The sequence below is a fragment of the Emydura macquarii genome, unplaced genomic scaffold (genome assembly GCF_026122565.2).
Source record: "Emydura macquarii macquarii isolate MOO-44397 ecotype Brisbane River unplaced genomic scaffold, CSIRO-AGI_Emac_v2 contig_383, whole genome shotgun sequence".
NCBI lineage: Eukaryota > Metazoa > Chordata > Testudines > Chelidae > Emydura > Emydura macquarii.
In genome coordinates, this window is record NW_027130520.1 from 13,746,908 (window position 1) to 13,818,996 (window position 72,089).

The following is a 72,089-nucleotide window of genomic DNA, read 5'->3' on the forward strand; positions in this document are numbered from 1 at the left end:
TAAATCTGTTTCAGGAACTGCTTAAGCACAACATTTTTCAGTTTGTCTTGTAAATTAAAATCTGACTGTACACATGTCTAAAATCAAATAGCCAACTTCTTCAATACCAAATTCATATATAAGTACAGAACCTTCATCCTTTGCCTTTGTTTTTAGACTAAGGAGTTGGGAGGGTGGGGGAAAAGCAACTGGTGCATTTGTTACTTCAGGTAAATCAGTCAACTCAATAAAAATGTACAGGTGTTGACAGCTTCTTCATGGTGGAGGGAATGGCTTTAGATGGATACATAGCAGACACGGGATGTAAATGCATACATTTTTCTTTTTCCACTTTTCAAAATCTAATAATTTTTAAATATGAAATATGAAAAAAAAATGGAAACAATAATGTTCAGATTATGTAGTAAGCTATTGGATCATATTTATGGCTGGTTTGTTTTAAAAAAAGGCAATTGTTAATAAAAGATCCATTTCACTTGAAAATGGGCCTGAATTTGCTCAAAAAATCCATTTATTTTACAAAATTTTCAACCAAAATAAGCCCATTTTCAAGTTTATAATGAAATGAAAAAAAGATCACTTGAATTTCAAGTAAATTTGCATTTTGTTTCAAGTACCTCACATCTCTTCATGCTAGACCTAGATATTTTCTGAGTATTCCAGTGTATATGTACAAACAATATACAGAGGTTACAACATTTTCACTTGTAGAATGCTGCTCACTTTTCTTGTCCAATATCACGCGCACACCTTAAATATTTCTGTTGTCATCCACATAGTTACTTATCTGTTTTCAAAGCAAGTAATAAGAATAAATAAATATAAGTGAATGCTGGAATGAATAATCTAGATGAGTTAGACTAGCAAATGACGTTGTCCCCTCCCTACACTTCAGAAACTGAACAACATTTTGAGCTGAAACTTCAAAGTGTTGTATATGCAGCTATTTTTGAGCACTAATGCAAGCCCTAATAGCCTGAGTCTATAGACCTTGGCTGGGAGGCTCACTATAAAATGCTACGTGGCTTATGCACCAAGAAGCTCAGACTCAGATGTGTATATATGAGGCAAATTCCATTCCGAGTTCCCCCTCGGATGGTGCAGCTCCAGCTGATCTCTAGCCTACAGGGAGAGGAATTAAGCAACGCAGACACAAAATGCAGAACACAATAGCTGTGACTTACAAAGATCTAGGACTAATATAACAAACAAAATATGGCCTTTTAACTTGACGCTATTATGAAAAACGACCAAAGCTGTCTTACAGTGTAGAGAGAGATTAGTGCTATGCTATATAGCTTTGATGGAACCACACATCATGTGCAGAGTTGGTTTCTCACAGTTTTGGAAGGATATAGAAAATACAGTGAAAATAAAATGAAAGATTTCAAAAGTGATGTAAGGTTTGGAGTGTAGGAAATACAAAGAGACTGATGGAGTGAAACTTGCACTAAACTCAGGTCATGTCAACTCTGCTGTGGCAGCAGGCATCAATGCAGTGGCATAAATTGAGCGGGTCAGCGTAGATGTAAGTACATCGATGTGAGATACCCTAGATACATTACCTAACTAGTGCATCTCAAGTAGTGCATCTCAGTGTGGCAGTGTAGACCAGGCCTCAGGATATGTCTACACTTCCACCGCGGCAGGCATTGATGCAGCGGTATAGATTGAGAGGGTCTTTGTAGACCCATTCAGTCAATAGGCGAATGCTCTGAATTAATCCACTTTCCTGAAAGGTGGAACTCAGGTAGCAGTGTGAAGACGCTGTGCTGCGTAGTCATAAATATGTATGTAACTAGCATATCTCATGTGGACCCAGCACGGCAGTATAGACCAGGCCTCAGTGAAGTCATGATCACCACCATGACATGTACATTCTGAGAACATAATAAAAATGAAATTAAGTAACTATTGGTAGCCTCAGAAAAGGATAAGACAAAGAGCAATGGCCCAAAACTAGAGAAGTAAAAGTCTGGGCTATATAGTAAAACAATGTGATTGATAGTGAAAGCAACTAAACAGTGGAATAGATTACCAAATGAAGGTGGGACAAGCAGGACTGCCCATATTTCCAAACAGGTTAGACAAAACAGTAATGAATATGTCTGCAAAATACTGACAGTCAGAATATGTAACTCAAATGGTTCTTTCTGGACTTGTCATTTATGATTCATTAGTGTTTGTTTTCCTGTGCAATGTGTTGATTTCCTTTTATAATTGCTTCTGAAACAGCTCCTAGGGCTGTAATATGATTGGATTTTTTTTTTTTTTTTTTTTTGCAGAGTATCGCACATGTTTCCTCCATCAAGTCTACTCCAGGATCCATTTTCAATGTATTTTATTATAGTTTGTATCAGTTCTAATCTCCAATGAGTTAAATGCTCCCAAGTGTTATGAATTAGCTTATTTATACTCTCCCCTGCCTGAACTGACTCTTTGAAATGGGATCCAAGAAGTACTATTACGGCTATAGATTGGAGGTTCAGATAATGAAGTCTGGACACCCAGAGGGCTGTCGCTTCAGAGTCTTCTTTATTTTTTACAGGTTTATGAATGAAAGAACATTTGAATTTCCCCTTCACTTTTTCTTCTTTGGAAATATGATCCACATGACAGTGGCAATACAGTAGTGATACAATGCCTGAGATAAAAAAGCTCTGACCTCAACGAGCCCAGTGAATCCATGTTTTAAAAAGAAAAAGTCACTTCAAATGTTTCAACGTAATTCAGAAGTTTAAAAGAAGCATTTAAGAAGAAAAAAGACTGAATTTTAAGGAGAAAAACAGAAGTAGGAAAAAAAATGGAGAGAAGAATTTAATCCTTAAATTCAGAAGAGTTGCAGATCAGTCAGGCATTGCTATTCTTCTGCACCCTCTACCAACCCTGATTCTCATCTCAAAGGCCTTTCAATTTTTTCTGACCCAGACCAAAAGCATCTAGGACTCTGGTAATTTAGTGCATGCAAAAGGCCTGAAGCAACTAGGTTATCGGTAAATTACTGCACAGAAGAAATCATCCCCTGATGCCCCTCCCACCACACACACGCCTGCCTCTGTTTTCCCATCTGCAAAGTAAGAATACTGCTACTTACTTCCAGGTAATATGCATAGGGTAAAAAAAAAATGTCTCCTCCCATATATATGGGACACTGAGACCCAGGCCTGGTCTAAACTGACAATATAGGTTGACAGAATGTGGCTTACGTCGATTAAAAAAAAGTATGCATCTCCACTGGCATGTCAGTTCCGCAGACCTAAATCGTGGTAAATTTTGACTTAATAAAACCACCTCCTCAAGTGGCATAGTGCTGAAGTTGAATTGCATGGGTCAAACAAGCATCAGTGTAGACAGAGCGCAACATAAATCAACGTCATTGGCCTCCAGGAGGTATCCCCTAATGCTGCATTGTGACCGCTCTGGACATTCGCACTCTGCTGCACTATGGCCACGTGGACAGGAAACAGCCCCTCCCCTGAAGCCCTGGGAAAGTTTGAATTTCCATGTTCTATTTGGTCAGCATGGAGAAATTGTAGCTGAACTGCTCATGGCAACTTGCATGCTCCAGACACGCTCCAGCATGGACTCTACCTGAGGTCTTGTATATCATCAGCTTGTGGGGTGAAGAATCTGTTCTGGCTCAGCTCCGAGCCAGCAAAAGAAATTTCGATATGTACGAAAAGATATTGCATGATATGGTGGAGAAGGGCCACAACAGGGACTCGCAGCAGAGCCACGTTAAAATCAAAGAGCTGAGGCAAGTATATCAGAAAACTAAGGAGGCAAATAGTCATGCTGGCTTGTCAGCAAAGACATGCCGCTTTCATGAGGAGCTGCATGCAATTCTTGGCAGTGACCCCACCACTGTATCACCACACAGCATAGATACCTCCACAGAATCCCAGTCCAGAGGAATGAGGAAGAGAAGGAGGAGGAGGAGGAGGAGGAGGTGAACAGGGGGCAGAAGAGCGGGATATCCATTCTTCCTGAGAACCAGGACCTGTTTGTTACCCCAGAGCAGCCCAGCCAGACACAGGAGAGCATGACCGATACCAAGGAAGGCACATCTGGTGAGTGTGTATAGCAAATCACATTTCTGTGGCTATAGCCCCAGTCCACCTTCTGATTTCTTGGAAAAAAGGAGTTTGTTTTTTTGTGGGGATGGAGTTCCTGGGTGTTGGTCCACTTATGCAGAGGGTTATCCCCAGAACAGACACTTTATGTGCACAGGAATGCTCCAAGAATCTTCCCAGGATATCTCCAGGAAACTTTCTGCAATCCTTTGCAGATGGTTTCTGGGGAGGGCAGTCTTATTTCTTTCGACACAGTAGGATAATTTTTCCCACCACTCTGCTATTAAATGAGCAGGCATCATTGCGGAACATAGTATAGCAGCATAAGGGCCAGGCCTGTACCCAGTTGCTTGCAGCAAATCTTCTCTTACTGCCTGTGTTACCCTCAGGAGACTGATATCACAAATTGTCACCTAAGGAAGATGGTGCAAGTTTACAGTACCCGAACAATATAGTAACTACGTGTTATTCCCCTGCCACGGACGGTATCCTGGGCCCCAAAACAGACAATTCCTAGACAAGACATTGTTGGCCTGGGTGTTAGACATCCAGGAACGGGTGCCCCTATTTTTTCTCCAGTGACACTTGACCCACACCCTCCTCCAATCCCTTTGGACCACCTCCTCTCAGACTGGTCTTTGGGATGGTAAAGGGGAGCCCAGTGGTCCTTGGTTAATTGTGGATTGGGGAGTTTAGTGCTATGGAGACTTTCCTATAGTGGATGCAAAGGCCCCTTATTTACCATCTCTGCAATGCCACTCCAACCTGTGCAATAGGTACAGATTGGTATGCGAGTCTGGTTTTGCCTTGTGAATATGAAGGGGAGTTCTTTTTACATTGTAACATTTCTTTTCGTCCACAGGCCCAGCTAACAACGGAAACTTTGTGCTTTGCTTTCCTTACAGCGGAGACCTCGGCCTTCACCCCTGCCTTTCCCAGATTAGAAGGTGAAAAAAAAACCCTTGGGATGACATGTTCAAAGAACTAATGAACGCCTCCATGGCTGCTGACACAGAGCTTAGAGCTTGGAGAATGTCATTGTCAGAAAAACTGAACATGGATATGGAAAACAGAAAATCAGCCCAGAAGCAGGAGCGTGCAATGCAACAGGAGTTGTTGCATATTCTGAGGGATCAGTCAGACATGCTGAGGCATATGGTAGAGCTCCAAGAAGAGCAGGCAGGACAGACTCCTTCTGCAGCCCCTGCAAAATGCTCAACCAACAAGCTGTTTCCCAGCCCCCACCCGCAAGCACTGTAGGAGGAGTTTGAGCAGGGTGCAGTACGTGCTCCATCCACATCAGTGGAGGGGAGCAGAAAGAGGTGACGGCCCCTTTAAGAACTGGGAATGTGTGTACTTTGCTGTTTGCACAGTCACACTTTGCTCTGGATGCCCAAGCAGCCTTATGAGAATGTTAAATTATTATCCTTGCCCCCCATTGTAACAGATCACCAATAAAACTTTTCTGCTTTAAAAAACATTACTCTTTATTCATCGAAAGCTCAGGGATTGTCAGCAGGGAAAGAAGGGGAGGGGAACGATGGTGTGAGGGTGGGGGATCGGAAGGGAAGACACAGCTCTGACAGATATACATTACTGCAGTTCATTGCAAAAATGGGTTTTCAGTGCTTCCCTGAGGTGCAGCGCTCCACGGTTTGCTATCAGCATAGCACTGGTATCTGGCTGCTCAAAATTTGCAGCCAGCCTATCAGCCTCCATGACCCAACCCTGCAGGAACTTTTCCCCCTTTGTTTCACACACATTATGGACCACACAGCAGGCAATGATAACAGTTGAGATATTGCATTCACTGAGGTCTACGCTAGTGAGCAAATTGCACCATCTTGCCTTTAAGTGGCCAAATGAACATTCCACCACCATTCTGCACTTGCTGAACCAATTATTGAAACACTCCTTCTCACAAAGGGTAAGAAGGATCCCCCAGGATCACTATTGGCATTTCAACATTGCCAATATTTATTTTTTGGTCAGGGAAGAAAGTGCCCACCTGCATCTTTTTGAACAGACCTGAGTTCCTAAAGGTGCGCGCATCATGCACCTTTCCAGACCACCCCACACTGATGTCAGTGAAATGTCCACTGTGATCCCCAAGGCCCTGCAACACCATTGAAAAGTATCCCTTTCGGTTTATGTACTCTGTGGCAAGGTGGTCCGGTGCTAAGATAGTGCTATGCATTCCATCAGTCACCCCCGCCACAGTTTGGGAACCCATCCACTATGTCCTGCATGTTTCCCAAAGTCACCAGCCTTCTTAACAGAAGTCTATTGATGGCCCTGCATACTTGCATCACAGCAGATCCCACTGTGGATTTACCGACTCCGAATTGATTCCCAACTGACCGGAAGCAGTCTCAGGTTGCTAGCTTCCACAGAGCAATGGCCACTCGTTTCTCCACTGTCAGAGCAGGCCGCAAGCGAGTAGTCATGTGCTTCAGGTCTGGGGACAGCTCTGCGCAAAGTTCAATGAAAGTGGCCTTTCACATATGAAAGTTCTGCAGCCACTGATCATCATCCCACACCTTCATAAAGATGCGATTCCATTAATCTGTGCTTGTTTCCCGGGAGCAGAACCAGCACTCCACCAACTGAAGATGACGCATGACAGCATGCAGCAAACAGGAATTGTTTCGTTCTATGGCTTGTAGCAGGGCGGCTTCAGTAACATTGCAATTTTCAGTGCTGCGGCTCCTGTCTCACTCCTGAAAACACTGCAGGATAAGTCATGAGGTGTTTGTGGTGCTCACAATGATAGTGCACAGCTACGCAGGTTCCATGCCTTTCTGGGAATGGCGTGTACATGGCAAAGATGGGTTTGGAAAATGGGGTGAAAAAATGTTCGTCTGTTTGTTTTGGACAAGAGGGTGGGGAGAGAAAGCACGTTGCATCATGGGAGGATGACAACTTTCCCAAAAGGCACTGAGGGTAGTTTCACGGTGGAATAGCTACCCACAGTGCACTGCTTTGATTATCAATGCAAATGTGGCTGGTGTGGACACAAACCCCCGACGCAATGCACGTGGCGTGATCATGCGCCTCTGACTTTGTAAATTCGATGGGTGAAAGACGACTCAAATTAAATCAACTTCAGTGTAGGTATATCCCCAGAGATGTTAAGAGACATGCCTGGAAGGCACTGTGACCTAATAGATTAGGCATGGAACTGTCTCTGTTCTGAGCCCCCTCTCCCTCAAGCTTTCCATGCAACCTGAAACATAGTATGTAACTTTTGAGCGCCTTGGAAATGAGGGTAATGATACTGAGGTATTCAATTATGTTTCTAAAGTACTTTTATAAGTGCAACACCTTACTAAGCCTGGTCAGTTGAAGAGGTGGTGGTAATGCCCAGCACATCCACTCCCATAAGTTTTTGATTCTTTGTAAACCCTCAAATGATAAAATAAAACTATTTTCCACAACATTTTGTTGAAACTGTTAACATTTTGTAAAATTGCTCCAGTGTCATAAAACTTTCCTGAAATTGAAAACAAGCAAATGTTAACAATACAAAATTGTTCATTACAAACATTTTGCCTAATGCCAATTACAAGAATGTCAATGCCCATCTTTCTGCGGCTACCATACCTAATAACTTAAAGAATACATTTATGTTACCTAATTCATTAGTGTTTGCTCATTAGTTCTTCCATCTGATGGGCACCCAGAATAGTTATGAACAGTTTGTGGCAACATGCTGTTGATGTAGGGACCATAATATCAGCCTTAATGGTGCTGATAAGCTTCATAAAGAAAAGCATAGCATTCAGAAAGGAAAAAGTATACCCAGAGGCTTGTTTTATAAGAAACTGTAAATAATAGGACAATGCAGACCTAAATACAACACTGAGGCTATGTCTACACTGACGGTGGCAAAGTCGCCGCCGTCAGATCAACTTATCTGGATCGACTGAGCGGCCAGTGAAGACCTGCTTAATCGATCCAGAAGTCGACGCTATTAATCCACCCTTGCAAGTGGCATAGTGCTGTGTCGACGGGAACACAGTTCCCATCGTCGCAGTGCAGTGAAGACAGCCTGCAGAAGAAAAGCACAGCAGTCGACGGGAGTTACGCAAGTTTTCTGTGTAGTTTGTGTAACTCCCGTCGACTGCCGCCGAATCGTCGGGGTAAGTGTAGACCAAGCCTAAATAAATTGTCTTCATATTTTCAGACTTATAATTCATTGCCAAAAGTTCTGTTATCAACCACATTATGCTGAAATCATGATCCTGGGGCTTGAATTACTCAGGAGATAAATTCTCTGGTATGCACATTGCAGTAGTACGTTCTGATCCAGAACAGGAATGTATGAAATACTCGGTGATCTCAATTCAGTTTCTATAATTTGTCACTTGACACTGCCCACCAGACATGAGTTATGTGTTTGTGTGTGTGTGTGTGTGTGTGTGTTTAAATATACACACACGAATATACTGCATAAAAGCATCACCATATAGGAATACCTATAGTCAAAGTTGCATAAACACTTCCATTCTCAGACATTATTTTTACCTGTTTATAGCTTTGTCAATATTTTGTCAATATTCAGCCACTTTTGAGAACAGGGTGAAAAACATACCCTTTTACTCATTTATAAGATAATATTACAACCTTTTTTCTAAGCACTGTCTGGGCATCCAGAATTTCTGAACCTAAGACCATTTAGTATAAAGCACTTTCAACAGGAAAAACACTTCTATTGTGCCTGTTACTGTTTTCATTAGTATAAAATATGCTTGTACTGATTACTAGAAACACCACAATGCACCCAAAGATCTGGATGTGTCCATTCCAGTATTTTTCTGGTCTCAACCTTGTCATCCTTCACCATCAGGACAGCCTGTCAGCTCCCGCCTCCCAGTGACACATATGTTTTATTGATGGTTACAATGAAAATGAGAAAAGGTTCCCAACCCAAAGAAAAAGAGTTCTCCCACCCCCATGCTTTCTTGAAACCAATTTTTAAAAAGCTGCATTGCTGTATGTGAGACACACCGTGCAGAGCTCAACTTGTTAGGTCATCAGACTATAGCATCATGGGACCCCTTCCCACAAATAGTAGGTTAAATAACGATGGTTGTTTACCAGTCCAGATCCAGTGTCACCAAGTGTGGATTACAAGATGCTTCATGCTGAGTCTGTGTTCCTATTCCTTTAGAAGTACCCAGATACCATGGTAAGTAGCACTTTGGAAATAGATATAGACAGTCCACATTTTGCAGGTCATAAGAAGTTAGATGGTTTAAGATTATCTGATCTAGTATCGCGGAAACATGAATTTAAGGAAGGAGTAGGCAATGAAGAAATTAAAACAATACTGTATTTCATTAAACAGAAAATACATAATTATAAGACGAATTAACTGGCAAGGACATCTATATGTATACATGACCAAGTTCAGCTCTTATTTACACCAGTGTCATATGGAGCTGTATTCAGTGGATACGATGGAGTTGTATCACTGTGCTTGTATTTTGTGGTGATCTTATTCATTTGTATTTTTTTCAACTTCTATCCACAATTCTAAAAGCATTTTTAAAACACTAGAGATTTAAGCCTCATAACTCTTTGATTTTATTAAGAGACAGGGAAACTGAGGCACAGATAAGTTAAAATCCTCATGTGATATGACTATATCATTCTGCTTTTTTCTAAATGTAAAACAAATATAACTATTGAACATTTGTTCCTTTTCTGACCCCTTAATGATCTAGAGCATGTAGTGGATTGCACCCTCAGCAAGGTTGCAGATAACATTAAGCTGGGGGAATGGCAGATACATCCAATCCCCATCCTCCAGAGTATCTGTAGAGTGACCTAGACAAATTTGAGGATAGGGCCAAAAGAAATCTGATGAGATTCAATGAGGACAATGCTGCACTTATGACAAAATAATCCCATGCACTACTAGACACTGGGATCAACTGGCTAGGCTGTAGTTCTGCAGAAAAGGACTTGATGTTTACAGTGGACAAGAAGCTGGATATAAGTCAACAGTGTGCCCTTATTGCCAAGAATGCTAACTGCATCTTGGACTGCATTAGTAGGAGCATTGCTTGCAGATCAAGGGAAGTGATTATTCACCTCTATTTGGCACTGGTGAGGCCACATTTGGAGTACTGTATCCAGTACTGTGTCCAGTATGAAGATGTGGACAAATTGGAGAGAGTCCAGTGGAGGGCTACAAAAATGATTAGGGGGCTGGGGCACATGACATAATTAGGAGGCTGAGGGAACTAGGTTTGTTTAATCTGCAAAAGAGTGAGGGTAGATTTGATAATGGCCTTCAACCACCTGAAGAGGCATTCCAAAGAGGATGGAACTAGGCTGTTCTTAGTGGTAGCAGATGGTAGAACAAGGAGCAATGGTCTCAAGTTGCTTTGGATTGGACATTAGGAAAAGCTTTTTCACTAGAAGAGCGGTGAAGCACTGAAATGGGTTACCTAAGGAGGTGGTGGTATCTCCATCCTTAGAGGTTTCTAATGGCCTGGCTTAGTCCTGCTTTGAGCAGGAGGTTGGACTAGATGACCTCCTGAGGTCCCTTCCAACCCTAATATTCTATGGTTCTATGATTATTAAGACTCACCTAGTACTGGTTCTATACTGTTTTTAGGATTTTTGTTGTTTGTTATTCCTTATGTATTAAAAAATGCCTGCTTATTCTCCTTAGCCCTGCCAGTCATGGAATTTTTCCTTGATGTCTTTAGCTTCCCTTATCAATTTTTTAAACATCTTAACTTCCAATTTACATTGATATCAATGTGTGACTCAGGGACCTCTCGGGGCCAACTGGCAGAGGGCACAGTGGTTTAAAGGGTTATAGGAATCCCTTGGGTCTGGTCTCTGCATGATAGTTCATCAAAGAGTGTCATGCAATGTCATGCAAAGTCTCTACTGAAAGGTTGTGTCCTAGTCATCCTTATAATCATTGTGAAAAATATGTATGGATAATATGTAAGGAGTTGTGTGTATATACTGAAAGTTTAGCTCTTAATGTCTTTGAGTTGATGCTTGTCACCAGAAGGTGATAAATAAGTTTCTTTCAGCAGGTGACACTTACATACCTGTCTGGCTATATTAAAATTGAGTATTGTATGCTTCATAAGGAATGTCTATTTACAGTCTGAACAAAATCCTAATAAAGAGATTGCAAAGTGTCCAGGGGAGATTCTTTGCAGGAAAAAACAAGCAGCAGAAGTAGGACCCTGCTTACAAGGAAAGGCAATAGATGGGGGGGAAGGGCAAAGGTATACTCAAGCATCCTGTGCCAAAGCCAAAGCTTCCCGCTGGCTTGTCTTATGCATGGAGGATCACAGCCAGTCTGGCTGTTTAACAGTGGGAGAAAAACTTTAGGTGACAACATTTATAAGACAGGGAAATGTCTTGTTAGTTAAGTTTAGGCACTAGAAAGCATTCTATGATTTTACTGTATGTGTAACTGTGACAGGGTGCTGGGCAAGAACTGCTAAGTCAGCCCTTTGTTATTCCAGCTCTAATTTAGGGAGGTAAATTGGAGCTGGCTGAGAAAACCTGCACCTAATAACAGAATGGGAGACAGCTGCCTGCCCAATTATCCCAGGGCTGCATAAAGAGATGAGAAGGAGGAAGCCAGGAGCAGGAGGTAGAGATAGTTCTCCACTTCATACTGTGCATTTGGAAAGGCAAGTGGTGTATGGTGAAAAGGTGAGCACAGCCTGTAAATAAAACTGCACCTGTGGTTACTGAACCACAGGGTTTCTGAGTAACTTTGTGAGAGTAACAAAAGTGAAAGCAGGGCAGGCAGGGCAATGCCCTGCTACATATGTAGGCTTGTCTGGGACTGTGAGCCAGAGGAAGAGTGTTTTTTAGCAGCATGGAGATAGAGAAAACCCTGAAATGGTTGGTGAAATAGCAGGGGGAGGTACAAAAAGCTATGCAAAAGTTTCCAGCAGTCCCACAAGCTGGAGAGGCAGGCCTTGCTTAGCTGACAAGCTGAGCAGCAGAAGAGCCTGTAGGACTTTATACAAGAGCAGACCACCATACAACAGCAGCTTTTATGGAGGAGGGGGTGGCATACAGGCACCAGGCTTGGGACTATGTAAGATGGGTCCTGCAGATGACCCTGATGAATTCCTAGGCACCTTTGAGTGGGTAGCCGTGGGGGCTGGATGGGATAGGGCAACCTGGGCCCTGCAGCTAGCTTCCTTCCTGGCCTTTGAAGCCCAAGCAGCCTATGTGGCCCTGAGTGAAGAACAAGCCAGAAGTTATGAAGTGGTAAAGGTGGCCATCCTGGATTGGATGGGGCTGTCCATTGAGAAGTATCACAGAGATTCTGGACAGCGAAGTAGAAGGGGGGGGGGGTTTACAGCCCCAGGCATTCACCCAAAATTAATGGACGGGGCCACTCAGTGACTGAGGCCTGTTGCCCAGACCATGGGGGAGATAGGACGCACTCATCCTAGAACTGTTGTTACACGGCATCCCTGAAAGCATAAGGTTATGGGTGAGATTGCACCAACTGAATATGGTAGAGGCCATGGTAAAACTGACAGAGGAGTATGTGAAGGCTGACTTCCTCAGGAAGGAAGAAAGCCCAAATAAAGAGGAGGAAAATGGGAGAAAATCCAGAGAACCCCTGACCAGGAAGCATCTGGAGGAAAAAAAGAGAACAACCGAGGATTCCCTAGTGGAACCAGACCACTGTTCTGCTGGCAGTGTGGGCAACCGGGACATAAAAAAGGTGACGGCTCAGACATGGAGTGTGACTTTGCAGAATTTTGTAGGTGGGCCCACACTGGAGTGTAGCAGAAGGGATGGAAACTGTTCACCATTCCTGTGATGGTGGGGAGGAGACCCCAGTGAGGCATAGTGGACATGGCCTCAGCCTGCTTTCTCAGAAGGAGGGGTTGATGAAGCCATAATGGATGATTCCCAGTGCCAAAATAAACTAGGAGTGCATCCATGAGGATGCACTCCCAGTGCCTTTAGGGCCCAGGTGCCCCTCGAGGTCTGGGGCAGGTTTTGCTGGAAATGGGTTGAGGTAGTAAAGGGCCTGCTTTATCCAGTGATGGTGGGTACCGACTGGGACCTCTTCCCCAAAGAGAAAAGTGGTCAGGGGAGGAAGCCTATGGTAGGAAAAGGGGGAGATTCCTTGAGCAAGGGGGTAGAGATCCCTGAACCAGAAAGCCCTAGACAACAGAGCCCGAGTAGGAAAGGATGGGTGGATATCTCCCCTGTACCTCCTTCCTCACAAGGACCCGTTGTGGAGGTGAAAGGCCCAGCGGAATACCCTGCAAGGGGCTCCTTGGGAGACCAGACCTAGGCCCTGCTTGATGGGTTGGGGGACCCTGAAACCTTGGGTGTTCAGGGAAAAGGAGGGCCCAACCATGAACTCCCTCCAGAAGTGAAGGGGAGCCCACCTGGGGGTGCAGAGCTGTGGATGGTGGTGGAGCTATGGAGGCATCCACCCCCCCACACACAATGTAGTTTCTGCAGGTAGGGAATGGATGAACCTCACAAAGAAGACCCCATGAGTCTCTGGACTGGTGAGGGGAGACTCCCCATAGGTCCCTGGTAGGGGGACAAGAGGACTCATACAGGTAAATCTGACAGATAGAGAAGGGGAGGGAGGTGTATGACAGGGTTTTGGGCAGGAACTCTTAAGTCAGCCCTCTGACATGCCAGCTCCAATGTATGAAGTTAAATTGGAGCTGCGTGGAGAAAACCTGCACCGAATAAGAGAATGGGAGACAGCTGCCAATGCAATTGGCCTGGGGCTGCATAAAGAGCTGAGAGGAAGAAAGCCAGGAAGGGGAAGCAGAATGATAGCTCCCCCACCATGGGAGCAACTGCTAAAATGCAAGTCATGTATGGTGAAAAGGTGGTTGGAGCACAACCTGTAAATAGAACTGCACCAGTGATTACTGAACACCAGGGTCTCTGAGTGATTTTATGAGTGCAGCAGAAGTGGAAGCAGGGCAGGCACGGTGATGCCCTGCTATAATAACCATGTTTGCATGAATTCTACTTGATTCTTCTTGAGTATCTGTTCTTTGTTAATAAACTTTTACTTATTTTTTCACTATAAATAAATCTAAATGCTATGTGTTGAACAGAAAAGTGATCCTGAGGTTAAACTGGTAAACTGAGTGTACTGTTCCTTTGGGAGTAGCAGATCTGTGAGTAGAACAGGGGCTGGACACTCTGAGAGGATGCTCAGAGGACTCGGGGATAGAAGTGTGCCTCTCGCCGAGGGACAATGGCGTCTGCATAGGCTGAAAAAGGGAGTGCTTTTGTTGCCTGGTGAAGTCAGGGAGTTGACCCTGGTATGTACAGACTTATTTTTGCAAGTCTTGTAAAGGCAGGTGGTAACGAGGTGCCTCATAATCCTGGGCAGCCCCCAGGGAAATGTCACACTGTCTAATTCCTCTTTTTTCTTTGTTTTTTTGTGTCTAATTGCTGCCTTCACAACCACTCTTAAGCAAAGGCTTGGTTCTTAACCAAAGTTGTCCACTTTTGCAGTTCTGGAATTGTGGCTTCTTGGCCATCTGATCTGAAAAATCTATGGGGGGGAAGGCTTCCTTAAATTCACAGAGCAAGTATAAGTAGCAAATAAACCAGTGAGACTTCAATTTCTTTGCTTTAATCACTGGACCATCCTAAGACAATTGCTAATACAAAATATATTGTACCTAAATGACTTTACTGGCTTCTTTTCATCCTAAAATTTCAAATACTCTTAACCACATTTGAGTTAATGAAGCATATTTGACCGACTGTGATAGTTACTTAGAAAGACATTACAGCTGAACCATGTTTAATTTGGGTACTGCCAGAAATCAGGTACAATATCTACACATCATAGTAAAATCAATATAAAATCTAATTAGAAAATCAAAAGGACAAATGTGTGTCTTATTTGCTGGCAGACAGAACTTTCAGACTGTCAACAGCCATGAATAATTAAAATGTTGGGGGGAAAAGATTAATCTTGGCAACATTACTTGATCCACATTTTGAACAAAACAATCAAGTCACTATTCCCTCAGGAGCAGCCCTTAATTGCTGAAAAGAGATTATAAACAATTGAACAGAGATGACAGAAGCCATATATGACAACTAAACCTTTGATTAGCATTTTTATATATATAATCTTGGATTTTCAGATTCAGAGCAAAAGTGCAGCGCTGCATATGAGAATACAGCGAGTACTAGTCACTGCTTTTGCAGAACTATATTGAGATGAAAATAGATAGGAGTATTCTTTAATTTTTTCTAGTTAAAATGGTAATACAGGTCCGAAGAAACTCTTCTTTCTTCAACAAGTACTTTGTAATGACTGCTACATATACAGTTGTTATGTCTTGTTGCTTTCACACATTATTCATTATTATTAGTAGAATGATAAAATCCAGGGGATAAAGTCAGGATCCGGACTCCATTGAACCATTAATTGTACAGACTGATAGGAAAAAACTGTCTGTGCCCATATTTTCCCAGGTTCGGTCTATGCCAAAATGGAATATTTTTTGTTTCAAACATTTGAGCAAAGCCCTTCACCCTTTTTTTAAATTTGGCAAGAATGAAAAAATGTACACATTTCCTCTTAGAAACATTCTAACCATACAAAAATACTACAGGAAAAATGCCTGAGACTTGAAATAATTCCTGTTTTGTACCTACTTCCATTCCTTGATTTGTAAAACAATTCTTTTTAAAAAATGCATGCACACTTTTATGTACATTTTACAAATATCATTGTGAACATGACCTGTGGAAGTATAGGTGCACATTGAAATGTTTGCACAGCTATTTATCCATCGGCATTTTCAAGGCTCCCTTTGACTTCAACTTCAACAATCTTTGGAACACATCCAATACAGTATGTGAGTGCCTCCCTTATCAATTTATCCTCTCCACATCCTGGTGAGTTAGGAATGTACTCGACTTAATCAGTTTACATATGATGAACTGAGGCCCAGAGAAACTCAGAGCTAGATTCACAAGGTGGAGTTAGGGCTGAATTAACTAAAGGTGTGAATGTGAAGTGGAGTATTAAACCATATTAAATCCTTGTGGGGATGCTGTTATTCAGGATTAAAGTGACCTTTGCTTCAAAGTGAATTAAGCTAAACCAAATTAAGGCCACTTTACTTAGGAATGAGAGTGTACACACAGGGGTTTAATGTAGTTTGTTTAATCCTCTTCAAATTCACACCTTTCGTTAATATGGATTAATTTTCCTTGATGTCTCCACATAGCTAATCTATAAAGTGCCCAACTGCCACTTCAGGTGCCTGAGTCCAACATATAGGCCTCACTGATAGTCACAAACCACTGCTCAGCTGCTGCCTAATTCTGTATACACCTAAGTTTTCATTAGCAATGTCCCATACCTACTTAAATTTCAGTTTTTGTGCATGTCTACTTAGTTGCTCAGCTGTTCATCAGCGTCAGGACTTAACTCAGATCCAGGCCCCCCAGGGATTCACAATTAAGTGTTCCCCCACCTGTCTTGCCTGCTGGGCCAGATCCAATAGGCATGCTACGTGGTTGTCTAAGAGCATACCTACCAGCCTTGGCCTTCCCAAAACACAGCAGAGGAAAAGGTAGTTAGTGCATTCACCCAGAGTCTGAGATACTTTGGTTCAAATCCCCACTGTTCCTGATACAGAGCAGGGACTTGATTCCTGGTCTCCGACATAAATGCCCTAACCACTAAGCTATTAAGTATTCTGGGATGGGACTCTCTGTCTTGCTGAATCTCTTTCACGTTGCATAAAATTAAATATTCATTGGAGCCAGGACTGGAATATGGGCTCTCTCAGGTGAGTGCATTAACCACTAGGCTATAGAGTCCTCATTCATGCTTTCTGGTCCAATTAATACTTCTCTTTGCCAACTAAATATAACTCATGATCCCAGATATGAGGAATTTACACTTAAATGTGACTCAAACAATCTATTTCAGATACAGAATACATGAAGAGATGCAAGAATCATGAGATGGTGCAGATCATTTTGAAGGACTTCACATCTTTCTTTCACATCTTCTGCTGTCTAGAAAACTCCAGGTAGGCACACTGTGAGGCTCTTCTATTGCCTAAACGACACAGCTCAGCTTTTACCGACTGCTGTATTGAAGATTAACTCTCCCAAGAATAGTATCCTCTACTATGAAGCACACATAATATATCAATGATTTTTTTCTCCAGCCACTGGAGAGTAGAAGGTTCAGAGAAATCCCAAAATGCTCTCTTATGAGAGAGGCTGGATGCAATGCTCATATTTCATTCCCAAATCATACAATAGAGTTGTCATTTACTTTCTAACAAAAACTGCATATTTATGTGGTACATATTTGAGCTAACCACTTCAGTCCATATTGTGGCTTTGTAGATGTTAGCTACATTTAAAAAAGCAGCAAAACATTAACTTGGGGAGAGAAAATACAACTTTAGAGCTTCCTAAATTATGATGATTTTATATGGCAGCAAGTAAAATCTAGGTAGAAATTAATCCATGCTTTAAAGCAAAATTTTAGAAATATGACAGTTATAATATTCTTAATTTCTCTTATCTCTTTGACTTCATCTGTGTTATTCTATGTGACTTTAAAGGCAGACTTTGACCAGTCTGTCATGCCTTTACTCTCATGTCCTTCAAGACATTCATTAAAACACACTTCAAGTATTGACAGCATCTATCCCCACTCTCCGGGAGCAAATGTGCTGTCGGCAAGAGTATTGAAATACTGTCAATCTCCACAAGGAACTACAGTTACTAGGCAAATAAACTTTCTTCCCTCTATAAGGCCTATGAGCCTAGTCCTCTGCTCATTGAAGTGCTAACAAAATCAATGTTAGAAAGTCAAAACAAAAATAAGAAGGGAAAAAAAAAACATCCTGGAACTACTAATGTTTGTGCTAATTGTCACTGCTCAGTTGCTTTGCTTTTTATTGCAGATGAAGGATAGAGGAAGGAAAGCATAGTATCTGTTTAGGCTCTGATCTGCAAGTTGTTCCATATGGGCAGATCACTTACTTCACTCAGGCTTTGTATGGATTCGTGAAGCAAATTATAATCTCAGAGCCTTAGATTGTAAATTCCTTGGGATTGGGATTTTATTTCCTAATTTGTTTGAAAAGTTCCTTATAATCTGGGTGCTATATAAGTAAACAACTGAATAAATATTTATTTTAACCCAAAAAGTACCATTTAGTCTTCCCAAATAGTTACTGCCTTCAAAGATGTCTTTAGATATATTACATTTGATTTAATTAGTTGAATTCACACTTCTGTAGTTGAATTATTTATGCAATAGGTCAAATTGACTCCAATTTTGGCACTTTAAAAAAAAATTAAATCTGGTAGTGTAATGCTTTGACCTATTTTAATTTTACAGTTGCCATTTTAAATGGAGCTTTAACAGCTACATCGTCCTGCTTCCAAGGTATCTCATTATCTGTCAGTTCTCCTTATTAGGACAGTTTATGACTCACTTTTTGCCTTGTCAAATCCTTCACTCCATTTGGAAGGGTAAGACTATGAACAAAGTAAAAATCATGCAGCTGCTTCAATCAAATTTGTACTTTATTTGAACTCAGTCTTGGTTCTACTTCTGTCTCCATTCTACTCTCAGGGAAGTAATTTATTTTGTTTTGTCTTATTCCATTACAGATTCTATAGAGCACCAATGAGTGAATACATTCTCCTTATATCCAACCCACAAATAACCTGTTTCCAACAAGGCAAGGATTAGTAGTAGGATGCCATAAGAACTGGTGTTTATAAATTTATCAGTGATCCAGAAAAATGGTGAATAGCAAGATGCAAATTTGGAGAGGATACAAAATTATTTAGTTCCAGAGGGGTAGCCATGTTAGTCTGTTTTTAGCAAAACAGGGGAAGTCCTGTGGCACCTTAAAGACAAACACACTTATTTGGGCATAAGCTTTGGTGGGCAGAAACCCACTTCCTTGGAATTCTTGTTAGTCTTTAAGGTGCCACAGGTCCTCGCAGTTTTGCTAAAAATTATTTAAGTGACTCAAGATGAGAGAAAACTGTAGGGAACAGAAGGACTTAACAAAGCTTTGGCAAATGGAATTCAGTGTTGACAAATATCAATGTACGATGGAAGGAGTAATTTGAACTACTCAAGAAAAAAAGTTGCTTGTGGATGGCTTTATAGAAACTTTTGCATTTATATAAATCTTCCAGATGTGTGAATTTCTTCACATATGATGAAAGTGTAATGAAATCTCTTTAAATGTAGTGTGATGGTTCTCCTCAGAAAATGCTCATCCTCTAAGATCAAATGCAGAAAGTCAAGAGTTTGTGAGATGAGGACTCCTTAGCACCTTTGATGTATTCCTGTTTTTCCTTTTGATCTCAGATTTCTGGACAGTGCTGTGTTTTGACACTGTAAGATACTGAATGTAAGAATGTTCAATCTTCACCTGGATGGACTGCTGCCACACATAAACATATATTTATTTTATATTGAGATTTTAATGAGTAGTAGCGCTGTTAAACCTGAATCAGGTGAATGGACAATTAACAGAGTTAAGTACAGTTATCAACCATAACTTTTATGCAATATGCTTTTTAAAATATTTTAGTATTTTTTACATTTCAAAATTGTTTTCCTTTTCAAAAAGCAAAGGGCTCACTGTAGGTTAGTAAATTGCTAAAGTAATATATATATATATAAATAAATAAATGATGATTATTCTAGGTCGGACTTTTCAAAAATGAAACTAAACTGGAATTGCCAATTATGTGTTTGCCACTCCATATTTTTTAAAATGGCTTATTGATTTTAAAGTCCAAGTTTTTTGAAAACAAGGCACATTTAAGCTGACAGCTCATTTATCAAGCTTCAACCTAATGCAATTGGAAATGGTTGAGGCATTTAAAGTCCCCTAATGGGGTTGACTGTGGAAAAAGCCAAATCATCCTTAAGTATAGTGACTTTTCTTGTCCAGATGTTGTAATAAAAGAGAAAAGATAGGAGGGTAAATGTTATGTGCCATAATCATACTGTGAGGGAGGAAAAAAACAAGAAATAGCAAGGGCTTATACACAGCAAATACTATAGTGCAAAAAAGATGTCATAGACACATACTCTCAACCATCTTGCATGCCAGTATAGAACTGTTGAACCTAATGCCATCTAAGGTAAAATATCTGGCACACTGTAGATATTAAGTATGTGTACTATTTCCTGAAGATACTGGTTTTATTGTTTCTTATGATTAGCCACTGAACTCAGTAGAAATGACATGGGGGGAGGGGGGGAAGTAGCAACAAAAATATCAAATGGCCAAAAAAGTGTAATATTGAATCTGATTGCAAAAAATCTGATTGTAAAACACATTGCACTATCACACCCCATTTCCCAGCTGAATATTTCCAGTTCTAAATTGCCCAGCTCTTTTGGCTGACTGTAAAACCTACTATACACCTAAAAATCACCCATAGGTTTTATTAATTTTTTGTGGCAATCAGGATACAGTTGAAAGTTTCAGGTTTTCTCAGCTTTTCAATGAATGCATCAAAATTCTGAAACTGGATCTTGGCTAATAGATTATTTTTATAGGCAAGTTTAAATTAGGGTTAAGAGAAATGTTTGATTTGTGTTTGCATTTGTTTATTAATTCAAAAGTTAATAAATACGTTGGGCCAAATTCAGAGTTAATGTGAGGTGGTGCAACTCCATTGACTTTCATTCATTCCAAGTCTGAATTTGGCCAAGTAATCATTGAGCAAATTAGAACATTACAATTATTTAGTTAAATTACATTAAAGCATCACTTCAGACACTCCTGTGGAAAAAAAACTAGCACAGCAGTTGTTTAACACTAAAAAATAGTTCAGGCCAGAAAATAAAACTCCTTATCCATCTTAGACTACTAAAGAAAATATTTGTGTTGTTACTATTAATAGACATACAGACACACAACCTAAAATGGCTAGAACAAGAAAAAAGTATTTGTTCTATAGCTTGGTTGTCTGTGGCGCTTCAGAGTCTGTTAAGAACTGCAGTTTGGGGAACCAGGCAATGTCTTCTGGCTCTGGTACCATCATGCTAGTGGGCATTGTTCTCAGGTCAGCTGGCTAACCTGAGATGTCTTTGTCTCTACTTTCCTTGTTAGGAAAAGTAGAAACATCAGCCATCGAGCTGTTATCATGGTGACCTCAAGAGAAGCACAGTTCATTTCTTGTTTATCTAGTTTTTTATGGGTGAAATTCAGTCTGGTATTGTCCCACCAGATTTCCCTTTGTAACCTTCTGACTCAATCAGGTAATCACAGATTTTTCACCTCGATTACATTGTCCAATCCTTATTAGATTATGTCAGTCTGACTCTTGGTCCACTTTGGAGTTCTCCTTTTAGAATATTGTGTTTTAGTTATGTCCATGAATCTGTGTTTTTCCTCAAATAAGCAATAGGGAATAAGGGAATAACAGAAAATGAGGACTCTAACAAGATGATCTGAACCCATTGTATTTAGCTGCCTATCCTCACATGGACAATCTTCAGTGCCTCCTTGGCTATTAGGGCTTGTTGTCTTCCTTGTCATAACTTATGATCCATGGTCCTTTGACTTACAAAAATACAAAAGTAGTTCCTTACCCATTCACACATCTTGTGCTTATACTTCCTTAACCTGGACAAGAGCTCATAATTCTGCAATTCTTATTTTGTTTTTCACTACATCTAGGATCCTGGGTAAAGTGGTGTTTCAGTATACCATGGCTCAAAATCAAGCTGCTTAAAAACTACTTAATTCCATTAATATAAATTTTATAAAAAATATAATCAGTTAAAGTTTTTGTGTACAGGCATTTAAGAGAGATGCACTATCACAATGTAATTATGCAGACTAGAATGTACCTCATGCACTAGTGTTCTTCTCTAGTCTATGTAGGTTCTTGTATTGTCCTCATCACTGTAATAGCTGAGCACGTTAATGCATTAAACAGCATGGCTAACATCTTTCACATGTTTGTTCTCTCATTCTCCCTTCAGGAGAAAAAGGGTGTGCTGTGGAGTTTTATCTTGGAATATATAGAGATTGCTATAAGTTAGAGAGGCAAAGTCAGAGAAATGCATCTTAAAGTACAAAGTTTATTCCACAGTTTTAGGCTGGCTCCTGAGAAAGTTTAATGTTTTTATTCATGCAGAAGTGTCCTTGAACACCTTTTGAGTGACTACACATGGTTCAGAACTTCCTGTAAAGACTGCTTCACAAGAAACACAGTATCTTGTACCACTAACTCAGGGGGAAACTGACTCCATTGCCAGTAAAACGTGCACTGACCTTGATTTATACAGATTGTGAAGATCAAAGTCCATTGCAGCTTATCACGGAACAACTAGGCATGGATCTGTCAGTTTTTTCCCTTACTTAAATTAAAAATCAGTGGAAGAAAGAGACAGATGTTAACACTTATACAGTTACTAGAATTAGTATTTTCCACAGTCTTAGCCATAATGTGTGCTACTAATACTAGTCCATAAAAAGTAAGATAGCACTAAAAAGGCTAATCTTCACTAAAATTGTGATCAATTGAAAACTAAGATGCATTTCCTCCCACATGGGATTTGTCTTACCTTATATTTGTTTTCAGATGTAGAATTTCAGGCATTGCTGGGGACAAGCCAGTAATACATTCATAAATACTTCTATAGCACAATTTTATTTTCAGTAGGTTTTTTTTAGTCCAAATAGACTTAAAAGCACCTTGAATGAATGCATGCTGCATTCACATTAACTGGTATCCCATGGAAAGTTCTGCCATTGTTTGTTCTTTGTTATATGTATGTAAATTTGAAAGGTCAAGTTAAGGACAATAATAAAGAATAGAATTATATCAATGGTTGGTTATTGAAGAAGGCTTCTGTAGAACTGCTTAAACAATACAGAGAAACATAGGGCCAACTTCTTTGCTGCTGTAAATTGGCACTGCTACATTGAAATCAATAGGATGTGTCAGAGTTTGAGTAGCTGAAGCATGGAATCGTAAGAATGAAAAGGACTTCAAGAGGTCATCTAGGCCAGTCCCCTCCACTCGAGGCAGGACCAAACATTATCTAGACTATCCTTGACAGATGTCTGTCCAACCTAGTCTTAAAAATTCCAAATGATAGAGATTCCACAACCTCCCTAGGCAATTTATTCCCGTGCTTAACAACTCTGACAGTTAGGATTTTTTTCTAATATCCAACATAAATCACCCTTGCTGCAATTTAAGCCCATTTCCTGTTATCCTATCCTCAGACATTAATGAAAACAATTTTTCCTCCATCTTCCTTATAACAAGTTTTTATGTACTTGAAAACTGTTATGTCCCCCCCCCCCCCAAGTCTTCTCTTCTCCAGAATAACAACCCCAGTTTTTTCCTCTTTTCCCTACTGCTTTGTGATTTTTAGACCTTTAATAATTTGTGTTGCTCTTTTCTGAACTTTCTGCAATTTAGCCACATCTTTCCTGATGTGACACTCAGAACTGGGCACGATACGCCAACTGAGACCTAATCAGCACAGAGTAGAGCGAAAGAATTATTTCTTGTGTTGTACTTACAACACTCCTAATACATCCCAGAAAGATGTTTCCTTTTTTTTGCAACAGTTACACTGTTCACTCATATTTAGCTTATGATCCATTATAACCCCCCAGATCCATGTCTGCAGTACTCCTTCCTATGCAGTCATTTCCCATTTTGTATGTGTACAGTTGATTGTTCCTTCCTAAATGGAGTAATTTGCATTTGTCCTTATTGTATTTCATCCTATTTACTTCAGACCATTTCTCCAGTGTGTCCAGGTCACTTGGAATTTTAATTCTACCCTTCAAAGCACTTCCAACCCCTCTCAGCTTGCTAATGTCCACAAACTTTATAAGTGTACTCTCTATACAATTATCTAAATCATTGAAGGTATTGAATAAAACCAGACTACAACTGATCCCTGCAGGGCCCCACTTTATATGCCCTTCCAGCATGACTGTGAATGTTTTCTTGTTATCCTTTTGTGTCTCTAGCTAGTTTAATTTCATTTTGTGCCTGGGCCTTTTGAATTGTGTCCCTACATACATGTGGTGTTTTCATTATTCACATTTAATTTTACTTAGTTTCCACTTTTTATAATTAGATTCACCAAGTCAGTAACCAAACAACTTCTGTAATACCTTACCTTACTGGTTACCAAGAAGCTAAAACACAGTTCTCTTTAAGCAATCCAGCATTTGGATCCCACCCAAACAGCCAAGTCTATATAGTGAAGATTATTTAAAACCTTATTCACCATATATAAAGTTCTACCAATCCCAAGATATCGGATACATAAACCAATAGGTCAATCTATAGTTCAGATCTCAACCAAAAACATGCTTAAAGTGCATTCTTCTTAACTAATCTAAGATGTATTTAAAAAGAGAAGAGAGTTACTGGGGTTAAAGATGATTATACATACAGATATGAGTAACATTCTTAGGTCAGTTCCATAGCAGAGATGGTGAGGCTGTTGATTTGTAAAAGTCTTTCTAGAATCAGTTCAATAGGTCAAATAGGCAGTCCATGCATGGAGTTTGTTCAAATTCTTCCACAACAATTCAACAAGAACTTGCAGGATAATTCCAGAGGTCATCTAGTCCAACCCTCTGCTCAAAGCAGGAAAAACCCCAATTAAATCATCCCAGTCCTTGTCAAGCCGGGTCTTAAAAACATCCAAGGATGGAGATTCCACCATCTCTCTAGGTAACCAATTCCAGTGCTTCATCACCCAACTAGTGAAAAAACTTTTCCTAATATCCAGCCTAGACCTCCTCCACTGCAACTTGAAACCACTGATCTCTTGTTCTGTCATTTGACACCACTGAGAAGGAGTCTAGCTCCATCCTCTCTGGAACCGCCCTTCAGGTAGTTGAAGGCTGCTATCAAATCCCTCCTCACTCTTCTCTTCTGCAGATTAAATAAACCTGGTTGCCTTAGCCTCTCCTCTCAAGTAATTTGTCCCAGGCCCCTAATAATTTCTGTTGCCCTCCATTGTAATCATCCACAATTAATCCACATCCTTTCTGTAGTTGGGGGAGAGGGCTCAAAACTGGACACAATGCTCCAGATATGGCCTCACCATTGCCAAATAAAGGGGAATAATCACTTCCCTCAAACTGCTGGCAATGTTCCTATTAAGGTAGCCCAATATGCCGTTAGCCTTCTTGGCAAGAAGGGAACACTGTTGACTCATATCCAGCTTCTTGTCCACTTTAACCCCAGGTCCTTTTCTGTAGAACTGCTGTTTAGCCAGTCAGTCCCCAGTCTGTAGCAGTGCATGGGATTCTTCCGTCCTAAGTGCGGGATTCTGCACTTGTCCTTATTGAACCTCATCAGATTTCTTTTGGCCCAATCCTCCATTTTGTCTAGGTCACTCTGTATCCTATCATTACCCTCCAAAGTATCTACCAATCCACCCCAGCAAGTGCAAACTTGCTGAAGGTGCAGTCCACCCCATCTTCCAGATCATTAATGAATATGTTGAACAAAACTGGCCCCTGGACCAATGCACTCCACTTGATACCAGCTGCCGACTAGACGTCAAGTCGTTGATCACTATCCAATGAGCTCAATGATCCAGCCTCTTTCTATCCACCTTATAGTCCATTCTTCCAACCCATACTTCTTTAATTTGGTGGCAAGAAAACTGTGGAAGACCACATTAAGGCTTAGCTAAAGTCAAGATATATCACACCCAATGCTTTTTCCATTTGCACAGAACCTGTCATCTCATCATAGAAGGCAATCAGGTTGGTCAGACATGACTTGCCCTTGGTGAATCCATGCTGACTGTTCCTGATCCGTTTCCTTTCCTCCAAGTACTTCAAAATGGATTTCCTGAGGATCTGCTCCATGATTTTTACAGGGACTGAGGTGAGGCTGACCGGTCTGTAGTTCCCCAGATCCTCCATCTTTTGTTTTATAAAGATGGGCACTATATTTGCCTTTTTCCATTTTTCCGGGACCTCCCCCGATTGCCATGAATCTTCAAAGACAAATGCCAATAGCTCTGCAATCACATCAGCCAACTCCCTCAGCACCTTCGGGTATATTGCATCTGGCCCCATGGACAGCATCTCCAGCTTTTCTAAATAGTCTTGAACTTGTTCTTTCATCACTGAGGTCTGCTCACCTTTTCCCCATTCCATGCTGCCCAATGCAGTAGTTTGAGAGTTGACCTGTCTGTGAAAACAAAGGCAAAAAAAGTACTGAGTACTTCATTTTTTTCCATATCAACTAAGTTGCCTCCCCCATTTAATAAGGGGCCCACTCTTTCCTTGACTTTCTTCTTGTTGATAACATACGTGTAGAAACCCTTCTTGTTACCCTTCATGTCCCTTGCTAGATGTTTAAGCAGCTCTGAGATAAAGCAGGATCAGACCTGACTTTCTTTATAGCTGAAGCAAGTCAGGTGCTTACAGGTAATTCCATCAAGTGGGTTTTGATGAAAGCGAGCAGACAGTTTGATCTCTATTCAGTGGGTCCTTCCTCAGACAGTTTGATCTCTATTCAGTGGGTCCTTCCTCAGACAATACACAACGCCATTCGAGCAGTTAACATGAAATTTAACAATGTGGAGTCACAATTTCAAAAAGAATGAAGACAATAAACGTTTTATTAGAGAAAATGTTTAAGCAAAAAACAAAAAAGCAATGGTCAGGGTTTAAAAGGCACAGTAATACAACATCCAGGGATGGTATGCAGTGGGAAGGTCTGGGATCAGGGGGTGGCAGCAGCATGATGAGCTGTGGCCCCGTAAGAGGGGCTGGAAGTGTGGGGCTTGAGGGTTGCAGGGGGGTATGTAGGGAGAGGGGGATGCTATCCAGCATGGGGGTAGGGTCCCTGGGAGGCATTTGCCAAGGGGAGCAAGTGAGTCCATGCATGGGGGTGGGAGTGTGGGTCTGGGGAGGACAATGGTGGGGTGGGCTGCAGTTCCATCTACATGTTATCCTTTTTTGATTTCAGAATCAATAGAATATAGTAATGAAACATTGTAGATAGGAACAGAAGTTTGTGATCTGCAAGAAAATTAGGTCCCATTGATAAACTTCTAAAACCTAACAAGATATAGGTAAACACAGACAAATACAAGTAGTATCTACTTTTGATTCTCTAACAATACAAGTCTACATTTCAAAGACTCTGGTCAATTTAACATGACTTTGCTAATTATCTACAAGGAATAGTCCTGTTTACCATTTCAATACTTTTCTTCAAACAAGTACAATGGGATTTTAAAGATAATAAACATATCAACATAAATCGTCAGAAACCTCTATCACTACCATTCAGAGCTTATCCAATGGTAGCTGAATAACTTTAGACTTCAAACAAAAATCTGTGTTACAACCCAGAAGGAATTCTTAGGGTTATAGTACCACAAATGGATGAATTCAAAAGTGTTACATTTTTAACCAATTAAAAAAGTGATATTGTTGAACAATTTAGACAGTTACATAGCTAAAAACACCAGGGAGTTTAATAATTGACCTAAGTCATGGGGTTATAATAAACCCAATACATGAATGGAAATTCCTTGTAGTAATAGACACAGATACATTAGATACTGGCCAGAACAGTGCAGTTTAACTTCTAATTCTGGGACATTACTTTGATATATCTAACAAACTTTAAACTGAACTGGGAATATGTCCATCTGATCTCTTCCCTGGAGTGTTTTGATTTCTATCTCACAGCATTAATTAGCATTTCTCAAAAGATAAGGGTAAATATTACTCTAAACATCATCAGTGTAGCTGAATCTTGTGCTATTTCTTTTAATTCTCTTCTTTTTGCATGGTATTTTGCATAATTTGACTAGCCAGCGAGCAAGGTCAGCTCTTTAGGTGTTCTGGGCTAAACCAAAGGGTTGGCTTAATGATCTAAAACAGTGTGGAATAACCCATCCCTATCAAAACTTGATCCTGAGGCTCTTGGGAAACAGGGTAACGTTTTTCTTTCTGGGGAGAAAATATGATTAATCCACAGTTCACTCTGTCAATTCTTTCATGACACCTTAAAAACCCAATCTCTGTCCTCTCTGCAGAGATATTAAAGAACTCATGGCATTTTTCATAAGCTTAGGGATTTGTTCTGGTGGATTGGGAAGAGTTGGATTTGAAACAAAAGCCTGGATCCAAGCATTCTTGGATGCAGATCTGATTTTTAGAAATAGCCCTTAGTTTTATAATGGGCTAGACCAAAATCATGAATCTGAACAGCCTCAAATTTTGTGTTGGATTCAGATTTGAACTTTTTAACCTTCTGGCATTAGACCAAAATTTCCTTTTTCATCCCCGAGGTGGCTGCCTTTCAGCAAAGCAATCTATCTGTTGCCCGCTGAGAAAAAGAATTCTGTTTTATTGTGTCAGCCTGCTATATCAGGAAATCGTTCAATGCTTGATGATCTGAGGTTAGTGATGTTTCCGGTGCTCTTTCAGGGTGTTTTGGACAGATCTATAGCTATTGAGTGTTCTCTTGAAAGCTTAGTATTTAGTACCAAAGCCAGCAATTAAATAGGTAACCTACTACACTGTTAATGAAAAGACAAATGCTGTGTGTCAGGTGACTGGAATGCAGGGGCAGCAACTGAGGGTTGTGTAAAATGCCTCAGTGTCTCAGAACTAGGAACCTGTGGTAGTTCCCTGCTGGTAATTTTCTAGAAGCATAGTTCCAAGAGTAGTAATCCAGTGAGATGTATAGGTTAGAATGTAAGAATTAGATGTAAGTAACTTTTTCTTTTACAGTGAAGTAGGACAGTCCTCAAATTGTTATGATTTTGTAATATGTGATTTACAGTTCTACTGCAAAGGCAAAGCTTGCCAACCCTCCCCCCCCCCCAACTCCAGAACAATGTGTGTCTTATTTGTATATGAAGGAGAGTACTTTTCTTTGTGCCCAAGGGCAGAATCTCAACCTCACCTTGCCTTTCCTTTGTCTGCAGTGCATATGGATATAAAAGCCCTGTGAAAATAGGCTGGGAAATTATAAATCAATGTGAATCAGTGTTAATAAATGCAAACAGGTGTGTTTGAGCAGAACCGTCAACTTGTCTCCATGTCAGCAGTAGGAAGCTGGGAGAGAGCAAAAGAACCTTCCATCCCCTTCTGTCTTCTAACCTTCCCCTGCCCTTGCCTATCTACACATACTTTTAAATTTCAATAGTTGGGGTGTGTCCAAAGAAATCATCTGACCCTGTGCATAGTGGGGTAATCAGAGAAGAGGAGGAAGATCAACTACATCTGAGGCTTGAAAAAAAAAAACCCTGCTTCATATGCCTGCGTAGAAATGCTAAGTCCAGCTCATCTTAATATCTTCAGTGCTCTCTGGACAGAGATAGAAGCAGCTGCTGCTCTCTGAGGCAGCTGCCACACTGTGAATGCAGCTATCAGGGCTGTGGATGCAATGGCAAGTTCCCTGTTGCATCTTCCACCATCACAACTTAGAGTATGTCTTCACTGCATACTAATTACAGGATAAGCAATCACAAGTTAGTCAATACACGGTAGTCTAACTTGCTACAGCATGTCCACACTGCCAGTATCAGCATGGCCGCTGTCATATCCCGTATCTGCACTGCCACTGGATCTGGTCATGACAAGCCATAAAGCTTGTCCCAGGATGCACAATGCCACAAATCTCTGTGTACTGTAGTCTTGCATTTGCTGTGCACTATGTGGTCTACTCTGGGAATTGTGGGAGAAAATAATCTAGGCTTGGGAAATTCATTTCCTGGCAAGACCCAAGCTGATGTGGTCTTACTGTTCCATGCTAAGGGTCTGGATCATACTTTCTTTAATAACCAAGACTGACAGCTCCCTCTTTTTCTGGAGGCAATGTTTCTCTGGCATGCCTCTGAGAAGCTGCTGCTAGGACTTGGTGATGGATAGAAAAGAAATCTGATGAGGTTCAACAAGGACAAGTGCAGAGTCCCGCACTTAGGACGGAAGAATCCCATGCACAGCTACAGACTGGGGACCGATGAGCTAGGCAGTAGTTCTGCAGAAAAGGACCTGGGGCTTACAGTGGATAAGAAGCTGGATATGAGTCAGCAGTGTGCCCTGGTTGCCAAGAAGGCTAATAGCATATTGGACTGCATTAGTAGGAGCATTGCCAGCAGATCACGAGAAGTGATCATTCCCCTCTATTCGGCATTGGTGAGGCCACATTTGGAGTATTGTATCCAGTTTTGGTCCCCCCACTACAAAAAGGATGTGGAGAAGTTAGAGAGAGTCCAGCGGAGGGCAACAAAAATGATTAGGGGGCTAGAGCACAAGACTTATGAGGAGAGGCTGAAGGAACTAGGCTTGTTTAGTCTGCAGAAGAAAAGAATGAGGGGAGATTTGATAGCAGCCTTTAAGTACCTGAAAGGGGGTTCCAGGGAGGATGGAGCTAGGCTGTTCTCAGTGGTGGCAGATGACAGAACAAGAAGCAACGGTCTCAAGTTGCAGGGGGGGAGATCTAGGTTGGACATTAGGAAAAAGTTTTTCACTAGAAGGGTGGTGAAGCACTGGAATGGGTTACCTAGGGAGGTGGTAGAATCTCCATCTTTAGAGGTTTTTAAGATGCAGCTTGATAAAACCCTCGCTGGGATTATTTATCTGAGGTTAGTCCTGCTCTGAGAAGGGGGTTGGACTAGATGACCTCCTGAGTTCCTTCCAACTCTATGATTCTATATTTCAGGGGCTGCTTTTGACTTAGGAAAGACTAAGGCAATGGGTTGCAGTTACTAGTAGACATCTAACATCATCAAGAGAAAGGCACCATGTGGACATGGAGGTGTGAACTGAGGTGGTGATGTTTTCCTTGGCAAATTCATACTATGCAGAGCACCACATCTGGACCAGGACCACAACGTGAGGCAAACCAGTATCCAAACCATGGCAACTCGCTCAGCTGCCCCTCCAACTGCAGTGAGCCATCACTCAGGCATGGGACAAGAACTCAGCTGCATTGATTTACCTTTCCCACAGTGCCTGTAGTGATTCAACCTTCAGGGATGTGGCAGCAACCTCTCCCAGAGTAGAGCCTGGGTCAGATAACACCCCAGGCTCAGGTATTTTCCCCCACCCCACCACAGCTGCAGATCACTTTGTGCAAGAGGTCACACTTTTAGCTCTGGAGGTCAGTCCCCAGTGTCTTGGCCAAAATGGTAGCCCCCACACAGGAATGCACTCATGAGTCTGTGGGCAGGGCACAGAGATTGAAACAGATGTTTAGACTATGGGTGCACAATACTGTAGATTATTGTAGGTGTTTTGTTTTTTAAAAAAAGAAATAAGAGCTCTCTGAGTATCATCATTTTTGTTCTCACTTAAAATGACAAAACAGTCCCTTCTGGCACACAATTTATTTGTCTGTACCCATATTACACATTTCACATTGCTACCTTTGAACATAGAGATCCCTGGAGTACTCGTTCAGCTGTGGAAAAGCTATGTCATTGTCTTCTGCGAGAACGACTAAAAATATTAATCAATTTTGTTACTGCAGATGTCTATAAGCAGTGGGGTTCCAGTCCACAAAAAATAAAATCCTTAATAATGAACTGTTCAAGACTGAGATCACATATCCCAGATGTCCTTAGAATGAGGACTAGTATCAATTCAAGATAAAATCAGATGGCAAAATGTAGATTCTTAACAATATACACCATACACATGCAGACTCATTTATACAGGAGGATTGGAATAGATAAGCTTTTATTATTTCTTCTCCATTTCTCATTCTTATGATTATATGATATGTTCCCTAGTTCCATGTATTCTGAGCTTTCCATCTTATTTTGCCCTTGACTTCAATGTCTTTTTTCTATAGCTTGTATTATCATTTGCTAAATATAGCCCCAATCTTTCACAGATGTAATCAATACAAGTTCAACTGGTGAAAGATCACAACCTGTGATATGGTGATAGGTGTAGAATAAGAACCAAATAGGATAGAAGAGAAGGCTACCTTGGGCCACAGCTTAGAGTTTTTTATGTTGCTTCCCTACTCTCACTTTGGTGAAATAAGTAAGCACTGTCAATAGCAAAGGGCCCAATCTTGTGATCCCAATTATTATTATCTGTAGTAGTACTACAGTAATATATAGCAAACCCCATCAGTGCCATGACCCATTGTGTTAGGTGCTGTGCAAACACAGAAAAAACCATGGTCTGTGCTTCCAAAAGAGTTACAATACAGAGGCAAAACTCTTATTGAAATCAATGGGAATTTTCCTGAGTAAGGCATTTAGGATCAATATATCTTTCTATTCAATAATGTGACGCACGTTATTGTGGTGTCTGAGCATTTTTCATGCTTATAAAATCCAGCCTGATTTCAGCCCCTGGTTATTTCTCTCCTTCTCCTGAATAAAATGTATTATTTTAATTGATTATTATTATTATTTTTGTATTGACATTTTGGCAAAACTAAGTTGAAGAAAAAGATTTTATATTTTGTGCTGAAAATGGCAAAATTTGTACTATTCTAGACACTTGTAAGATTTTCAAAGGAGGTTATTGGACTCATGGATGGATGATGGAGATTGCCCTTGTGAAAGTACTTTGTCCTAGGGAAAAATGGGGTTTTAGCATGAGCCAATCCCTTCAGGGCTTTCAGATTAGGACCAAACCCTTGAATTTTATGTAGAATTCAAGGAGGAGCCAATCCAGTGAGCGGAGTCTTGGGGTTAAGTGTTCTCCGAGAACTATATGGCTAAGAAGATGAGTTATTGCAGTCCAAAAGAAGTGACATAGTTTCCAGGGTTACAATTTTCATTTCAAGGTACAGTGCATACTGCAGCGAACAACCTAGAGGTTGCAAAAGCACTGGATACCAAGGTCAGTTCAATATCTGACAGGATGGGGTGGCACTTCATGGAAAGTCATCGCAGGAAGCAGATATTTTTAGCAGAACTAGTTATTTGAATATCAAGAAGCAGTGAGGAATCCAGAAGGATGTTAAGGCTACAAACCATAATGACCATTTGAAGTCAGAATCCCTCACTGGAGGATAATTTCCCCTTCCTTCCCCACCCCCAAAGTATTTTGTTCTTCCTGCCACCATAACCTCTATCTAGCCCATATGTGGCTTCATCCAACTTGTCTTTATCCAAGTGCCAGTCTTAGCCATGCATTGGGATATCTCTGAGTCCATGATGCCTTATGATTTCTAGCAATGGCTTCATGTATTGCTAAATATGATGAAGGAGTATCATGCTACTGGTGAGAGATTTGGAGAGAGAGGAGCAACTACCTAACAGTAGTTGGTGTTAAGATGGAAAAGGAGGAGTCCAAAAGAAGGTGACTGAGAGGACTCAGGCCTACAGTTATCACAGAAAGATTCTTTCATCTCTGTTGTAGTGATATTAATATTTTTATTATTCCCTTGGGAAAAAAATCTAGTGTGTGGAACTAAACCCTAGTTAAATTATCAATCTCTGAAAGATTCAAGGCTTGAGGATTTGTGGGCAAACTCTCCTTGAAACTGCCAGTGACAGCTGTGCTACTGATATGTTTTTGTATCCATATAAAAACAGCTCATGTTGTTTTTAATATATTTGGCTCTGCAACGCCCTGAGATTTTAAAGCAGGACACAGCTACAGGCTCAGCATTGCACAGGATCAGCATTTGTCTCTAGGCTCTCTTCAAGCATCGTCCACTCAGTGCCACATGTGTCTGGCATTTTTGACCAGCCCCAGGCACCTAAGTTTTAAAATAATAATAATAATAACAAAATCATAAATCACTGACAATATTGATTTGCCTCTGCCTCTAGCCTCTGCTATCCTTCCAATGCCACAATTCTGTGACAGTTGTGCCATAGGCACATATAGTAGGTATGCCAATATTTAATAACCTAACCCCCCCACCCCTGTTTTTACTCATTTACAAACTAATTGCAATGGACAGACTTTCAATTAAATCATTTCCCCTCTCTCCCTACAAAATTGGGCAGGTTTGGGCAGGAGAAGCTAATCCAAAGTATAGTTACAGCTGCACTTTGAAGTCCAAGCCAGAAGTCTCTATCGCTGAGGATTAAACAGCTGGACTCAAACAAAAACATAAGGTGGGAATGAAAAATATTGCTGGATTGACTAAGATGAAAGGGCCTCTGTGTGCTGGGGAGAGAACAAGGCTCCAATCTGCTTCTCAGCATGAATGATACCTGTGCAGCACTAACATAGGTTAGCATTTCTGTTGGGAGGGAGCAGAGAGACAACTTTGAGAAATGTTTGTATTCCATGAAATCACTGACAGGCAGATTTGAAGATTTTAGTTCAGATTGCACAAACACTGAAGCTGTTGGGAGGCATATTCATGCGTGTGTGGGCTTCCTATCTCCAATCCATCCCAGCCTCAACAGATCATTTTTCCATTTCCGGCCCCAGTCCTCTTTCTCTTCCTCTCTCCTATCACCTAACTCAGGGGTTCTCAAACTGGGGGTCGGGACCCCTCAAGGGCTTGCAAAGTTATTATGGGGGGGGTCATGAGCTGTCAGCCCCAGCCAGAACCCTGCAGAGATGAGTGGCCAGAGAGAAGCGGCTGCTGATCAGGTGTTCTGGAGGTAGCACCGCCCCCAGCAGCAGCGCAGAAGTAAGGATGGCATGGCATGAGAGGGTCATAACTTTTTTTTTTTTTTTTTGGGTGGGGGGGGGGTCATCACAACCTGAAATATTTTCAAAGGGGGTCCCAGAAAAAAAAGTTTGAGAATCCCTGAAACTACTTCCATGTGACTCTCACAGGAGTGGGAGCCTGCATGAGAAGAGGGGGGTAAAAATGTCACGTCTAGTTTGACTCTGGCCAATTTATGTAATTACATCATATTTGGGGACATTTGTGGGATAAAAAGATGCTAAAAAAATTAATGCAACACCTGGAAAGTGCTGAAGTATGTGGAATTTGAATATACCAATTGTTCCAATAAAGACTGTGAGACTGATTTCAGGAAAGTTTGGAAAGGGAAAGTGGGACTTAGCCATGGAAGATAGGTCCATCAAGATGGTCAGGGATGCAACCCCAAGCCTCTGACTGCAGGATGCTGGGACTGGGCAACAGAGGAGGGAACACTTGATGATTGCCCTGTTCTGTTCATTCCCTTTGAAGCATCTGGCATGGGCCACTGTCGGAAGATAGAATACTGGGCTGGATAGACTATTGGTCTGACCCAGCATGGCCATTCTTATGTTATGTTATTTAAACTGTGTCTAAATTAAACAAAATTTCAAGATTCATTTTGTCACCGAAAACTCCAGCACATGTAAATAGCTTGTTATTTCTCCTAAACTGGACCTGAAGCATTGGCAATCAGACCAACAGCCTGAAAATGTTTCGATCAGTACTCCTGCTCAGGCAGACTCATGTATCTGGCACGAGATGATCACTACTGACTCATTCCCTTTTGTCGCCATGTGCAGGAGAGCTCTCTGCTGATCTGAAGATCCATGTGTAAGCAAGAAGCTGGAGGGGGAAGCTTTGCAGTGTGGCTGAAAGTAAAGGTGTCATCCCCCACAATACTCCCTCAAATCCCATGTAAGAAGTATGCAAAATATACTTCAGTCCAAGCTGTATTACCTTTTCTGTGGCAGCTGATAATTCAGGGCCCAAATCATTAAAATAGAGTTCTGGCTTTTTCAGCTTTCCAGAGGTTTGTTAGATTCTTATTTGGGAATATTATGACTCTTTCTAGATTCAGCTATTTTTTGCTAAAAGCAGTGAATCCACTTGTTTTAAAATGTTAGCACCAAATTATGATAGTTCAGCTACAAGAGTAAAATAAAGTCTAGATTATAAATTCTAAGAAAGCTATTTTATGTTTACTCCCTGAATTACTCATCAGCCAGTGGATTTGTTTTTAGGAGTTCATGTAATGGGTTCCCTTTATGCAAGATGTTCTGATCTTATTTTAGATGCTAACATTGCCTCTGTGTATATGTGTTGTTTTATAAATATCCAAGAAAGCTAATTTAGGGATTTGATAATATTTATCCAGTGATAATCTAAGCTACTATTATCTAGAACGTAGAAAATGATGTTGACTCTACAAGCTGCATTTGAAGAGATTACTGGCATCTGCTCTATTGACCTTTGTCTTTCTCATAGATTTCTGCAAAGTGTTGTTAAAGCAAGCTTCTTTTCTATAGATCAATAAGGCGATGGGGAGAAACAAAGGAAAAAATATATTTTTAAGGAAAGTGGATTCTCTTCTGCTTTAAGGAAACACAGGAAATGGTTTAGAAAGCTGTATTCATGAGTTATATTTCTAATGTGAAATGAAATGATTGATTAGAATCCTTATAAATAACCTTCTTTTTAATTAATGCTTTCCCTAGAGCAGTTTTTTCTTTCTCCTCATTTTCTGTTATCTGTCTTGCTTGTTGTAATTTATCATTGCATTATTTGTTTAAGCTCAGGAAGTATATGTCAGGATTGATAACAGATATGTATTTAGGGATATATGTGTGTGTGCAGTAGAGAGATGAAGAGCAGCATGTATTACGGACAAACTTAATGAAAGTCTTAATTACTGTATCTGTATAAAGTCTGATGCATACCTGCTATGATGATTAGGGCTTAGAAATACATGAATATGTAAACATAGATAAATGTTGATTTCTTTTTTTTTGTATCAAAAGCATCCTGCACTAGTGATGTAGAGGTAACAGTGACAAACTCTACCCATTATAATAAGAGGAGCATATTCCGTGTTTTGAAACAGGTGTCAATGTTTTGAAATGGAATAGTGTCACTGGAACTGAAATATCTTGAGGAAGGGGCAAAATCTCATGGTTTCATTCCTCAAAGTCTTGCTGCTTCCTTAGAAGAAAAGCAGCCTTTGTGGCTCAAAAACTTGTCTCTCTCACCAACAGAAGTTGATCCAATAAAAGATATTACCTTATCCACCTTGTCTCTCTACATAAGGATGAGATAGATAATGGAGACAGTCTTTAGTATCTATACTTGACCCTCAACTGAACTGAACTCGCTAAGCAAGGGGCTCAGATGTCAGACCACTGTAAAGGTAGAGGGGATGGGAACAGGTGCGTGTGGCTCTGCCTAAGTGTCCTAGGCATGGTTTAACCACTCCCTCCCCACTGTTCAAAGTTAGAGATAATTAAGGCTCCATTAGGAGTCTTTTGTTTTGTAAAGTGATCACTAGACCTGAATTCACTTGCTGAATTCACCCTCCCCTAAGAACATTATCACTATTTTACAGACAGGGAAACTGAGCATCAGAAAAAGTAAAAGCCTGATTCCTTACTCTAGTTTTAACCTGATGTAACATCAGCAACATCAGTGAAGTCGTCTTCTTTCGTATAGCAGTTTGACGTCCAGACTGTGGCTTCCAGTGACATGGACTGAATCAAAGCTATCCCTCCTGAGAAGATCTTAGATGACAGTGGTTTACTAGAGGAAGGAGAGGAAGAGGCAACCTTTACACACTTCTCCCTGTTAAGTGCTTTAGGATAACTAGTGCCATCAATGGGGCAACTCAATGCCGATTGATGACCTCGCTGCCTAAAAAGAAACTCAATCTATGATCTCAAGTTAAATGGTCCTTTTCAAGGCAAACATTGAAACAGAAGCATAGATTCCTACCTACATGTATACCACCTGACCATAGAAGACCTCACTCCTGCAAAATGGAATTATCTGATGATGCGACTTTGTGAACAGAAGATTAATATCCTTGCACTACAGGAGACTTACTTATGGATAATGAAAAGCATCAATAAAGTTACATTGGTGCAAAACTGAGGGTATGTATACACTGCTGTAGTGGCAAGCATCAATTCAGTGGCATGAATTGAACGGGTCTGTGTAGATCGCTCAGTCGATGGGAGAGTGCTCTCCAGTCGACTCAATTAGTCGACCTCCCTGAAAGGCAGAAGGCGGTGTGGACGGGAGGGCATCTCCAGTTGACAAAGTGCTGTGAAGATGCCACGTTACTTCAATGTAAGTACATCAAAAGGAGATATGCAAGCTACATTACATAGCTTGTGTATCTCCTGTCAACAGCCACCAGCAGTGTAGATCAGCCCTGAGTAGTGTAGTATGGGACCAAGGTCCCAGCTGGGAATAGACTCATGGGCAAATTGATGAGGCCATGATTTCACACTAACAATTCTGGGCCCTAGTTCCCTACTCTAGACACTGGACTGCAATCTTGCCCTCATGTCTTAGATTTGTAAGTATAAAAAAAGAAAAATAAATTGTTGCCTCTCCTTTTATTGCAGTGAGGCACCTTTCTATGTCAGTTGTGGTGTTGTCTGGCTATATTTGTGTTTCCTCCTGTCTAATTTGTCTTTCCTTCTCTCTCCCCCACTGTTTTTCTTGCTTTTCCTACACTATTTCACCGGCTGTGTTATAGCAGCCTGGAAGAACTCTTGCAGCTCATCCTGGACTGACTGACTTCCACCAGCAGTAATGAGGTTCTTAGGATACAGCAGAAGGGTGTCCTTATTACAGGGATCTACTATTTGACCATTATCTAACCCAGTGTTTCTCAATTGGTGTTCCGCGGAACCCCGAACACTTAGGGTTCTGCGAGCAGCCGTTCTCCGCGCCGCCGAAAAAGGGAAGATGTCTCAGATTTTCCGGCGGAGGGTATCCAGTGTAAATGTAATTTAAGTAAGAAATGCTGACCTTTGCTTATTTCGACATTTGAAGACTGTTAAGAGTTTGGGGGGTTCCGCAATTATTTATGGAGTTCAAAAGGGTTCCGTGGTTAAATTTAATTGAGAAACACTGCTCTAACCTGTGTCTCTCCTTTTTTAATAAGTGTAGCCCTTCTGACAGGCAGAATTGGCAGCAGCAAGGGTCAGGTTCAATATCAAGGGCTTCCTTTGTGACAGTACAACACAAAACCAGCTTGAGCTCCCACCCGGTAACCTGGGACAATTACATATCACCTCTTGGGCTCTTCTACTGACAATACTTCCCCTTTCACAAGCACAGAGACTGAGTGTATACTTTTAATAAAAGGGGAAAAGTTACTTGGCATGAACATGGGAAAACTCCACAAGAAGGATTCACAAGCATAAAACCATGAGCAAAACACCCACCTCAGAGTACATTGGGCAGTTTCCATTTGCCTCAGGTTCTTGAGTCTAGCAACCAGAAGTTCCTTTAATGTGCCCCTCCCCTCACAGTACCCCACTCACAGTTGCTGTCTTCAGTCAGTGCAGACTCAAAGTTCAGAGGTGCAGCTGCAGAGTTCACCTTGTACCTGGGTTTGAGGGCGATGCGGGGGGAAAGAAGGCCCTTTGCTCACTCTACTGTTCGGCTGCTCTGCCAGCTGCTTCTATCTAATGGCCACCCTGTCAGCCACTCCTTGCTCTGCTGGCTGCCCTGCCAGCCATCATCAATACACACCATCACCTTCTACTGCCACCTGCTTCTCTACTGTGACCTCAGCTGGTTGGTCCCAGCTCATAGTGATTGTCAGCTCTCAGTGATTTTCAGCTCTCAGTAGGGAACTTCATTGCTGAAGCAGGTTGGGCAGAAAATGCTGTCACACAGCAGTTTGCTCATAGGCATCCCATACTTTTCAAATCTTATGTTGCTGGAAGCAACCTGAAAATCTTTCCACCCCACTCCACTCCCTGTTCTGTTCTGATCTGAACCTCTTTGTCCAGCCAGAGAAATTCATGGGGTGCCAGCCAACTGCTCTTTCATCTTAGGTGACTTTCTAGTGTGGACACTTTATCTTTCCAGTCCAAGAAAAGATATTGAGGCATTCTCCCATTCTGCTCCTGATCCCTGTAATGAGCTTAGGAGAATCAATGACACATAAGCCTTACAGCATTGATAGGGAATGCTCAGTTACTCCTTTCCTTCTTACCTCAGCCTTTTGAAGATTTTTTCCTTGAATTAGGTCATGTCTGAGGAGCTGCCATGCCTGACAGTTGCAAAGATTCAAGACTGGGGAAACAGCCACCAGTCACACCCAGAAAAATACTCCAGACAAGTATGAGGAGCGTTTCAAAGTAAAGCAGCACTCCAAAGAGTTCTATGGTAAGGGATCCAGGACATCAGAATGTGTGTGGTGTGGAGCAGACACACATTAAGAAAATGGTTCTTATTGGGTAAAATGAGCTGGTAAAAGTAAAACTCAATCTTTTTTCAGATCTTTCATGACACTGTTGGGATCCATAAGAAATATGGTTACTTATACCTAAAATATATATATGGGCCATTGAGGACCAGTATGCATGAGGTGAACTTGACTGGAGTGTGTGCGTATATTCAAAAGTGATAAATTGAGAAGCTGGAGTTAAGGGCCTGCCAAAGACATTCCGTTGTGCGAAAACAACAGCTGATGAAAGGTGATGGCGACCTGGCCAGATCTTTTCATGCATATATCCAAAACAACTGGTGAAAAGTGATGGCAGCTTGCCCAGGATTTTTTGCTGGAAATTGTGGGTGAAGGGCCAAGGCCTTAAAAGGCGAGCATAACAACAAGATGGGAAAGATGAGAAAGAAAGGCCTTAAAAGGCAAACACAACAGCAGGATGGATGACGCGATGGAATGGGTTATAAAGGTTGGACTAAAACATCTGTACTTTGGAGTCTAACATCAAACCAGAGCCCTGACTTTGAAGAAACATGTAGTGCCGGCTCCCCATGCCTTAAGACAGAATTGGACCCCCACTGGCCACTGAGACTTCATCGTATCTTTGGATTCTGGTGCAGTATATTTGTGGTGTGAATGTGGAGTGAGTGAGTTTACATTGTAATCAATAACATTAATCAAAGTATTATTCACCAACACTGTGTCCAGTGTTCGGTCCTTTTAGACTTCTCCCCCATCCCATACCAGACTAACAGATGATGGAGAATGCAGGCAAATCAAAATAAGTACAACACGTTTAATTCAGGAAAAGGGGAAGTTTGGGATTTTGTGAGAGGGGGGTCTCACAGTATTGAGGAGTCTACACGGTGACTCCTGGTTGAGTGTAACAAGAATATGTGGGGAGACACTGCATGTGGTTGTTGGAAATAATGTTCAAAAAGGGGAAATATGTAGGGGAAATGCCCCAGTAAGCTAAAACTTCTGTTAGAGAAGGCAATCATTGCATTTAGGACTTGTCCATGGAATGAGGGGGCAGTGGACTCTGGGTTAATGATGGATACATTGGAAGAGATGTTTGAAAAATATGTACAATTATACAAGCCTAATGCCAGTCAGAAGCAAGCAGCCGTAGTATGGTTGTGGCAGGCTACAAAGAAGGTGTGTGCAGAGTTACAAGCTTTGCAAGGGAAATCTAAAATCTGTCAGGAAGATTTGAAGATGGAATTGAGGCAAGCACAAGTAATGCAAACTCAGTTGGAACAATTAGAAAAACAGAATAAGGGACTGGAAAAGAGAGGGATTGAAGGAGACAGGAAGGTAGAAAAGGAGAAATTGGAAAACTAGGTAGTAGGAATGAAAGAATTGATTTGAGAATTGACTAGGGAAAAAAAAGGAGGAAGCTAAAATCACCTCTCACAGCTGCTGTTAGAAAAGTATCTCAGCATAAAAGAAACAGTTGAAATTGAGGGGATTACAAGTAGCAGCTGTATGCCAAAATGAAGGAGATGTGGATTGGGACCTTAGTGGGAGGTGGGATGGGGATATATGGTATGGAAATTATTTGGAAGATCCAAATCAGGGGAAAAGAAAGCCAGACTAGCCTCGAGAAGGACCTTATAATTAATTAAGCATGGTTTTAAGATTAAGAGAGAAAAAGCTCAACTCGTACAGACAAAGAAATTATTTAGGAGTGACCCTAGGGGAACAAAGAATCCAAGTAGACCAGCAAAAGATAAAATCATTGTTAAATTTGCCGAGGCCAGAGGACCCCCACTCATTGAGGGTAATGCTGGGACGGTTTAATTATTTGAGAAAACATATATGGAATTTTGCCATTATAAATGGACTCTGGCATTTATTGAAAAAGAAAGCAGAGTGGCACTTGGGGATCGAATGAGAAAAAAACTTTCTATGTTTTAAAGCAAGCCTTAGTGTTTGCTCCAGCGCTGAAGTTCCCTGAAATAGATAAACCATTTGTACTAAAATTGGCAGCCACCCAACAAGGGCTCGCAGCTGTGTTAATACACAAGAATGATGAGGGGAAGTTGATACCGTAGCATATGAGTCTAGACGATTAACCCCCACGGAACAACAATTTGGAGTCTGTGAGAGAGAATGCTTGGCTGCTGTGTGGGCTGTGGAAACTTTTGCCTTGACTACAGGTACAGCTCCTATTGTATTACAGACACCCCACTTGATATGGGAATACCTGAAACCAAAAAACTTGGAGAAACAATGGATATATATATATATATATATGTCTTAAGAGGAGAAATTCAATTGATGTTTAAATTTACCTATAATGAAAGCAATGTGGAAATAAGTACTCTAGACTGTACCTTTTGGAGTTTGGGATTCAATGTGACCATTTTAGGTGTAGCTCGTGAACAAGAATTGACAAATAATAATGTACAATGGAATGTGTCAGGAGCTCTAAAGATATGGGAATATGGTATACAGGCAAATACTTCTACGATGGTGAAATTGAGTTGTTTCAGGAAAAATGAGGGGGAAATGTATTATTGAGGCTATGGCCGGCACTTTCTATTCATAAATCAGACACCTGTAAATAAAATCACACTTAGGATCATGGAAGGTCAGCGGTCGAATGGAAGTGTACAGCATCTGGAATGTACACCGTATGCCTTACCAATACTACTAGAGTGGCAACAACAATGGGGAGATGGAGCGAAAGGAATTAAGAGAGGGATAGGAGAATATATAATGGGTAGTATTGGTGCTGGGACTGGGATTTTAAATTCTTTTGAAATAGAAATGCTAAATGGGAAATTATCAGTCTTAGGTGAAATTTTAGGAGCCATACAAACACATGTGACACAAAATTTTGGTACTTTAGCCGAACAAGGAACTAGAAATGTGAATCTCCAATTGAAGAAGGCCCAAGCCTTACAAATGTCCTTAAATACGAGTTTATCTGGCGTATTTGAAATAGATAATAAAATTACATTAGTAATACAGTATGTACAAATGCAAGCATATGGATTACAATATATAGAAAGAATGGTAAATCTTTTAAGTAACCGAGAATGGCCTTTTGAAGGGTTACAGGACCCCAACATATGGAAAAAACATCTTAAATTCAGATGGTATCAACATAACTTAAGGGGAAAGAGGAAGGATAGAATGTTATTACACAACACAGGAACACAGAAAACGACAGCAATGGTGTGGGTATTACCAAAAATTATTAATGGAGAGTTGTGGCAAATCGAAGTAAGTGGAACACATTTAATTCAGGAAAATGAGAATTTTAAATTGGTAGAATTATCTAAACGTTGTGAGAATGGGGGTAAAATCAGTGGGTATGTCCACAATTGTCTTGGTCTTTAGAGGGGTGTCACCTGAATCATTCAAGTGGACAATACACTATGCAATACTTAACCTCTAATGATACAAGAGTATTTGATTTAGGCAATGGATGTATATTATATACTGATCTATATGTATTGTGGGAAAACATAACATAAAAGGGACAATTGAGTCATGTAAATATAATGTAACACAAGTTATTATTTGAGGTATTATATATCGAAGTCCCATGTTCCTGAAGGATAAGATCATTTGGGATCCTAAAGATATAAATTGGTCCACTGATTTGGGATTACATTGGGAACAATGGGAAAAGGTGATTGATTTGAATGAATGGATATTATAATATGCAAAAGAGGTATCTAAATCTTCCCAGTTGGGTAAGATAAATATTCTATTGCACAATGGTCAAAAACTAAAACTGGGAAAGGAAGGAGAAAAATTGACAGTCCATCATTGGTATGATATCTTTAAAGGATGGTCCTCAAGTGCTACTGCCTTCCGAAATCTAAGGTTACCCCCATTATTGTACTATTTGCATTAATTATATTACTAACCATGATTATGTTGTACTTATATTGTCAGATAAGGAAACACCAAAGAGCTTTGGAAAGTGTAATATATAAAGTTGAAATACGCACTGCAGTGTAGGATCATACAATAATTAATGTGGATAATGTATCAAAGGGGGGGACTGTTGGGATCCATAATAAATATGGTTACTTGTACCTAAAACATATATATGGGCCATTGAGGCCCAGTATGCATGAGGTGAATTTGACAGGAGTGTGTGCGTATATTCAAAAGTGATAAATTAAGAAGCTGGAGTTAAAGGCCAGCCCAAGATATTCCATTGTGTGAAAACAACAGCTGATGAAAGGTGATGGTGGCCTGCCCGGGATTTTTTCCTGGAAATTGTGGGTAAAGGGCCAAGGTTTTAAAAGGCAAGCATAACAACAAAATGGGAAAGGTGAGAAAGAAAGGCCTTAAAAAGTGAACACAACAGCAGGATGGATGATGCTATGGAATGGGCTATAAAGGATGGACTAAAACATCTGTACTTTGGAGTCTAACATCAAGCCAGAGCTCCGACTTTGGAAAGACAAGTAGTGCCGGCTCCCCATGCCTTAAGACTGGATCGGACCCCGACTGGCCTACAGGACTTCATCGTATCTTTGGATTCTGGTGCAGTATATTTGTGGTGTGAATGTGGAGTGAGTGAGTTTACATTGTAATCAATAACATTAATCAAAGTTTTATTCACCAAGACTGTATCCGGTGTTCGGTCTTTTTAGCTTTCTGCCCCATTTTGTAGGGTGGCTCTCTGTATCACGAACCTAACAACATTGCATAAATTTCAGCTTTGTTAACAAACACTGAGACTTTTCTAATTTTGTGTGTTAGGGTTTCTTACATATGAATCACACAGCTCTGTTTTTATTTTGTTGTTGTTTGTGTATTTGCCTTTTTGCCAAATCTGTCCAGCTTAGATTTACGTGCATATCTTTTTGCACAGCTCTAGAACAGAACATGGTTTTAGGCGGGAAACCCTCCTGCAAATCAAAGCAGTAGGGCAGAGTACAAATCATTTAAATGCATTCATAGAATCTCTTCTGGGAAAGAGACCTAATTAGTCATTTTCTGAGAGCCATTTGACTTGAAGATATTTCATGATGAGACAATGAAATATATCATTAATAGCAAGTAGTCTTTATTCTTGAGTTTCTCGGCACCCATTATTTTTGGAGATATTACCTAAAACATGGGTATTAGGTGTCAACAGCTCTTAAGTAAGTCTCATTACAACTAGCCTTTTTTATTTAGGGAGGAACAAAGGAGTATTAATAAGGTGAACATAAAAATAGCCCAAGGAAGCAAGAAACGCTTGTTGAAAACATGACAGAACAGTGTAAGCAAGGTCTGAGTGACACTCCCCCTACTCAGCAGCTGAAGGGAGGGCACTTTATTCGCATGGGCTTTGTATTTGCATGAGTACTCATTATTTGCAATTTTCAAATAATTAATACGTAATTTGCAATTAAATATTCAGCATGTTGCATAAGCACACTAGGTGCTGAGCATGATGGGAAATGGTCAATATGTCTGGTATTGTGTTAACTGCAGGGGGAATAAATGTTGTTCTTCGATTGTATGAACAAATGGCAGCAGAACTGTGTCTAGCCTGCTCTGATGAAAAATTTGCTATTATCTAAATAGAGCTCAACAAACATTGTGGATGGATGTTCCAGCATTGTAAGAGCAGCAGGGAGGGGTCGAGAAGTCTTCTGCTGAGATTGCACTAGCTCTGGCAAAGGGCTACCCTCAGGCATGGATTGGCTATCTCCTCCCACTGTTAAAAGGTAGAAGTAATGATTCTTTTTGGAGTCTTTTGTTTTGTTGAAAAGCAGGGAAATTGCTCCTATGTCAGTAGAAGGTTTTCCAATGAATGAGAGATGACAACTGAAACTCATTGAGAGCTGAAATCACTAAAGGAAGTGGGAAACCTTGAGAGACTTCCAGGAGCCAGCAGAGGGGACCTGGTGAGGCCCAGCAGACGGTGGGAGCCAGAGCGGGCGGTGTCAGCAGATGGCGGGAGCCAGCAGCAAGGACTCGATGAGGCCCGAAAGTGGCAGGAGGCAGCAAGAGAGAGGATTGATCAAGCCTGCATCCGGCAGGAACCAGCATAAGGGGCCTGTCTGAGCCCTCCAACCAAGAGGTGGACACTGCAACTATGACAGCCAGTGGGGCCAGGGAAAGTGAGAAGGGAGAGGCAAAGGACATTCCTCATGCACTCTGGGGTGTGGTGGGTTCAGCTCATTGTGTTAATAAATTCTGTTTTCACTGCTATGTGAAATAAGTGCTGTGTTAGTTCCTTCCTTTTATGAAAAGGTTTACTTTCTACACTCACACTCTGTGCTTGCGAGAGGGGAAATATTGCCTTTTGGGGTACCCAGGGGATAATGTGTGATTTCCCAGGTTACTGGGTGGGGGCTCGAGCCAGTTTGGTGTTGTATTATTTACAGGAACCCCTAGATATAGAACCCGGCCCTTTGCTGCTGCCGGCTCTGTCGGGCAAAAGGGTTACATTAGCCAAGAGAGAAATAAACCCCTTAAAAAAAGACTAGTCACAGTGCTGATTCATAGAGGAGCTTAGACCTATTTTCATGCTGAAAGTCCGTGCACAACAACAATGCTTGATTGAAGAATTTAAGGCTATATGCTAACATCACTGTGAGATGCACAAGGGATCAAATGGGGTGAAAAGACCCCAATAGGAAGTGCAAAGAAAATAGCACTAACTGTGACATGTTTGAATAATTCCCTAGAAGCCAGTAAAGCTCCCGCCATTCAATTCCCCATGATCCAGGACTCCATTATGCTGGGAGGGAGTACGGCAAGGTTAGTTGAAGGCTATTCTAAGGGTACTTTTTCTTCCCTTTTCAGACTTCTGGAAGTATTGCTGACACAATTAGTAGAGATTAAAGTAGAAGGCATGAATATTGCTTTAGAAGTATGCAGGATTATAAAAATGGTGAGATTATTGACTGCTCTCTGCACCCTTACTTTATTTTCTATAGAGGTATTTGACTAGTTGATTCTGAAAGTATTTTAGTGCTAAATTGTGCCCCAAACACACAGCCCATAGTAAGAGTTGGAAGAGTCCTAAAGAATCTGAACAATTAACCTTCAATGACCTTAAAACTCTTAAAATGAAACAGGTATATTCACCTATTTTTCTGCAACCAGTTAAACTAAAGCAGTTCAACTGAACCAGTGCAAATTTCTGTGATGACAAGGTTTATAGCACAAATGATTATGAACTGTACTATCTATATTTTTTTTCCTCTATATAGGCACTTCACACTCCAGCTAATGGTCACTGTTGTGGAAAAATACCCTATTTTGAAACTGTATCAAGTGCTCCTGAACCTCTTTGAATACTGGGAACATTGTTAGAGCACTGTACCTCTCTTTCAACACAGGTGGCCTCAAAAGACAGAGGAAGGTATGTTCAGATTTGGAAAAATATATTGCCTCTGCTACAATACTGTTCACACATTTTCTTCTGCTAATAATATAACTGTGATTTGCAAGGACCTATGAAGAGCTGTGAGTTTTAGACCATAGATGTTATTAATTAATAGGGAGAATATAAATAAATATTTGGGTTGAATTTCAAATGATTGGAGATTTATTATTTGATTTTTAAAAACAGAGTGGGAGTATCTTTAATAGGACAAAACGTGAGTGGAGCTTAGAATATGAAAATTCTTGTAATGTTATGTTACTTTCCAGTGGATCATGGCAAGAGCATTATTTGGAGTATATCCTTCACACCCAGTAGTTACAATGTGTTGCTTAATAATAATTTCTTTCACTCTGAGTTTCCTTACAACTTCCATTTTCAGATGTCAGCATAATCAGTTGTAAGATGGATCTAATGAGCATAAGGCCAAATGCAAGGATTTATTAATGGATACATTCCTTACTAAACAGCAAGAACAGCTTCTTATTGTTCTGACAGGTTAATGATCCCCGAGAGTTAATAATGAGTCAGTTAGTAATTAACTGGATTTTATTATAAGACAACAGAAATAATATAGGATTTTAACTATTTATACACATTTAAACAAACAATTAACTACAATACACAAGCTAATACGATGGAATGCTAAACAGACAGATAACTGCAAGGCACAGACTGATTTTAAAGAGACAACAGACAGTTAACTGCGAGTCAGACTGATACGAAGGAATGTTACAGTCAGCTAGCTAAAGAACACTGGCTGATAATTAACTCCTTACCAACCAGACTAGAAAGGGACACAGCAAAAAACTCGAACTCGGCCGGCTAACAAACGATTCGCGCTCAGGGGGGGACACAGGAGCGGGAGAGTCCGGACCAGGTGATCAGGCTGATAGTTTGGGAAGGCTCTCAGCCAGGGACTCGGATGAGACCCCTTTTATGGGCTTTGTGCCAGCACCAAATTGGCCGGGGGATACTAGCAATAGGTTTCATTTCCTGGTTGCTGTTAAGTTTCGTTTCCGATGGTCAGTTAAGTTTCATTTCCCATATATGACGTCAGTCCCATTCCCAAAAGTTTTGATACATTAATGCAGTTAGTTCTAATTGTAAAATGCCCTAAGAAGCTACCATCTGTTTGTTTGTGGTTTACCTGTTTATCACAATATGCATTGCTAAACTATCAGAAGATACATGCTGATAAATTTTATAGCCTTATATCAAGCATGTCTCATTCCATTCTTTTGGTCAGTCACATAGTACTCATGCTATCTCATGCCAACTGCTATTAGGCCTCACTGTAAGCCCTTAGCACTTAGTTTTTACTATAGGTCTTAAGAATTAATTTTAATACATATATTTTGATGGTTCTTCATCATGTAGTTTCATCTTCAATAACTCCCATCATTATTTCTATAAGCATTCTTAGCAGATACATTATATTTTACCTAAAACTATAGACTCTCCAAGATCCTGTCGGGGTTGATGATCAGCACTCCCTAATATATGTGTGTTTGAGGTGCATGTATGTTTGTGTATCATGGACCCGCCGTATATAGTGGAACCACCAAGGTATATGCATAGGAAACCTAAGTAATACTGCATGGGTGACTAAGGGGCAAAGTGTGAAACAAATATAAAGAAAATGTAAAAGAATTTGGAGAGGATGAGAGAGAAATTCTAATAAAAATAGTATATGAAGCTTATATAGATAAATCATTTGTGCCAGAATATCTTGTAGTGCCTGTGTATTATGTCAGGTACACAGTACAAATTTCCCTTTAGTTTGCAGAGTTTATCAATAATGAATACACTCAGAAATAAGAAAAATATGTTGTTTATTTGTGTAATCTACATTTTGAATCTATATCTTCCTTAGCTCTCTGACATTCAAACTAACCAACCCACCCACAAATAAAGACTACTATTAAAATCAAATACATTTTGAATGTATATCTTTAAAGCTTTATGACATTTAACCTAGCTGAGAATAGGGATGTAAAAGTTTAACTGTTTAAACGGTAATCAGCTGTTTAAACGTTTTAAACAGCTGATTACCATTTAAACTGGAGGAGAAGGGAGTGGCAGCTGGGCTGGTTCTCTGCCAGCGAGAGCAGCTGGGCAGCTCTTGCCGGTGCAGAAGCATGGAACCCAGCGTGGGGGGGGGAGGGTAGTCGCAGCTGGGCTTGTCTCCCTGTGCATGGGGGGAGGAGAAGCTGGGCTCCACTTCCTGTGAGTGGGGGAGGAGGCACAGAGCCCAGTGCTGGAGGGGTAGTTGCAGCTGGGCTGGCTTCCCACCAGCAAGAGCAGTGGGGCAGCTCTTGCTGGCAGGGAAGCGCAGAGTCCAGTGCAAGGGGGGTAGCCGCAGTTAGGCTTGGTTCCTCACAAGCAAGAGCAGCTGGGCAACTCTTGCTTGTGGGGAGGTGTGGAGCCCAGCCCAGGGGGGTAGCTGCAGCTGGGTTCAGCTCAGCTCCTCATGAGTGAGAGCTGCCCAGCTACCATGGCAGGGGAGAGCTGCAGCTAGGCAGCTCTCACTTGGCAGTAAGAAGCCGAGCGCAGCACGCCTCCCCCACAGCGTTTAACCATTTAAATGTTCTATTTTTAGAAGGGATTTTTAATTAAACTAATTTTTACATCCCTAGCTGAGACAACCATAAACACAAACAATATTGAAAGCAATCACAAACTCCACATATACCTAACGCAATACATCTCCACTATATGCTTCCAATCAGTCACACTTAATAATGAGATAATATTAAGCCTAAGACCTACAATAATTGTCTGTCTCTAAATATATATTGAGTTTTCTGAACTTTGTGTTCTCTGTATTTTAACTTGGTTTCTGTATTCATGCTGTCTGACTTTACTCTTTTACTACCTTTTCATTGAGTCACACTTCCTTTTCGTGTTATTAAGTAAGAATGATTTATAAGGATACAGCTAACAGATATTCTTAACCCTACCTGAAATCAAATACAGATTCAGGTCTGTATGAAGTGGAAATGCAACACAACTGTAATGTTTATCATGCTGTGTTGGTAGTGGAAGTATAGAAAGGCTTATTTTTGTACACAATGCAAAATGACAATTTCCAGATGCCTGTATCTCAGGAATAATTAGAGCTGCCATCAAAAATATAGCACATAGCAACAGTCAAGGTTAGTCCCCTCAAATGTTTAGTCAAATTTGGTTCAGGCTTTTCAGTTTTGTAAAGAGGTCAAGGTACCGAGAGATGTGTATATATTCTCTGTGTTGTCATCATGCATTACAAAGAATAAGGAACCATTTTCAATCATGGGAAAAATAGGAAGAGCTAAAATGTGACTGGCTCAGTTGTTTACATTAAAACAGCAGTATGCCATCTGTGAGTTTTCCCTTATAAGAACCACCTGTAAAGGTGACCAGGGAGGTTTTATTTAAATATCCCAGAGCCAGAAGTAGGAACATGGTTCTGGGTTGAGGACTTTAGCTATAGTTTTATTTATTTTAGAGACAGACGGAACTGAAACCTTGTTTCTGCCATTGACACTTGGAAGAAGGGTTACAACAATGAAGGTCACATTTGGTGCTGCCATTAGTCTGGCCATATGTCTAGTGGTGGGGGAGTGTGCTGAATTCTCCTAAAGGCGTTGAGAGCTCTGGGTGCTCCTCTTGCCTGTCGTATTACTCTAGAACTTGATCCCATGAGATGCTGACACTCCTCATATCCCACTGAAGCCAAGTTTGACCATATTCAATCCTAAATCAGGTTACTTAACGCCCGATTAATTTCTCTGTGGAACTTTTTTTATTAGCATTTTAAAATATTTTGATTAATGTATGATAATTTCATCAGTATCGTAATCAGTTCTCCAGGTTACCGAAATTGGTCATTCCGGAAGAGTACATAACAATATAGTAATTGCATAACGTTCTAATGAGTTGTGCGTAGGCTATTATATTTGAATGATTGATTCCAAGATTATCAAGAAAACTGAAGGCCCTCCGTTATTCCTAAAGTGACTTCACATTGTCATATTAGCCTTCATAGCAAACCAAACTAAACTTCTCTGGAATTTAGGGAAGCTTGGTTAAGGCATTCTCATCTCTCTCTTCTCCACTCTCAGCTACTATGCACTTTTACTGTTCCTCCACTTCCTACCTGTGGTAGCCAAATAGATACATGCAACAGATGCTGCTATGTTCGGCATTAGGATATTTCCCCTCCCCCCAGTGATTGTCTGTTGGCTATATCCCATCCCATTCAATCAATTCAATTGCCTTCTGAAGTTTGTTTTCCCACTCTAATAACACCGAAGAGCACTGAGCATTAGAGCTGGTTGGAATATTTTTGTCAAATCAGCTTTTCCATCAGAACATGCCCTTTTGACTAAACTGGTTTTTGGGGTTGTTTTTGTTTTTGTAAAATCTGTATCAATTTTGATTAATTGATACGGGGGCACAGAATAAAAAAAATAAAAAAAAAAATTCAGAATTTTTTTAAAGAAATTCAAAATGAATGGTTTAGAAATTTATTTTATGTGTGTTGTGTTTTTTGTTAATTTTTATATTACTTTTATTTTTCTGTGTTATTTCATGACATTTCATGAAAATAAGTGGAATAATTTTTGAAAATGCTGAAATCCCATCAGCTACTATCTAGGTTTATGAGTCTACTTAAGGAGTGAAGCAATACTCATGGTGAATAAGGGTGCCAGAAACTGACCCTTTAGGCTTGATAGTTTAAACTAATTATCTTAAATTCTTTAATTATTATTCCCTGATTGCCTACAAAACTTAGTAACTTTAGAACCAATGTCTAATTAATCACATGGGGACATCTTAAATATGGAAGGTACTATATAAAAATTATCTTCTCTTCTCTGGGGATACAACTTGGCTACTGCTGTCACATTCTCATCAACTCTATTGGCTAACTGGGTCAGTCCTCTAGCCAAACCATTCAGCATGACAGCAGGAGCAATACTGAAGAGGTTCTCACCCTGCTATTTGCCAAAATAGGATGATATGTTCTGAAAATACAGATTGCCATGCAATTGTTGTGGTTGTCCACCAATCTTGATGAAATTAACATGTGAACAATAAAATGTTCTGGCTTCCTTTCAACAATCTAATACAAACCTTACTTCTTCTGGCCTACTCATATTAAGAACAGTGTTTTTCCTTTGCTTTTAATAACATTATATCTGAAGTCTTAAGCCTGTAACAACCCATTGCTCTGACAGAGATTGATTGCTTACAACTTTTAAAAGTGTGATTTACAATGCATATATTAGTATTATCCATATATTATTTATACAACATGATAAGGTTGTGTACAGGCATTACATTTATCTAATAGGGGTTTGTTCATCACTATTGGCATCGAACACAATCATCACCAGCAAATTAAGGTATAAATTACCCTTTACAATTTAATTAGAAGGTCATTTGCTTTGATACTGTCTTTATATGAATTTTCTTGCCTGTGAATGCCATCAAATCAACAGCCCTGGAGAATCAATTTCCCCATTTCACCACATATACAGCATGGGCAGCAGCTGTGCAAGTGTCTCCCCACTCTATCCAGAGAGAGTTACCCAGGTGAAATTGAGAATAGAATGGGCTAGACCCACAGAGGGGACTTAGATATTGCAAAGCTGAGTCTAACTTTAGCTGCCCTGTCACCTAATGAAATCCACAGCCCTGGGTTAGGTACCTGGGCTCCCTATACAATGCATGGGGAGAGTTAGGCCCCGAAGAACAGATGTACAAAAGCCAGCAATCTGAGCATGGAGATAGCCAGTAGGAAGTTCTGAGGACAGAGGTGTGGCATAAGCTTCCCAGATAAAGGGAGTTAGGTGCCTCCATCTTGGGCATCACAGCCATGATCCATCTCATAGAATTAGACATATAAGCCCTTTTTCACAAAAAATAGCAGGAGCCTTGTAACTTTTAGCTCACTGGTTAGCACACTCACCCAGGATGTAGAAGATGTAGAAGAGTGAGGTTCATATCCCCATCTCAGAGCTACATTATGCCATTCTGGCACAGCCCTGTGTAGGGACCACACCACTCCAGAGGGAGCACTAGGAGGCATTCTACCTCAGTGGTTTCCCCTTTCTGAGCTTTATCTTATTCCCCATTAGGCTATCCAATTTCTAGCTGATACTCAGGAGGGCTAGAGCTAGGACTCCAGCTATTTCCTGTTCTCATTCATTGTGGGGAAACAGGGACAGAGCAGCCATTGCAGTCCAAGACCAGAAGTTATAATTAATAATCTGTCCATCCTCTTTTTGTTTCTAACCCTTATATGGGCTGCTCTAGGGGAGGAGATGTTCTTATGCTTTTCTCCCAATCAACCCCTACATAAGGGTCAGGGAGAATCTGCCCCATAAATAATAGTTGACTTTTGCTTGAATTATTTACAATATTTCTTTTTCTCCACCAAGTCTAGATATTTTCATATATTTCCAAGTAAATAAATAAATAAATAACTTCTGACTGTATCTGGAATTGATCCCTAGCTCTGTACCCTCTGACTGATTAATGAGTACTATTGATGGATATTGGCCAACATATTAATATAATAAAACAGGTTCAGTAAATGTCCAGTGAATGTAAAGCTTTGTGAAGGATCTACATTACGAAAGTGCTGCTCTTTGGACCACCTTTTTATTCACTGTACAGCACCTAGCAAATAGGGTCCTGGTCTGTGCCTGGGGCTCCTAGATGCTAGTGCAATACCAATAAATAATAATAACTATTATATTACTATTAACCCACAGAGTATAATCTGGGAAATTCTCAGCTGCTTTGGTCTGGCATAAGTATGGAGAAAATCTTCACAACCATCAATAGTGCAGTGATGCTTACTATCATTTACATTTTCAGTTCTTTCAATAGATTTCCCACTGCCAAGAACAGCTTGGAACTTCTTGCAGAGTTCAGCCTCTGCAGATTTGTTGAGAACACACATTTTAACTAATTGGGGCACTCTTTACAATTGATAATCACAGATTCTCTGAGGTGCTGCAATCTATCACTGGACATAATGAAAGTGAGTTTTATAATGTCTCCCCCTCAGAGAAAAATGAAGGTAGTGACATTCTCCCACGCACCAGGGGTAAGACCATGCATAGCTATGAAGCACTGCTCCTAAGAGTGACTCTTACAGTTTCAAGGACTTACTTGAAACTGAATAAACAATGCATAAGAAAAAACATAATGAAAGTAGCCATGTAAGAGGGCAAAGTGTTTGTTTTCTTTTAAACATTAACTTTGCCTCGTAAAAATGGCAGCTACAACTGCAGTCAGGTTCCTAGAAAGGTGTACTGCACTACTACAATTTTTGATTCACAGTAGCACTCAGTGTGCTAGGCACTATACAAGCCCAAAAAGGGGATGTCTCTACCCCAAACAGATTGCCAAATGAAAAGACAAAACAGAAACAAGACAGAACGAAGGGTCTTGACCAGGGTTATAATCTACAAATAAAGTGGTCCAGGAGGTGACTGGGCTTATTTTGTAACTACAATGGTTGACAATATGATATGATTGTTGTGTGAATATTCAAACTGTCCCCAGTTACTCTTACCATATCATTATAAATCAGCTAATACCAAAAGAAAGCTATTGTACAGCTCCATGCACCACAGTCTATAAATATTTTTTCTCAATATATTTATTCAGTTTATTGGATTTCAGGTGTAGTTTGTTCAAATATATCATGGGTGGCCAAACTTACTGACTCGCAAAGAGCCCTCTCCCTGCCCCACTGGGCAGAATCCTCTAGCCCCCCCACCCTGATGCAGGGCTGAAGTTTCGAGTGACCCATCCCAGTCTGGTAGGCAGAGAATAGGGGAGGACAGGGAGCTCTGTGAGCTGTACTTTAACTGTAAAAGAGCCACATCTGGCTCAAGAGCCAGTTTGGCCACTCGTGATATATACAGTAAAAGACTTGGGATGTTATCTTTCCAGACCCAGCAATTTGTAAAGTCTGCCCTGTCCGTTGGGTACGTTTAACTAATTTAATGGTTTCCAGTTAACATTGTGTAGTGGATAGGTTCTCAAGTATCTATTAGAACAAATAGATTAATATATCTCGGTGCCTCCATTTCTCATCTGTAAAATGGGGACAATACCTCTTTTCTTCCACTTTTTGTTTGTCTTGCCTATGGAGAGTGTTAGCTCTGTGGAGCAGCGATTATCTTTCACTGTCCATTTGTACAATGCTTAGCACAATAGGGCCCCAGTTTCGCTTTGGGGCTTCTACATGATACTGTAATGCAAATAATTATTAATAATAGCTAGATAGAAGGAAAGGGCAAATTGTACAGTGTGAATATAAAGAGCAGCAACTCGCAATAGCACTGGTAGTGGTGGATATGTACTCAGCACAGCTCAGCCATGCCCCTAGTGTGGCTACCTGTGCTTAATGTGGCTACGTTGCTCTTTGTACTCCGACTGACTCAATGAGACCTAGCACAAATATGTGTACATGAGCAGGGGAACCATACCTTTAGTTTTTTATTGTAGACATAACCATAGGAATAGAGAAAGTGGTATTGTTTTTTTCTCTTAATCAGAAAAAAGTACCTCAGAAAACTAGAGAGATTGGTACAGGCCACTCAAATGATCTCCCTGTGAATCTATGGACATGGCATGTTGTACTGAGCCATTAAAAGTTGAAAATAATTTTAAAAATTGTAGAAATTACCCAATTATATTTTTCAAACGTCATGTCCAAATTTATACAAAGAAAAATAGTAAAATGTTTCAGCAAAATATCTGCAGTTATAATCTTGTTTTTAATTCATAATGCACCAACTTAGCTTGCTAAGGATGGGGGAAATTCTGTTATTAAATGCAAACTTTGTGTGTTCAAATATGTGCAAACATTATTTTAATGATAATATTAAGAAACTGTTACTGAGGTTGAATTAGCCATTTAATTCAATTACCAACGGGGTTATACATATATTGTAGATATCTCAGGACAGGGAAAATGCTGTCTTTTGTGTCTTTGCTGCACAATAAAATGGAAGACAGTTTGAGTAGCACAGCTGCAAAAAAACTACTACATTAATAAATTGTCACATTATGTCCTAGCCAACTGCATCAGCAACCAAGAGCCGATATGACAAAGGCATGAATAAATATGGTTAAGTTACCACAGAAGGGTTGAGATCATTCCAGTGGTGTGTGTCTTAGGAATTTTGTTATTTTTCAAAGTTGTGCAACTCTACCTATTATTCACCCTATCAGCATGTGCTTACATAGTAGTCATACTTACATTTTATTCAATTTCAAAGGTGTCACATTCCTAGGGTGCAATCCAGGCTAATGAGGGTTTATGTTACTGCCTGCCATGAAATGTTGGGTGCCTCACAGTCCTTTGCTGCTGTAACTCCCAACCTGGGGCCTTCACAAACAGTCAAACAGTATGCAAATCACACTCTGAATGTGTATAGCTGCAGCCTGTCAGCAACATTGCAGTCACATTCTGGCTTCCACCTGCCTTAATTACCATTTTCAGGGTGACCCCAACACACTCTCAGTCCTGAATTCTCCCAAAAATGTTGTTCTGCCCTGTCCAGCCCCCCCCCCCCCCCCCCCCCCCCCCCCCGGGACAGTTCAGATATTAGAAGTCAGTTGCTATTGTAAATGTTTAATACTCAATAATTTGCTTCTTAACAGTTCAGTTTAAACACAACAGTGGATTCATTTTGATTAAAGAATAAAACAAGTTTATTTAACTAAAAAGATATTTTAAGTGAGTAAAGTATAAGGTATTAAAGTCAAATGGTTACAAGAGAAATAAAGATAAATGCTTTCTAGTAGCTGAAGTTTAACAAACTTGACTTGGTTCAAGGAAAAATCCTTACCACAAGTTCCTAGCAACATTGCTGATCAATTTTTTCATGTCAGGATCCCTCCCAAAGTCCAAAGGCTGGTTCCTTTGTCTTTTTAAGTGAAAGGGAGAGAAATTGGGGTGTATTTGCCCCTCACTTTTATAGTCCAGTCACCCTGCGATCTGTGTTTTAGCAAGCAACAACATGGAACTTCTTCCACAATGAGACTCTGACTCCCTCAAGAAGCTGATGGGCAGGATCCCTTGGGAGGCTAAGATGAGGGGGAAAGGAATCAAAGAGAGCTGGCTGTATTTTAAAGAAACCTTATTGAGGGCACAGGAAGAAACCATTCCCAAGTGCAAAAAGAATGGCACATATGGTAGGCGCCCAGCTTGGCTTAACAAAGAAGTCTTTGGTGAGCTTAAACACAAAAAAGAAGCTTACAGGAAGTGGAAGCTTGGTCAGATGACTAGGTAGGATTATAAAAATACTGCTCGAAAATGCAGGAATGAAATGAGGAAGGCCAAAGCACAATTGGAGTTGCAGCCAGCAAGGAATATGAAGGGGAACAATAAGGGTTTCTACAGGTATGTTACTAACAAGAGGAAGATTAGGGAAAGTGTGGACCCCTTACAGAATGGGGGAGGAAACCTAGTGACAGAGGATGTGGAGAAAGCTGAGGTACTCAATGCTTTTTTTGCCTCTATCTTCACAGACAAGGTCAGCTCTCAGACTACTGCACTGGGCAGCACAGAATGGGGAGGAGGTGAAAATCCCTTAGTCCTGAAGGAACAGGTTCAGGACTACCTAGAAAGATTGGACATGCAAAAGTCCATGGGGCCAGCAATGCATTCGAGGGTGCTGAGGAAGTTGGCTGATGTGATTGCAGAGGTATTGACCATTATCTCTGAAAACTCATGGTGATCAGGGGAGGTTCCAGATGATTGGGAAAAAGCAGACATAGTGCCCATCTTCAAGAAAGGGAAGAAACAAGATCCTGGGAACTACAGACCGGTCAGTCTCACCTCAATCCCTGGAAAAATCATGGAGCAGGTCCTCAAGAAATCCATTTTAAGGCATTTGGAAGAGAGGAAGGTGATCAGGAACAGTCAACATGGATTCACCAATGGCAAGTCATGCCAGACCTGATTGCCTTCTATGAATGGGTGACTGGCTTTGTGGATGTGGTATATCATGACTTTAGCAAAGCTTTTGATACAGTCTCCCACAGTATTTTTATCAGCAAGTTAAAGAAGTATGGGTTGGATGAATGCACTATAAAATAGATAGAGAGCTGGCTAGATCATCGGGCTCAACGGGTAGTGATCAATGGCTCTATGTCTAGCTGTCAGCCAGTAACCAGTGGAGTGCCCCAAGGGTCGGACCTGGGGTCGGTTTTGTTCAATATCTTCATTAATGATCTGGAGGATGGAGTAGATTGCACTCTCAGCAAGTTTGCAGATAACACTAAACTAGGGGGAGTGGTAGATACCCTGGAAGGTAGGGATAGGATATAGAGTGACCTAGACATATTGGAGGATTGGGCCAAAAGAAATCTGATGAGGTTCAACAGGACAAGTGCAGAGTCCTGCACTTAGGACGGAAGAATCCCATGCACAGCTACAGACTGGGGACCATCGAGCTAGGCAGCAGTTCTGCAGAAAAGTATCTGCAGGTTACATTGGATAAGAAGTTGGATATGAGTCAGCAGTATGCCTTGGTTGCCAAGAAGCTAATAGCATATTGGGCTGCATTAGTAGGAACATTACCCGCAGATCAAGGGAAGTGATTATTCCCCTCTATTTGGCATTGGTCAGGCCGCATTTGGAGTATTGTATCCAGTTTTGGTCCCCACACTACAACAAGGATGTGGAGAAGTTGGAGAGAGTCCAGCGGAGGGCAACAAAAATGATTAGGGGGCTGGAGCACAAGACTTATGAGGAGAGGCTGAAGGAACTAGGCTTGTTTAGTTTGCAGAAGAGAAGAATGAGGGGAGATTTGATAGCAGCCTTTAAGTACCTGAAAGGGGGTGCCAGGGAGGATGGAGCTAGGCTGTTCTCAGTGGTGGCAGATGACAGAACAAGGAGCAACGGTCTCAAGTTGCAGTGGGGGAGGTCTAGGTTGGACATTAGGAAAAAGTTTTTCACTAGGAGGATGGTGAAGCACTGGAATGGGTTACCTAGGGAGGTGGTGGAATCTCCATCTTTAGAGGTTTTTAAGATGCGGCTTGACAAAAGCCTCTCTGGGATTATGTAGCTGATGTTAGTCCCGCTTTGAGCAGGGGGTGGTACTAGATGACCTCCTGATGTCCCTTCCAACTCTAATATTCTATGATTCTCTGTCCTCTAAATGGAAAGGAACTTTATCTAGGGGGTAACCCTGAGGAAAATGCATTTCAATCTGTTCCTGCTCCACTCTGTTGCCAAAGAATGGCCACTTTGTAGGCCCAAGCACTGTGATGTAGGCCTGAACCAAAGCAGGCCCGGACCGTGGATACATAGTTGAAGCTTTAGGGTTAATCCTCACACTGACAAAGAACAAAACTAGGCATTATAGATAGGGATGTTCCGGGCACATTGATTGTTGGTTCATGCCACCCCAGGCTCCACTATGATAATTGATTGCTTGAACATATGAGTGGGGAACATCCGGCCAAAACATTTTGTGATTTAACATTTATGACACATTGGGGCCCTGTTTGTGAAGATCTACGTATGAATGTTTGGGAACATCCTGAAATCTAATTTTGATAATTTACAAGTGAAGTAAATTGCCCAATGCACATCAGGAATGTGGTTGATGTGTAAATCATTGGGTAATGAGAGGGCAAATAAGATTTATTTTATTTCCTTTTAGTAAAATTTGTATTAAGAGAATTGGTGTAGGTATAATGATTTTATTATGTTAGTAAGTAAGTATAAGATAATGTACCAATGTGATGGGGTAAGAATGTAATAATATTTAGTAAGTATGAATGAGGAATGAATGCAGTTTGAGTCTGCTGAGATAAGGCGGGGAGGAAGTAATTGCTGAGGTAATGGTTCTCAGCCTCCAAGGGCAGGAAAGAGAGAAGATGCTTTTTTTTAAAGAACTTTTACAACCCAGATGGCCGAAGATCAAGTTAACCCCGGAAAACAGGGGAGTTAACACCCAAGGACAGGAACAAGACAAAGTGTGAAACAGAAATAAAATAATAATGAGAAAGCTTTCATACTTGCGATATCAAACTTAATTGATGATTACACATCAAACAAGGAGACTATCTGACATAACAAAATCCATAGACCCGAATGGGGATGAATAAGTATAAAAATGGGGTGAAGAAACCTGGACTTTGGGCTCGTTCTACAAACCCCAAGGAGCATCGTGTCGTGACCGACAGAGCCTGGCTCCATCCTCACCAGGCCAGTGATTCAGCTCGAGCAACACAGAGGTTGGTAATTATGTCCCTCCTGCAGAAGTGAGAGAGAGAGAGAGAGAGAGAGAGTGTGTGTGTGTGTGTGTGTGTGTGAGAGAGAGAGAGAGAGAGAGAGAGAGAGAGTGTTTTAGGTAATTGCTTTTTGAAATATTTTCTGTATTCATAATAAATGCTGCATACTGCCTTGTCCCCTGAATAAGATCCTGCTGTTTATTTCATAAGTGTAACAACTTGACAGATTATTGCCAAACAGCTTTGATGACATCTGGCTAAAGGCATTAGCTTGTCCTTTGTCTTTGAGGAACAGGTTTACCTCCTCCCCAGACTTGACACCCCAGATCCTGTGACATATTATTTTTCATATGATATCTCAGAATGCATATTTTGCACAAAGATTTTTATGATAATATATAGGGTGTGAATACAGGGGTGCATTCAGTCACAAATGGATTTTATTGATTTGAATAATGTTTCCTACATTTAAATAGAACCACAAATATCAATTAAAGCAGAAGAAACTTTTTTTAAGTGTGACATTGTCTAAGTCACTGGAGGCTTGATATTGGCATTCAGTAGCTGTTGCAGAAAGGCCAGAAGTAGCATTCAATTTAGAAATTTCAGCTTTAGATTTTAAAGTTAGATTTAACAGAGTTATTCAGACTCACTGAGGAAAAACTCTTAAGCAATCCGACTTTACCTCCACTCATTCTGCACACAGAGATTTAGTGTGGAATATTGGCAACAAATGGGATGCTTTTAAAACTTCACTGACCAAACAGAACATGTAGTGATGAGACCAAATTCCTGGGAATGAGTGACAGTCATTTCACTCTAGAGGATTCATATATTTTTGTGGGCCATTCAATTTTAACTTGCCTCAGAAAGGCCAGAATCATGAATGAATTGGATCTGGTTTGGGGATTCATTAATATATTTTATAATACTGAGTGCTTATTTGAGCGTTTTAAACCTCTGGGAACATATTGGGTCTGTCTATTGGGCCAAATACTTTACTGGTCTAACACTTAGCTTATTAACATTAAGTCTTAAAATCCTATTTAGGAAAAGAAGCCCATGCGATGTTCCGGGTGGATAAATATGACACTGAAACCTCTAGATATTTGGAGAACAGTAAAAAATGGAAACCAATCATTATCATTCAGAAAACCAGCATCTGATACTCTCAGCACTATCAGGCTCTGCCTTGTACAGGAGTGAATACATTTGTTTTTAGTTTAGGACATTTAATTTAATTTACTTATTTATTTATACATTTTTATTATATAGTTTTTTCCTTTTTTTTTTTTTTTTTTGGTAATATTTTACATTACCTTTAAACAGAAATTATGGATAGGATTTTAATGATTGGAGGTTCTATTATGGTTTTGAATGGCCTCTGCAACATTTAAAGTAGCTTTATAATTTATAATTAATAATTTGTTAAAAGAAAATAGAATTTAGATGGAACTTTTGAATAGGATCTTGGCGGCTGGGCTTAGTTTTTTGTATTTACTGATTTTTTGGTTTTTGCTTTTAAAGAACACAGGCATTTGAAAAAGAAAAGAACTTATTGTGGCTTTTTTTTTTTCTTTCTTTGTTTCTTTCTTTTTTTTTTTTTTGTGCCCTTGTAGGATTTTAATTAAGTAGAATATTGTGTTTCCTTTTTTTTTTTTTTTTTACTGTATGTACTACAAGTTTGATTGTAATGCACAATTTTTATAATTTAACTTGTACTTTTTATTTTCTATAATATTTATTTTCAGCTTTTTTAGCTGTTGCTTTATTACTGAAAAAGGAATGTAGGGTCTCCTTTTCACTATTTTGGTTTCGGTTGACTTTATTTTTAGTTTTTATTTTTAAATACAAATTTATGTTTAATATTTGTAATTTAATTTAAAACAAAGCTAAACTTTGTAAAAGCACACTCAAAGAGTTAAGAAACATAGTTAAGATTGCTAGAGGATGTTGGCAATCACCCAAAGATTGTCTGTGTTAGCTTTGCAACCTTGAATGAAAACATTGAATGGATTTTTAGTAGAATTTTTAAAAGCTTATTTATTTTACACATAGGTTTTACTTTTCTTTAAATAGTTTTTTTCTATTATTATTATTTGCAGTCCCTTGCTATGCTGTAAACAGTGTATTATGAGAGACGAAATAAGTATTTTAAACTTGTTTGGCTTTGCCTTGCCATCTAAGCCTTTGACCTTTTTTATTATTATATCTAAAATGGTTTTACACTACTAAAGGTTTTCTTTTGTAAATTGCTAGTTACGAGCAGATGACATTTTGAAATTACTTGCATTTTTAAATTGCAATTTTTCTTTTTATATTTCAGTTTTGAATATTTTTTTAAACAGGCAAGATAACTTTTTTGGCCTGGGTTTCAATAATAATTTTAACAATATTTTGGTTCACTAGCACTTTTACTTCCATATTTGATTTATTTTGTATTTTAACTACTTGAGATTTTAGTAAGCTTACTTTGTTATATTTAACTTTTTTGACAGGCAGTTTTAACTGTTATTTTATTTATTTATTTTACTTAGTACTACAATTCATTTTCTGTGTCCAGGTTACATCCCTCCTAGTGGATTCAGAAGGAGTTAATCCATACAGAAATTCCTATTTCCTTCAGTAATTTTAACTAAATTGTCTATAATTAAGCAATTTAAATTAGATTGTTTTTGTATCTGTAGAGCCAGCACAACTGATCATTTACAGACACAGTTACTGGGAAGGACCCATTTCCTTCAAAATGGCTGTCAAGGCTTCTGGGAGCAGGCGAGGAAGAATAGCAGTGGTAGCTGCCACTACATGTTTCTCATTTGCATAATTTGTTTGATCACTAGGTACTTTAATAGTCATGACTGCATTAAGTTATACTGTTATAACTGGGTTTCATTACCAAACCAAACACTGTTTTGTTTTAAATACCTTAATGTTCTCTTTAACACTTTACTACTTCCACTTCCCCAAGTATTTAATCCCTTCCAAGCTCTGCAGTGTTAATTTGTGGAGAAGCTTCTTTTAATGGCCCATACTTTTTTTTAAATATTAATTTCTGGGTTTTTTTGTTTAATAAGACACTTCCAAAGTCCTTTGTAGCTACTAAATTCTGGGACCAGAATTTTATTTCCCAGAGTAACACATTGTTAGATGACTCTTTTTTGGCGGCACTAATCTTATTTTTTTATATTTTTTTGCTCTTTTAAAAAAAATTAATACACTTTGCCTGCAAATCTGTACTCACTAAATACAGTCCCTGAAGGACAGCTGCTTTTTATTTCAGATTTATACAAATAGGTAACAGACATTGTGTTCTACCTGACCTTTCAGTTTTCTTTTCCATTTAGTTTGTTTTCTCATCTACAATTTTGATTTGTTCTTTATGCTTTTTGCATTCATCCCTCAAGATGGCACATTGCATTTGTAAAGTTTTAGCCACCAGAAATAATTCTGTAAAACTGCTTCCTAGATCTGGGTTTTCTTTGCTTTAAGATAAAAGCATCTAAATACTATTTTTTCCATGGTCACCAATGGGTCCTAGTTTTTGAAAATTTCAATGGCATTTAACAGACCTTTTCTGTGCTCTATCAAGAATTTGTTTATATATGGCATTTAATGGTTCTTTGCCCTGCTCTTCCAAGCCTTTTTAAAATTATTATTATTTAATACCATACCCTGGTCCCTTTTTGACCTGATCCCAGTCTCCTCCTAATACTTGTCTAGGAAGTACATAGCTTCCGCCCTTAGATTTAACCTACTTTTCCAGTGTGGTACTAACTTCCTCATATTTAAATCCTTAAATCCTTCCAGAGCCATTTCCCCTAATGTTAGGTTTCAACCTTTACACTGAGGGATGTATACATTACCTGCTCCAGATGGGCAGATCCAAGTCATGGCACCACTATGTTGGGGTTCCCCCAAGACTTTTTCTACTTGGTTCCCCAAGAACTTAGTTTCACTCTGGTCTTGTCACTTAAGCCTGGTCTACACTAAAGACGTCATCGACAGGAGATACACAAGCTATGTATTGAAACATACGTATCTCCCGTTCCCTTACTGCAGTGTCTCCACTGCGCTGCGTTGATGGGAGATGCCCTCTGGTCAACGCAGTGTTACTCTTTTCAGCGGGGTGGATTTACTGTGTCGGCCGGAGAGCACTTCCAGGATCGATTGTGCGGGTCTCCACTGCCTGATCAATCGATCCCTCTGCATTGATCCATGGATCCCAACATAGTCCTGACAGCATAGACATTCTAGCCAGAGATTTTTGCTTTAGTTGTCTAAATGGCCAAAAGGAATGTCAAAGTAGAGGTTTGCAGAAAAACCTAAAAAGGGGTTTCAAAATTCTGAGATTGATGGATTGAATATTTGGGTAATTAAAAAGTGTGGTATCAGTATCAGGACATTTTGTAACATTTAGAATAGTGATTAGTTTAAGAATAGGATTTTTAGATTAGGTTTAATAATAAGAAAAATCCAGCTAGTATCAGTTAAGAATGGCAGTTGGAAGGGGGAGTCCCTCCTCACTCCTAGCCCCTCCCATATCCATTTTGACTCCTAACGTCACTCCTCCCTTATCTGAAACCGCTAGCTATATATGTAGCCAACTGTCAGCAGGCAGTTTGTAGAGCACTGATCACCTGAAATCACAAAAAAAAAAAGAGCCTAAATCACAAGCTGGAAAGAACCTGCAGTTCCGTGACAAGACCTTCACGATGTCTTGAAAAACCATCTGAACAGCGGTGAGCATCATTGAAGCAAAGGTGTTCCTTAGGCTCTAGAGAACCAGGCTAACTGCGTCCCTGATCTGTGTCCAAGCCAAGGTAATCCTTCCATTAGGAAGCTACACAGGTGCCTCTGGGCTTACAGGCAACTGGGCTAACTGACTCCCCGCTCTGTGTCTGAGCAGAAGGACCTTCCCTGATGAACAGAGAGATGTTTTAAAGGTTGTGTAAGTATAGGTCATCTGAGTCTGAATGTCAATAAAGTTGGATGCTTGTGGTCTGAGTGAGATTCTCCCTATACCCATCCAGCAAACCTCCTAGCTAACGCTTGCTGGATGATAGATGTTTAAGTATAGGTGTTTATGGTTTATATAGAGTGTTAAGTATATTGTTGTTAGATTAATAGTCTCAAGTATTATCGTGTTAAGTTATAGAAATAGTATTATCCAGAATATTCTTTTTTGTACCATATAGTTTCTAGTAGTTTAAGTATTATTCTCTGTACCGCATATGGCACTTCTCTTATTATAGCACAGAATGATATTAGCCTTTTTCTGCAATTGCATTACATTGTTATCTCATTTTCCAATTTGTCATCCACTGTAACTCCCAGATCCTCTTCAGTAATACTACCACCTGGACAGTAACTCACCATTTTGTAGTTGTGCATTTGATTTTCCTTCCTAAGTGTAATAGTATGCATGTGTGTATATTGAATTTCATCTTGCTGAATTCAGACCAATTCTCCAATTTGTCAAAATCCTTTGAATTTTAATCCTGATCTCCAAAATGTTTGCAAACCTTCCCAGCTGATGTGAGCTGCATATTTTATAATCATATTCTCCATTTCATTATCCAACTCATTAATGAAAACATTGTAGGACTGACTGCTGTAGGATCCTATTAGATGTGCTCCCTGAGTTTGATAGCACATCTTTGATAATTGCCCTGTGAGTGCAGTCTTTCAATCAGTTGTGCAACCACCTTATAGTAATTTCATCTCAACTGCATTTCTCTAGTTTCTCATGTCAAAAGCCTCACTAAAATAAAACTAATCATGTCTACTGCTTTTCCCCACATCCAATAGGCCAATAACACTATCAAAGAAGGAAATTGGGTTGGTTTGACATGATTTTTTCTTTGCAAACTCATGCTGGCTATTCCTCATAATCCTATTATCCTCTAGGTGCTTACTAATTGGTTGTTTAAAAATTTATTCCGGTATCTTTGCAGGTATTGAAGTTTTTAGGCTGACTGGTCTATAATTCTTTGGGGTACACTTCCTGTTTTTTAAAGATAGGTACTGTGTTTGCCCTTTTCCAGTACTCTGGGACCTCACCTATATTTCATAAGTTCTCAGAAAATAATTACTAGTGCTTCCAAGACTGCTTCAGCTAGTTCCTTCAGTACCCTGGCACCAATTTCATCAGGCCTTGCTGACTTGAATACAACTCACTTATCTAAATATTCTTTAACCTGATCTTTCCCTATTTTGGCTTGCCTTCCTTCCTCCTAGTTTTTAATATTACTTATATTGAGTACCTGGTCACCGTTAACCTTTTAAATGAACACTGAAGCAAAACAGTCATTAAACACCTCAGGTTTCTTGATGTCATCAGTTATTAGCTCTCCTTCCCTGCTGAATAGAGGACCTACATTTTCCTTCATCTATCTCTTTTTTTTTAAGCATTGCAGCACTGACTTTTAGTCTGAGCATGTAAACATGCATATTTGTGAATAACCTTATGAGTAAAATTATAAATCTAATAGTATACATATGTATGAGTGAATACAAAGTGGTACTGACAGTGACACCTCTAGTTAAGGCTACCTAACACTTTTCCATTATAAGATACTAATCTTTAGTTGCTCATAACTCTGCCTTTTTTTTTAATTGTTCTGGCTGAAGTTTTCCTTATCTGGTGTCTACCTGGGGCTGATTTTATTTGGAAAGTTTCAGCAAAAACAAAACTCCTCCACCATTTTTGAAAGTATGATTAGAGAAAAGTACATTGTTTTGCTAGTGTTAAGTTTTTCTTGACCATTTTGTTGAAACTGTAGTGGCACTGTGATTTGGAGTAGAGTGGTGAATTTGGTAGAGGAGCCAAAGAGATAAAAATCTGGCCTGCGTGCTCCCCTAAGAGAAAATAACTATGCATTGCCTCTTAACTCTGGCTTGTGGCCTGCAATCTAGTCCACAGTAAGGTATAACTTAACTGAAAAAAGAGTCCATCAGGCCCTTAGCTATTAGTCATGAGTTCCTTGTATCTTTATTATATGTAAGCGCTCATCTTCCTACTGGAAACTTTCTTTAAAATACAGTTGCACGTCTCCAACCATTCCTAGTGATTAGCTTCATATTGTTAGTACAAGAAACCCTCTATCTGTTCTCTGTGTGTATATACACAGAAATGGTGTGAAGACGTTAACATACCATTTACCAAAGATGGATAGAATGTCATGTGGCTTCTCCTCGCTTTGCTCTGTCTTATTCAGAAAATTATCCTTAGCCTGGGTAATTGATAGTAAACAAGACCTACAAGACACCTAAACACTGCATGTGCCCTTTAACTGCTGAAAAATCACACCCAATCAATAGATTGTGATAGTAACCAAAAATACTCCCAGTTTAAAGCATTCTGTTCTGAGGAGAAATCTGCTAAAGTAGTGTGGACGTGTTTGACTGTGCTAGGAACTCAATTCATACCTTGTACTCACAACTTTGAGTTGGAGGCATTGTGAAGCTGTGCCAGCCCAGAGGTAGCACAGTGGTATCTTGCTTCAGAAGTAGAATAAAATGCATGGAAGTGAACCAACCCCTTTAAGGAGAAGAGCCTAGTTAGCCATGACTTCTCATACGCCATACCAAGCCAACTGAAACAGTTTTAATTGGCTTGATATGGCGTATGAGAAGTCATGGCTTCACTCACTTCTCTACCATACCTTATCCTGTTAGAAAAGCATCTTGTTAGCAGCCTTGTATTCTCAACAGCCCAGGGGTGGAAGTTGTAAGGGAATTTTTATACAGGGAGCATGGCCACATAAGGATTAGATATGATATGATTTGATTCTACTAAGTTAGAACTGCTTAAGTGTGTGTCATAGGCCTGATACTGCTAAGATCATGGGAGTTAGGAACCCAAGTACTTTTGAAATGCTGGACCTTGGGCATTCTTGCATTCAGCTTAGGTGCTAGGGGCATGTCCTTTTGTAGGAGGAACTACATTTCATTTTCACTGTTGCTGTGAAGTTCCAAATGGCCCTACAGTGTAATGATATAACAGCCATGAATTCCTAAGAAACAGATCTATTACAATATGACAATTGGTATGAAACATAAAATCTTAAAGAGGAGGAAAACCAAACAGGAAACTCCCCTGACTGAAGTCAATATTTATGTAGCATGTGTGTTGATAATAAACAAACTAGATAAAAAAAAACCCTGTATTTTCTGTTCACTGCAAATTAACTTAATTTAGATAATTGTAATTTCCCTAATTCACTGTGTTTCAAGATTGTAACTGATATTTTTCAAGAAACTGACAGTTTCTGGTAAAATATATGATTATTATGCAAACATACATCTATATTTCCATATTAATAGTAAAATTTATCAAATTAAGTGAGTCCTTTTTTGGATGATGGGTAATGAAGATCAGTGACTTTGCCTTCAGTAATGATTTTCTATAATTAATTTTCTCAGCATATTTCTGGCTGATATCAAAGCTCCTAGCAACATTGAACCTGTGTCACTGGACTGATATCACTGCATATTCCACTAGATTTGCTTTGCAGATCAGTATAATAGCTGACTCTGTCCTTGAGTGTCTAATTACAGGTAATTTTTTCCACTTCCTATGCTCAGTAAAGCAAGCATTTTAGGGAAATAGATTTGCTCTTAATAATATCAGTCCAAACAAAAGTGAATTCCCTTAGGCCATTAATGATATGTTAATCAATTTGTAATTGCTTTTCATTTTTAGCTGTAATATGCAATCATTTAATTAAAAGAAAACAAATTTGCCAGCATAATAATTCCATAAACTGGGAACAGCACTAACCAGCCTCTGTCTCCTCTTTCTCTTGAACAGATTTTGAAAACAATAATACTTAAACAAAGATGATCATTGCGGGCTTTAATCCAATCCCTTTCTCTTGCTTATTTCTGTCTGGGCCTTGCTCGTGATTTTTAATAATAACAATACAGTTTAACTGGCAGATTTTTTTTTACACTGTTGTTTAAGTGGTTGTCCATCAGATAAATCACTTGACTGGGACTTGGGACATCTGGGCTCTATTCTTAGTTCTGCCAGTAACCTGCTGTGTCACCTTTGGCAAGTCACTTCACCTGTGTTCCTCCATTTCCAATCCCGCTCTCAGTCTTGTCTATTTAGCATGTAAGCTCTTTGGGACCAGGACTGTGTCTTCCTATCTGTTTGTATAGTGGGATCTGAATCTCTATGATTCAGATCATTATGGGATCTGAATCTCAATTGAGGACTGTAGGTGCTACTATAATACTAATAATTCATTCCAGTCCTATTTGATATAGGTCTGAGGCAGCAGCCTTTACCAATGGGAATAACTGTAGTGTAAATCTACTACTGCACTGAAGCACACCTGGCAAAAATCAACCGTGGAACAGGGCTCCTGCTATCTCACACTGAACACAGTGGAAAAAAATTATATTGACTTCAGTGCAAATTAAATTGGACCCTTAAAAACGTAAGTAGTATAACCTAATTAGTGGTAGTGTGAGTAGACTTCCTTATACTCTGCTGTTGTGACAGTCTGTACACTTATGATCATCCTTTTTAAGAGACTATGCTAAATTTTGTACTAAATATGCCTTGTGAGGTATCATTTGAAAGTTCATAATCTGTTGAGCATTATTGTCGTAGTAAAATATGTGTGGCAACATTGTAAGTAAAGCTATAATATTCTACTGTATAATACATGTTCCCAGTCTAGGGAAACAGTTTCAAACCAGGTCCCCAGAGACAAAAGGCTAGCCAGCAGCTCAGCAAGGTGTCAGCACAATCAAATAAATTATCACCTGATTAAGTGGCTCTTCTTTGGCAGGAAGAAGGGTGTGAGTGAGAAATGTACATCTTGGCCATGGAACAGCTGGGTTGTTCTCATGCAAACTGACTGGCTGTGTCCTGAACCCCAGCTAGAGATGATTCTCAAAGTGAAGGAAAAGATATAAAAATGAGGGACAGAGGCCCCAAATCATCTCTCTCTTCCCTTTCTCTCTGCCCATGACATCCACAACATCTGAAGGACAAGGAAAGAAGGGTTGGTCTGGGAGAAGGGTGAATGACATCCAGCCTGTAAGACTGCAAAAGAACATGTGGTGAGAAAGACCCTTTTGCTTTATGTTCAGTTAGCTTGTTAGTTTGTTTTTTACCCTTTTTGTCTTTGTAACCAGTTCTGACTTATGTCTCATTACTTGTAATCACTTAAAATCTATCTTTCTGTAGTGAATACACATGTTCTTTTGTTTTATCTAAACCAGTGTGTGTTTGGATTAAAGTGTTTGGGAAATTTCATTTGGGATAACAAAATTTGCGTATATCATTTTCTATTAATAAAATGATGGACTTTCTATGAGCTTGTACTGTCTTGAAGGAAAAAGCTGGGCAGTACAAGACTCACAATTCTGGGGACAAGTGTGGAACTGGAAATTTCCCAGTGTCAGTATGCAATATATTTCAGGAATGGCTAGCTAAAAGCACTCATATAACTCAGCTAAAAATGATTTACATGCTACAGGCTGTGTGAGCAGGCCAGAAGTGGGAGCTCTCACAGTGAAGCAGTGTAAAATGCACCTCAGGTTGCACAGCGTAGGGAACACAGCTGTCCAACAGTCCAGAATGTACCCTGGGTAATGTCACATCTGTTCATGTGCCTTAATCCTGAAATGGACTAAAGACCCACCTTTAAAGATACTCATTCAGGCCCTGCTCCTGTAAGGACACTGAGCAGCTGTCAGGTAATTCTTTGCAACTTGCTTGACTGGGTGCTCAGTCCTTAGCTTCTCTGCTCATGCTGCCAGCAAGATTGCAAAATTGGTTCTTGCTGTGGCTGTATTTTCTATGATGTTGGCATCTGTTCACAAGGACTAGATACAGACTACCGAATTAATTTCCTATCGAGCTGTGGCTACTATGTCAACATTTGTTAATGGTTGATAGAGAGTGAAATCTTTCCCCCTATAATTATACAAAACTTATAGTCATAGACTATAAGGTCAGAAGGACCATTATGATAATCTAGTCTGACCTCCTGCAGAACGCAGGCCTCAAAACGTCACCCATCCATTCCTGTAATAGACCACTAACCTAAGACTGAGTTACTGAAGACCTCAAATAATGATTTAAAGACTCCAAGGTACAGAGAATCCATCAGCAAGTGACCCATGCCCCATGCTACAGAGAAAGGTGAAAAAACCCCAGGGCCTATGCCAATCTGCCCTAGGGGAAAATTCCTTTCCGACCTCAAATATGGTGATCAGTTAAATCCTGAGCATGTGGGAAGACTCACCAGGCAGACACCCA

The 72,089-nt window shown here is 40.1% G+C and overlaps 2 long non-coding RNA genes across 2 annotated transcripts; both read left to right on the forward strand.

Moving 5' to 3' along the window:
* Positions 1-11,705: 11,705 nt before the first annotated feature.
* On the forward strand, positions 11,706-36,537 carry LOC137146203 (uncharacterized). Its single transcript, XR_010917846.1, has 4 exons — positions 11,706-11,771; positions 17,038-17,140; positions 34,072-34,182; positions 35,531-36,537. It is a non-coding gene; the product is annotated as an uncharacterized lncRNA (long non-coding RNA).
* Positions 36,538-45,470: 8,933 nt separating this feature from the next.
* On the forward strand, positions 45,471-58,127 carry LOC137146204 (uncharacterized). The gene is made up of 3 exons (XR_010917847.1): positions 45,471-45,878; positions 47,373-47,524; positions 58,094-58,127. It is a non-coding gene; the product is annotated as an uncharacterized lncRNA (long non-coding RNA).
* Positions 58,128-72,089: the final 13,962 nt, after the last annotated feature.